Here is a 72,089-nt window from a genome sequence, read left to right on the forward strand (position 1 = left end):
AGGAAGATCAGCTCGCTGCTTTGTGACCACCTAGAGGGGTGGGATAGGGAGGGTGGGAGGGAGACGCAAGAGGGAGGAAATATGGGGATATATGTATAGTTGATTCACTTTGCTATAAAGCAGAAACTAACACACCATTGTAAAGCAATTATACTCCAATAAAGATGTTAAAAAAAAAAAGATGCACAGGGATTACAGCAGTGAATGAAAAAAAATATATGTAGTCCCTATTCTAATGGCGCTTACATTCAAGTGTGAGGGCAAAAAAATACAAGAATTATATAAACAAAATTAATATATGACATGTGTCAGGTGGTGGTAAGTGCTCTGGAGAAAAATAAAGTAGGGTAAAGGGATGAAGAATGAAGAAAGATGTTATTTTATATCAAGTGGTCAGTAATGAGGTGAAATTTAGGCAGACACCTGAAGAAAGGAATGAAGGGAAATCATGTAATTATCCAGGGGTAAAGTATTCCAGGAAAAGAGAAGAGAAAGTGAAAACATCTTAGGACAGGAATATGCTACTGCATGCTCAAGAATCAGCAAAAAAACAGAGAGGCTAGAGCAGAGTGAACAAAGGTGAATTGTGATAGAAGACATCGGAAGCATAGTGTGGTGGCATAATACTTAGGCCTTTGGCTTTTCTTCAGAGAGAGGGAAGTCACTGGAAGGTTTGAGTAGAAAAATATCATGATCTAACTTCCATGTTGAAGTGTCCCTCTGGCTACCATGGGGAGAATAGGAAGCTATCAACGCTCAAGGCAAGAGATGATGGTGGCTTGAAATCGGGTAATAAAAGGCAAGGTATTGTGACCGCCTGGAGGGGTGGGATAGGGAGGGTGGGAGGGAGGGACACGCAAGAGGGAAGAGATATGGGAAGATATGTATATGTATAACTGATTCACTTTGTTAAAAAGCAGAAACTAACACACCATTGTAAAGCAATTATACCCCAATAAAGATGTTAAAAAAAAAAGGCAAGGTAATGAGAAATTGTTGGATATATTTTGAAAGGAGGGGGCAAGAGACTTTGCTGAGACTAAATGAAGGCTATGAGAAAAAAATAATCAGCTTTTTTTTTAAGTCTGAGCAATTGGAATAATGGAGTTGCTATTTATTAAAATGGAGAAGATAGTAGGAGAAGCAGGCTTGGAGCAGAGCATGAAGAATTCAGTATTGGACGTGGTACATCTGAGATGTATAGAATTGGACTTCCATCAGTAGCTGGAGAAAACCTTTTTCTCTCTCACTTGCCCCCAGGCCTTTGACCTAATGTTAGAATTCAAACCTCTCTCCACCATCACCATCATTAAGTCTCCTAAAATATAGCCAGCTGAAATATTAGCTCCAAAGGACCCCATTCCTAACTAGACAAAATAGGTTAACACCTTATACTTCCCTTCAAAGTATTTGTTGCATGTACGATTATTTGTTCAATACCTGTCTTTCTTACCTGTTAGACTGTAAGCTCTGTGAGGATAGCTTTATATTCATATCATCATTACATCCTTAACTCTTACTACACAGTGGGCACTCAGTATGTATACACTGAGTTTAATTTAATACCTATTTTATCTTCAATATTTTTATGTAAAATTAAGGAAAGAATGAAATCATCTGAACATCTGATTATTGATACACTATTATTTTTAAACTTCTAAAACTTCACCTCCATTTACTAAGGAAAATGACAACTAAAATCTAGATTTTTCTAAAAACTTATCTTTAGCAGTTTCTAATATACGTCAGAAGTGCCGCCTAAAGGAAAAAGCTATATAAGGAATTTAGAAGTTTGCTATATTTCTGAATAATGCAGGACAAAGCAAAATGATTTGTAAGTGAATGATGGTGTACCTGAAGAAGGGAAAAAAAGAGAAGTAAATTATTTCATTTGTCATATTCTACTCAAATTCTTACACAAAAACCCCTATTTACACCTGGTGGTTTTTAACAGTGTACAAGTGAGTATGGCTATTTTCCATGTATACTAGTATTACTATACCTAAAATAAATCACTGACATGTAAAATGATAAAACATTATATAAGACATGGTGCCTGTCCGCATTAAGCTTACAATCTAGTACATATGAAAGATTTAAAACAAGCACAAAAATCAACCCATAAATTTGGCACCTCACTTCACTTTGTCCAAGCTTGTAGATTCAGTTTTCTGAAGATCTGAACCTAATTTTTAAGTATATTGCCATGGTCTACAGACATGTGGCACCGGTTTCAACAAGGAGGCCACAAGCTGTTTTCCTAAGAACACCAATATACCCAAATGTGTTAATAGATGTCTCATTAAGAAAGAGTTTTCTGGTCAAAAAAAAAATTTAAGACATATAAATACTTAATATACATTTCTCTTGGAGAATAAAGATGCATATTCACTTTTAAAGATTTTGAAGTTAAAACCTTTTAACTTTATTGAACCCACTGTTCCACAGATATAGTTAAGGATGAATCCACTTTATCACAAAATTAAGATCTCATATGACACTAGTGTGTATCCATAGGCTTTAAGAAATGCTGGCTTCAACTACAGTCATGATTTGCATAATTTGACAAACTCTTATTCGCATCCTTTCTTAAAATACATAAATAAATAAAAGGCAAAAATGTAGCTCTTCATTGAATCAATTGAACCAAAACTTGAACAGTTGAATAAGGTAAGAGAGGAAGTCCTGAAGGCTAGGACACTGAAGTGAGTAGGATATATTAGCCTAAGCTATTATCATTCACAGTTTAATTTATCCTGGATTTTATTTCCAAATACAACTAAAATATATCTATGTCATCCTGAATTCTTCCCTTGAAGACATTCCAACATTTATCTGGTATGTGCCCTTCTAGATAATTATTCTCAAATTTAGTGTTCATTGTAGTTACCTGGAATGCTCATTCAAAATGCAATATCCTGGGATCCACACCAAAGTTACTGAATCAGAATTCTTGGGTGTAAGATTCAAGATTTTGCATTTTTAGCAAATATCCTAAGTGTCCATCAGCAGATGAACAGATAAAGAAGATGTGGTATATATACACACACAATGGAATACTACTCAGCCATGAAAAAGAATGAAAGTTTGCCATTTGCAACAACATGGAATAGGTGGGTGTTATGCTAAGTGAAATAAGTCAGACAGAGAAAGACAAAAACTGTATGATATCACTTATATGTGGAATCTGAAAAATAAAAAAAACTAGTAAATATAACAAAAAAGAAACGGGATTTCCCTGGTGGTACAGGGGTTAAGAATCAGCCTGCCAATGCAGGGGACATGGGTTCAAGCCCTGGTCTGGCAAGGTCCCACGTGCCACGGAGCAACTAAGCCTGTGCGCCAGAACTACTGACCCTGCTCTCTAGAGCCCACAAGCCACAACTACTGAGCCCACGAGCCACAACTACTAAAGCCTGCACACCTAGAGCCTGTGCTCCGCATCAATAGAAACCACCGCAATGAGAAGCCCGTGCACTGCAACGAAGAGTAGCCCCCACTTTCCGCAACTAGAGAAAGCCCACGCGCAGCAATAAAGACCCAACACAGCCCAAAATAAATAAATAGATAATTTGAAAAACAAGAAACAGATTCACTAATATAGAGGACAGACTACTGGTTACCAGTAGGGAGAAGGAAGCGGGGAGGGGTGTATAGCGGTGGGTATTAAAAGGTACAAACTATTATGTATAAAATAAGCTACAAGGCTAACACAACATTGTTAATCGACTATACTCCAATATAAAATAAAAAGTTAAAAATTAAAATTAAATAATAAAATAAGCTACAAGGATATATTACACAAAACGGAATACAGCCAATATTTTATAACTATAAATGGAGTATAACCTTTACAAATTGCGAATCACTATACTGAACATGCATAACTTACATAATATTATACATCAACCATACTTCAATTTTTAAAAAATAGCAAACACCCTAGATAATTCAGGAAATTCTGTCTCTAGAACTTTAATCTCTTTGGGGCAAAAACATTATTTCAGGTGCTTGCAGGTAACAGGAGACTTCTCTATCACAGCTCCAGATTGCCTAAATCCACCTGCTTATGCTGATTAAACCCAATAAAGGAGAAAGTCTAGATTAGCCATTCCAGATGTTTTACACTAGGAATATATAATATTTCCTCTAATATTTTGGCTTCTTACTCCATAAAACCAAAACAAAAGAGAAAAAGTACCACTCTGATGCTTTCTTTTAAACTATTAGCAAGAAATTACATGTCTTTTTTTTGCCATCAGAAAAGAATATTTTTCCACTTTCTGAAAAGGAATTAAGTTTCCCCTCCACATGATATCCATTCAGCCTTTAGCTTTGATACTGATAGCTTAGGTTGTCTTTATCAACTAAATTTCCAACTAGTCTCTGTCAAAAACACTTGCTGGAACAGTATGAAACGTGTCCAAGCAGGACATTCTGGGCCCCCATTCTCACTACACTGTTTCACTCTGCCATTTTACTTACTACTTTAACTCTGAATCTATTTTGTTTCTTCTGTTTGACCCTTCTGTTTATCCTCTGATACCCCACCAGTGTGAACATTTAGTATAAGGTACACAAACTAATTAGTAGAATATGGAAAAAACATATTAGCAATAAAATGAACCTGGAAAACTAGGTCATTCTGAAATAACTGAGAGAAATGGCTCTCAATTTGACTACGAAACAAGTACAAATTATTCTCCAATTCAGTTTATCCAGTAACACATTATTACTGGTAAGAATAATTCAAAGAACACAAACTTGACAATAGCTGAACTGCAAATGGTAAATATTAGATTGCAAAATTTGAACTTGGTAAATTGTGCTTGTTAGAAACAGTGGCCCCAAAGGAAAACTCACAACTGAAGACATAATCTCACTGGGGAAAAAACAAACTCTGATTTGCAATCAAAATTTCTTTGTAAAGATTAGGTGGAACAGAAATGATTTTGATGAAAAAGTTTCAGGAGATAAAAATTTAAATTAAAAAAAATTAGAAGTCATTTAACTGCACTATAGAACAGACTGACTAAGATACTTTTTCAAAGAAAATTTTTCAGTATTGATTTAAATCTGAAGAAAAAAATGATAAATTATGATATAAAATCAACATATCTTTAGAATTAAAATCGGGAAGTCAAAATACTGACTGGGTTAAAATGTCAGGGTAAAAGTATCCTGCAACTATAAATTGAACATCGTAATCAGTATTTTCTAGCACAAAATTTCACAAGATTTTAAAATAGAAACTTAAAATGATCTAATTGAGCATGCAGTTCCATATGGCAGAATGAATACATTGACCTTTTCTCCCCTTAAAGACCTGTTGAATGTGTGTGTGTGTGTGTGTGTGTGTGTGTGTGTGTGTGTAGAGAGAGAGAGGAAGTGTTTATGTATATATGGATAAGAAATGAAACTATATATATACATACATACGTACATATATATGTGTGTAGGGGGGGGGGAAATTTATATGTATACATAGATAAGAAATGAAACTGTAACAATGACATAAAATAAGAATGAGAAATGGGGTCTACATTTCCTTCATTGCTCTGAAACAAAATGGAAACTTCCATGGCAGTAAGTCAGATTAGATGTCGAGAGAAATCTCTCAATTTAGAACAGAAGAAAATGTTGAATAGAATTGTTTTAATTTTCTTATATGTTTGTTTGAGCAAAGAAGAAAGTAAAGGGACTTCCCTGGTGGTGCAGTGGTTAACAATCCACCTGCCAATGCAGGGGACACAGGTTCGATCCCTGGTCCAGGAAGATCCCACATGCCGCGGAGCAACTAAGCCCGTGCACAACTATTGAGCCTGCACTCTAGAGCCTGCAAGCCACAACTACTGAGCCTGCATACTGCAATTAGTGAAGCACAGGCACCTAGAGCCTGTGCTCTGCAACAAGAGAAGCCACCGCAATGAGAAGTCTGCACACTGCAACAAAGAGTAGCCCCCACTCGCTGCAAGTAGAGAACGCCCGCATGCAGCAAGACCCAACGCAGCCAAAAAATAAAAAAAGAAAGAAAATAAAGAAAATCCTCAGGGGTTAGAAATGAAGAGAAAGCAAAAATCCAGAGGGGTAAGCAAGCTCTGAAGCTGGCATTTATCACAGAAGTAACCTACCAATCCACGGTGGCCTAGGACTCAGGTTTTTACAGAAGACAAACCTGGGTCCTATACAAGGTGGAAAAGAAAAATTGGTCCCTGAAAAGATGACAGATTGGATTGAGACACTGGAACAAATACAGGCCCCTCCAAAGGCAATGCAAAAAAAAAGCTAATTCATAAAGGGAGATGGTAAGAAACCTGTATGCTTTGGTCTTAAATCTTGGAGGGATAGGAAAAAAAGAGAAGAAAACCAAAAAAAAAAGAAGAAAACATGTCCCTGGAGAATTCCTAAATGCAAGCCTACCCTCATACTGGTTTGGGGCCAGAGTTTATACTACCTATACAGAGTCAAAACTAAAAATGTAGTTTAAAGTGGTCCCAGCTTTGTAGAGCCCCAGGAACTTGTCAGCAGCAAACACCAAAACCTCTTTGGAAGAATGTACCTGCAAACTAGGCCTCAAATAATCCCTCCAAGGAATATGAGCTAACAATTATTTAAAAATCACTAAAATCCTGAAGAAGCAAGTGACCATAAGCAAGAGTCAGCAAAAAAAAACAAACTACAAACAGATCCACAAACTCTACCGATATAAGGTTTACATGTACAAAATAAAAAATAAAAAAACAACAGAGGGGTAGAAAGCATAATGAAAAACAACAGCAATATCAAATGTGACCAGGCAGATTTTGCAAGGAAACCAAATAGAATATCTAGAAATATTAAATATATTCATTAAATTTTAAAAATATAAGATTAAATGGCAGATTGGATATAGCTGCAGAAATAATTAGTAGCATAGACGATAGAACTGAAAAAATCAACTAGAATGAAACACAGAGTGGCAAGTATTAGAATGTACAAAGAGAGATTAAAAGATAAAAAATATACATCAAATTGGAGTTCCCAACTCTAATTAATATTCTGTGATAACCTATATGAGAAAACAATCTAAAAAAAAGAATGAATATATATATATGTGTAACTGAATCACTTTGCTGTACACCTGAAACTAACACAACATTGTAAATCAACTATACTCCAATAATTTTTTTAAATGAGACCAGAAACTCAAAAAAAAAAAAAAAGGAATTCCCAGAGGAGAGAATAGCAAGTATAAGAGAGGCACTGTTTGAAGAGTTAATGCCAGAGAACGTTTCTATAAACGCATCTTAAATGAAAATTATATTTGAGGGTTCATTCTAGAAAAAAGAAGAGAATACAAAAGAGAATATGACATAAGACACAAGAAATAGTCACACCCAAGTATCACCAGAACAGAAGAGCAAAAGAAAAGATAAAAAGAATTTATCTCTCATAATAAATTAAAAGAGAACCCATTTGACCTTGACACTTGGAACAGCATTTATGTACAATTCTTTTGATCTTCAGCCTTGAGGAGCCAATCAAGATAGTTTCCACAGTTACTTACATTGGTTGCTTTCTTTCCTAGCCACTTCAATGTAGTTAGGCTACTCATTTGTAATAAGTTACGTTAATTTATTAAGTACACCCCACTTTCAGAAAGTTCGAGTTAGGCCACTTTGCTTTTACCAAAGACCTACATTAGTACCTGTTTTTGCTAACCTAAAGAAATACAAACAGGATTTTTGCTTTTATGAAAAAATCTGTTACCATACTAATGTAGGTCTTTCGTAAAAGCAGCATGAACTTTCGGAAAATGGGGGATACTCTTTCCTTTATGCCAGTTTTGCTTATGAAAGGTTTCATAGGAATGTTCTACTTTCCAAAAGCAGGGGAAACCTATATATTTGTATTCAAATTTAGGGTTTCACCTATATTCTCGTTGGTTTTGTTTATTTTGAGGATAAGTGAGGGTATATGAATGTTACTATGGTTCTAAGAGTCAGAGTTACACAAAAAGATGAACTCAGAGAAGTATATCATACCCCTGCTACCTGAATCCCATTCCCCACTTCTTTCTATCCCTTTCCCACTCATCCTCTGTAAATAACCAATCTCTTTAGTTTCTGATTAAGCCTACCTATATTTATTTTGCACTTATAGCAGATACCTATGTGTTTTCTTGGATCCCCTTCTTTCTTATATGAGGGATAGAATATCATAGATATCCTTTTGGCCTTTGCTTTTTTTTTTTAACTAACCAGCATGTCCTAGAACTCATACTTTATCAATTCATAGATATCTTCATTATTCTTTTTTAACAGATGCATAGTATTCCATATGGAAGTACTATAGCTTATTTAATCACTCTCCTACCTATGGACATTTTAGTTGTTTTCAAATTTTTTCAATTACAAACCATGCTTCAATGAATAACCTTCTGCATAAACATTTTTGGTTTTTTGGAGGTATACGTTTAGGGTAGATTCCTACAAGGCAGATTGTTAAACTGAAAGACAAGTGCATCTGTAATTTTGTTACATATTGCCAAATTTCCCTCCAGAGGATGGTATCAATTTGCATCCCCACCAGCAACATTTGAAAGTGCCTGTTTCTGCACAGCTTTGCCAACAGAATATGTTGTCATATTTCTTCAATGTTTGTCAGTCTTAGGGGAGAAACAGTATTTCAGGGTTATTTAAATTTGCATTTCTCTAAATATAAGCGAATTTGAGGATTTTTTTCATATATTTGAAGGCCATTTTTATATCTCTTTCTTACGAATTTTCTGTTCACATCTTTTCCCCATTTTTATTGGGTTTTCAGTCATTTGTTCCTTGACTTTTGAGAATTCTTTATATATGAGGAACATTAGCCCTTTGTCTGTGGTACAGGTTGTGAATATTTTATCCCAGTGTGTCAGATGGCTTTTAACTTTATTGTTAGTTGTCATATTTTACTTTTATGTAATCAATTTATAAATCTTTTTATTGTTGCTTGAATTTGAGTTAAGGTAGAAAGACTTTCCCTCTATAAGATGAAAAAGAAATTCATGTATATTTAATTTTTGTACTTATATGATTTCAATTTTTACATTTAGATACATAATCCACTAGGAATTAATTATTTTGTATGGTGTGAAATACAGATATAATTTTGTCTTTTTCCAAATGGCCACACAATTGCCCTAGCACCGTGCATATTAAATGTCTACCTCTACTGCAGCGATTACAGATGCTGCCTTTGTCACATAGTAAATTTCTATATGTATTGGGGGGCTAATTCTGAAATTTCTATTCTATTCCACTTGTTTCTCTTCATGAACCAGTACAACACTATTTTAATTATAAATGTTTTAAAATACGTTTTAATGTCTGGTAAATTTAGTTTTCCCCTCATAGTTTTTCTGTTTTCTGTGTTTACCCAACTATTCTTTCATGCCTGTTTTTCCATTGGAATTTTAGGATCAACTTGTTTAATTACATAAAATTTTTTTTTGAGATTACACTTTTAAAAATTAATTTAGAGAAAACTGACACCTGTATAACTTTAAGTCACCCTATCCAAAAATAGGGTATGTCTTTTTTCCAGAAAAGAGATTCAAATAGCCAACAGGTACACAAAAGGGTGCTCAGCATCACTAATCATCAGGGAAATGCAAATCAAAACCACAATGAGATATCACCTCACACCTGTTAGAATGGCCATCATCAAAAAGACAAGAAATAACAAGTGCTGGTGAGGATACAGAGAAAAGGGAACCCTTGGGCACTGTTGGTGGGAATGTAAACTGGTACAGCCACTATGGAAAACAGTGTAGAGTTTCCTCAAAAAGTTGAAAATAGGGCTACATAATCCAGCAATCCCACTTCTAAGTAAATATCCAAAGGATATGAAATCAGTATTTTGAAGAAATATCTGCACACCCATGTTCACTGCAGCCTTATTCACCATAGTCAAGAAGTGGCAACAACCTAAGTGTTAACTGATGGATAAATAAAGAATATGTGATATATATGATGGAATACTATTCAACCAAGAAAAAAAAATCTGCCATTTGCAACAACATGGATGAACCCTGAGGGCATCATGCTAAGTGAAATAAGTCAAACAGAAAAAGACAAATACTATATGATCTCATTTATATTTGAAATCTATAAAAACAAAAGTCATAGAAACAGAGAGTAGATTGGTAGTTGCCGGGGTGGGTGGGGAGATGGGGAATGTGTTAATGTGGTCAAAGTGTTCAAACTTTCAATTATAAGATTAATAAGTTCCAGAGATGAATTGTACAGCATGGTGACTATAGTTAACAACACTGTACTGTATATTTGAAAGTTGCTAAGAGAGTAGATCTTAAAAGTTCTCAACACACACAGATACACACACAAAATAACTGTATGTGCGGTGATAGATAGGTTAAATGACCTTATTGAGGTAACACTTTCACAATATATACATATATCAAACCATCACATTGTACACCTTAAACTTACACAATGTTATATGTCAATTATATCTCAACACACATGGAAAAAAAAAGAATAGGAGATGTTTTTCCACTTGTTCAAATCTTCATTAGTATCTTTCAGGAGTGTTTTAAAATTTTCCTCATATATGATTTTGTGCACTTCTTAAATTTATTCCTATGTATTTAACCTTTGCTATTATAAATAATGTTTTCTCTACCACTACGTTCTCTGTTTATTGTTTGTATATATGAAGCCTACTTAATTTTGTATATTAATTTTATAACCTGTGCTTGACTGAACTATTTTGTAGTTGAGTTAGTTTTAACATTGATTCTCTGGGGCATTGATGGCAGGGGTGGGGGGTGGAACTTGATACAAAATTGTATCACCTGCAAGTAAAGATAGTTTTGTTTCTTCTTTACTCATTCATAAGCCTCTAATTGATTTATCTTGCCTAATTGCATTGACTGATAACCCTAAAAAATGTTGAATAATAGTGGAGATAGTTGTTATCCTTGCCTTGTTCCTGATCTTAGTGAAAATACTTCTAGTGTTTCTGTGTGTGTGTGTGTGTGTGTGTGAGGTAATAAAGATTTATTGATATTTTAAGCTGCTAAATATGGGACTAACTTGTTATACAGCAATAGATAACTAATACAGTATGTATAGTATACTAGGATTGGGGTGAATGCATTAACTATCTCACCAATGAAACTTAAGAATCTTGTATCAGGGAGGGTGGCTGAGGGACAGAGGGGTGGCGATGGGGACCTTTTTGTCCCTTTGGCATTTTGAACCATCTTTTCAAAAAGATCACCTGAATGGCAAACAAGTAAATAAAAATGTAGGCAGCCCTCAGAGAGTAGCAGCTGTGATTATTCATTCCATGGATATTTCTCAAGCTGCCAGAAGTCACCCTTGAGTATGTATGGCTTAATCTACAACATGGGTTTATGAAGAATACAAAGGCCGGGGATTGAGAGTCACATAGGAGTGCCACCATGTACCAGCTGTGTGCCTTGGGGTAGGTTGCTTAACCTGAGCTTCAGTTTCCTTATCTTGAAAATGGGTATCATCAGTACAATGACAGGGGCCTAATGTTCAGTCAAAGACCAGGCATGGGGTAAACACTTAATAGATTTGGTTGTTATTGATAATAAGCTTCCAGGATCCTGCCCTAGGCCAGGAGACTGGAGAACCCACTGAGTCCCTTGCCCCCAGCTCTGGAGGCAGGCCAGGGTAGGTGGCCTACAGGGGACAGCCGAGCCAGCCTTCCAGGGTAGAAGCTGGGTGAGAGGGTTATGAAGGCCAGGAGGGACCCCAGAGAGAGAGAGACCCCACTCCAGGATCACCTGCCCACCTAGCCCTCCATCCTCCCTGTACATGTTCTGGCCTTGCCCCAGGACTCACAGCTGGGAGGGGCAGGGCAGAGGCCCACCAACCATAAGGCATCACTTGGAGGAGTGGGAGGGTCTAGGAGTGCAGGGAGGGGCTGAGGGGTCCTGAGGTCAGGGTGCCCTGGACTTCAGTCCACCTAGAGCTGGGCTCTCTCCCTGTCCTGTGCTGGGAAGGGCATTTGGATGACTGGTACCCACATGCCACATGAATCTACAGGGTGCCAGCACAGGTGGTGGGGAGGGGCCCTAGGGAATTCCCACGTGGGAAACCGGAGCATCAGCCTGGTCGAGCAGAAAGGTGTTAGGAAGCTGGCTGAGGCTCTGTGTCATTGTATGAGCCCGGCAAGTCCTGAGGCACAGCCACCCCACCTGCTGATGGGTACGTCCTCTGGGCCCAGTGGCATATGTGGGCTGTCTGGGATAAAGATAGAGATGGGAGGAGGGGTCCCCATACTCGTCCTGACTCTGAGGATGACAGGAGGCTGAGCCCCTTTGAGGCAAGTGCCTGGGAGGCACTGCCTGCCCTGGCCTGGGGAGGTGGGGGAGTGCGCTTGATTGGGTTGCTTTGTTCATGACTCATGCTTTCTGGGACCAGCCTTGTCCCCTGGGAGGCACTTTCCAGGAAGGCTCCCTTTGGCCCCCTCTGCCCTGTGCAGATGTCCGGGGCTCGGCTGTGCCCGCCTGTCCAGGCCAGGAAAAGGCTCATCAGCCCCTGCTGGGAGGGGAGCCTCACTGGGTTGGGACACATTTTTTTCTGGATGGTGAACTGCCCAGTGCACTTCTGTGAACGTGACCAATATAGCAACTTGTCCACAAGGAAACCTTTACCCCTGCCCTGCCTCCAGCCGGGGCTCCCAGTCCAGTGTGCTCTGTCTCGGGACGGCCATCCTCGTAGCCTGGACTTGGCTTCTCCCCTCCTCTCAGCCTCCAGATTTGATCAGCGACTGTCCTCAGTGTGAGTTCCCTGGAAGCAGACCCCAGATGAGGGTCCAGTTGTGTTCCCAGGAAAGACATGGGTGGGGGAAATCTCAGCAAGGGGGTGGACCCCGCGGGGGCCTCACGCTGGAGCAGTGAGGGCCACCACGCGGGGGACCTGATCAGGCCAGAGAGGCGGAGATTTTTTACCCCCACGTCCCGTGACTGGTAGGGGCAAACCTCTTGTGGGAATGGATGCCCAGGCTGTCGGCTCTCTTGGGTGCAGGCAAAGCTGGTGCTGGCAGTGAATGGTGTCTGACAAAAGGGCACGTGCTGGTTGCTGCAGAGAAAGTTCCTTGAGAGGAGGCAGGAGGCGGTGAAGGGCTGGGGGACATGGGTGGGGCACCCACAGCTCCTGCCGCCACTGCTGAATGCTCCTGATTTGACTCCTGTTTCTGGAAAATGTTTGCTTCTCTCCATCCCCACAGCTACCTTCATCTCTCGTGAGGATGCCCAGGGGCCTCCTGACTGGAGCCCCGGCCTCCCTCTGGCCCTGCCGTCCACACAGAGCTGGTGGATACCCCCTCCTCTCAGGTGGCCCCCAGCCCTCAGAGGTTGCAAACTCAGCTGCCTCTAGGTGCAGGGAAGTGACATAAATGAATGAACCAAAAGTGGCCTGTATCAGCTCACCACCCTCCCCAGATACCCCGTTTGATGGAGACCAAGGATGAGAAATGCACCTCACGTCTAAGAAGACGATAAAACAAGTGCCATGATAGATCGGGGGTGGAGCCAGAGGGAGCAGAGGGCCCAGGCTGCCCAAGCAGGGAGCCCCTGCTTGACTTCAACTAACTGGTCCCACAGTGCCGAGGGACCAGCATGTGTGAAGGAGGCAGGTGGGTCACAAGGATTGAGAGTTGCAGACAGGGAAGGCAGGTGGGGTAGGAGCATGGAGAGGGGTGGGCAGGGAGCCCCATGCAAGGGTCCTCCACCTGGCCTTGCAGGCCCAGGCCTGGACCCCATCCTGACAGCAGGCAAAGCAGGATGGCACGTAGAACAGTGGAAGAGGGGGGTCCAGGAGACCAGGCTGTTGCCATGAGCAGTCCAAGTGAGAGAGGGGGTGCCTGGACCAGGGTGGTGGCCACAGGGATGGAGATGGGTGGACACACATGGCCAGGAGGCCTTGCTGAAGGGCTGGGTGTGGGATGGGGAATAGCCACCGCTAGATCTCAGAGTCAGGACTGACCATCCCAGAATGCCCCTTCCCTTTGCTTCCAGGAGCCCCCAGGGTGCTCAGGCAAGGAGGACTCCTGGTGGATCTGAGAGGTGTTCCAGCATCCCAAAGCTCCCTGGGGTGGGTGGGAGGGAGTCAGGCTTGGTCCAGTCTGAGGTCAGGCATGTCCCACACAGGTTCGAACGCCTAGGAGGGCAGGTAGCCCACATGAAGAAGATGGCAGAAGGTAAGAGACAAGACCCCAACTCCAGTTCTGCCACAGAGCCAGCCTGGCGATGCCCACACTCCTTCACAGCTGCCCCAGGAACTCCATGTTGCCCAAGCTCCCTCCAGAAAGACTTTCCAGATCCTTCCTTTGCATGGCCAGCTCCTAATGCAAACTGCAGAGCAGGTGCCTCCGCCTCTAGTGTTTCTTGATTTTAAAGGAATACTTGTTTTAGGGCAAAGGTAAATATTTTTTATCATCTTGAGAAAGTATCCCTCAATTCCTATTTCCTAGAATGTGTTTTATCATGAATTGAAGTGGAATTTTTTCCAAAGATTTAGTCAGTCTGAATGACAATAATTATACAATTTTCCCTTAGATTAATTTGATATGTGATAATAGTGGATTTCCTTGCATTTGGAGAATAAATCCCATGTGGTTATGATGTATTATTTTCTTAATATGATATTGGATTATTTGCGAATATTTTGTTTAGAATTTTTGCATCAAAATCCATGGGAGATATTAGACAATAGTTTTGTTTGTCTTTATTTGGGTTAGATATCTATGTTAATTGTCTTCCTTTTCAATGCTCTGCAATAATTTATAAAGCATTAAAAATATCTGGCCTTTAAAGGTTTAGTAGAATTTCTTTGTGAAACTATCTGGGCCTCATATTTTGTTTTGTTTTATTTGCGATGTAGTTCCTTAATAACTTTATCTCTTCTATAGTAATTGGACTTTTAAGCCTTTTTAACTCTAATAGGATTAGTTTCAATAATCTGTATTTCCCTAGAAAATTTTCCATTTCGTTTAGGTAGGTTTTCAAAATTGTCTACAAACTTGACTTATAATTTTTTCCATTTATTCTGTTTCAGTATTTACTTCCTGTTATAATTTCTTATTTTATATATCTGTATTTTCTCTTTTCTTTCTTGAGCGAGTTATCTAGTGGTTTATTTTGTTAATTTTTTAAAAGCAAGATATAGATTTAAATCATGCTTGATCCTTTAAACTAAGACTGTCTCTTTAAGATGAATCTGTTCCTCTGAATCATGTGGCTGGTCCTTTTAAATGGGCTATATTCTGAAATCCTTTTCCTGTAGTCCTGCTCTGATCAACCCAAGCACTTTTATAGTATTTTCAGATTTAGGATGGATTTAATCTTTCTAGTACTGTAGTTGCTACAACTCTATCTCAGGCTCCCTCTTCAGCATCTTCATTTGTCTTCTTAGTAATTTTTCTTGGTTGCCTTTCCTCCCAGCAAAGCTCTCTGGTGGGTGGCTAGAGGTGGGATTTTGTAGGACCCTGATGATATTATTTTTTTCAACCTTTCTTTTACTCACAATGTTTAAATAATAGCACTTATGTAACAGAAAACTAAATAATATATAATCCCCAAAACACCTATTTTTATGTTGAAATAACACATATGCAATGTGTATAATGTATAATAAAGTCATAATGTTTAATACGTATATGTAACATGTGATACAGTAATAGCATACATGCATAAATATGTAATATGTAAGAATATGGATAACATTTTTATGTTAAAGTAATAACTCATATGTGTATAATACAACTGTGTCCTCAGTTGGCTCTCTGAAAAGTTGGTCTCCCTAACTTACATGCTATTTCATAATATGAACTTTTCAACTACTATTCTCTACCTTTCTATGTCAATAAATTTTCATTTCCTTTGATACAGTCTATATTCACATTGCCCCACTTGTCCAAAAAGTATTCTTTAAACTGCTTTGTCCAAACCAGTACAGAACCCAGGTTCACATATTGCATTTGGTTATGTCTGTTAACCATTCTTTTAATCCAGCACAACTCTGTTCCCCTTCATTTTTTCATAGGAGAAGGGCTTGTTGAAGAGACCAAACTAGTAGTCCTGCTGTATGTCTTACTGTCTGGATTTGTCTGACTGCAACTATGGGATGGCAATGAGATCATTTTTTCTCTCTCTTATATTTCCTGTCTATCTCTCTCTCCCTAAACTAGATGGCCAACTTCTAATGGTCCAGGACTGTGACCTGTTCATTTCTGTATTCCCCAAAACAACAGCATGTCTGGCCCAGACCACGGTCAATTTTTGTTTTTGTTTTAAATAAAATATGTGTTGAATTGACTCATGAAATGTCAGTTTTTCCTAAAGGTTAATAGCAAAACCTGGCATTTGTTTCAGATTGCTATGGCCTAAAAAGTTCTCATTCTCTCTCTCACACACACACACACGAACTAGAAAATAACATTTGAAACTACAAAAACATAATGATGGTATATGGTTTCTGAGGTAGATGGGAACCTGGTAGAGCAGCTAGGAGAATCTGAAGTAGAATGATAAAGGCAGTGATTACACAGTGTAAATATTGCTATTATGAGAGCAACAGGTAGTATTTCCACAGCAAATGGGCTTTGAGCATAAATGTTTCCAGAAATCACACAACATTTTGACAGAGAAATTTAAGATACAGATGTAGAATGTATCGCTTATTTGAAAAAGCTGTTGTGAAGGGAGTAAAATAATAATAATAATAATAATAATAGCAGAACCCTATCATTACAAATAAAGCATGCACAGAAGCACTCAAAATAAGTGTCATAAATCCTGATTCCAGCTCTCCCACTGTTGTGTGTTATTTTCAATAAAGCATTTACTTCTCTGTACCTCTGTCCTCCATCTGTAAAGTATAGATAACACTTTTTTATTGTCTTAAGTAAAACTGTTGGCTTCCTTAATCTGATCAAGCCTCATCTTTCAAGGAAGACAATAAAAGGAAGGAATTCTTGTAGGATATCCTTGTCTTAGGCCCCAGCTCTTAGCTCTTTATGACGAATATCTTTTCTATGAGACTTTCTCAGGAGATTGTCCTTACCTCGCCATCTCAAAGGCTCAGGACTTGGTTTTGTTAAAAGAATTGGTAGTTCTTTAGAGCCTAATGACAAACACAGGCAGAAGCAACGCTCAAAACAATGATAAAGATATATGGATTTAGCTTCCCCTGAAAGTAGTTATCACATGTATTCTATTCTTTTACCTTTGGACAACAATAAGATAAAACCTATGACTAAGCTCTCTGAACTGCCACTCAGTAAAAACTGTTTCGAATGTAATTTCTTCCATTTCCTCTTTAGAGTATGCAACACTGCTTATTCCAATAGGACACTGTAAAAAGTATAGTGATTTATCATTTTGATTGTGTTTTCATAATATCTCAAAGTGCCTTCCATTTATTTGGGCATTATGATTCCTACAGGCTATATGCTATACCTTGATTGATTTCTCATTTATATTCAATATTGATAAGTCAGATATCCCTTAAACATATTGTATGTTTTTTTACTCTTGCTTACTGTTTTTTTTTAACTTTTTGTTGTATAATTTATTTTAAATCTTAAAGGAAATTTAAAAAAAAACTGACAGTGACACTATGCTATACACTGTTCCAAACAGAGCAATAAATGTTGAAATCAGATACATGATTTAAAACCAAAAGAACAAATGAGACAGACTGTACTTAAATAAACAAAAATTCAATATAGTTGTTTCTTTATTCCAGAAAGTTGACTGCAAAACCAATGTCTTCCATTATATCTAGAGGAAAGCAGCACACAGGGTTGAAGTAATGAAGGCATGTACCCTTTAAATGCTTTACAAATCAGGATGGATGACAACACTGTAGAAATGGACAATTTCAAATCATGATACACATAGTCTCCTTATTCTAGTTATATATCATTCTAAATATTGACAAAATTCTTCTTGGGCATTTCATAAAGACAATTCTTTAAAAAAATATTTACAGTAATATCTGAGTTTTGTGTAAGTACTGGCATATTAAAAACTCTTGGGGCACAATATTGCTTACCAACTAAAGGAAAACGCCCTATAATTCGACAGAATAGGAAGGTACAACGGTGTGTCACTTGAGAGAGACTTCAAGAAGAAAAGGAAATTCACATGTTTTTGAAATACTGCTAGATGTCAAGTAGTACATAATTTTTCATATATTATTTATTTTAAATTTCACAACTCCATGAGAAAATTGAAGCTGGGAGAGATTAAGTAATTTTCCCAGGATCATACAACTAGAAGAAATGGAAGCAGGATTTAAACCAGGTCTGTGTGATAAATCCAGCTTACTCCACCAGCCCATGCTGCATTGCTATACAACTCTTATTCCTATAAAATATCTCAACTGGCCTGCCTAAGAAGCAGCAACTACCCCACTTCCATCCCTCTTTCTGCTTACCTAAAAATCTTACCTCCATTAGCCTGATGAAAGGATGAGAAGACAAAGGCTTTAGAAAGAAGACCATTAAGATTTGTTACCCTGAAGGGCAAGGACTGCTTGCCTATGTGGTGCCTTCTCAACAGCAAAAGTTCATAGATCACACGTGATATACTATTGCTTTTAAAAATACCAAATTTGGTTTATATAATTGGACAGATAAGAATTCATGAGGCTGCAATAAGATATCAAAAACAGTAAGGGATGTCCCAAAGAGGGCAAATGGGGATGAGGCATCCATTCCTTAACAGGCTAGAGGCAGAAAGTTGACAGTGAACGAAGAAGGCAGACTGTGAGGCAGGAAGTTGTAGAAAGGTGAGGAAGGCAAGAGGACAGAGCCCAGGAAATACGGCAGCTCTGACCAAAGGGCAGAGTAAGGACTTTACAGAAGTAGGGAAAGTGATCACAGAAATGCCATAGAAGAAAATTATTTTCAATAAAAGACAACCATACCTAAAAAGGGACTTCAAATCACCATTGCTCACCTCAAATTTAAAATTTTTTTAAATCAAAGAAACAACATAGATGTACATGTACATAATTTACATGTTTTGTTCTACTTTGCCACTATTGTTTTTTCCCCATCAGTGGCATGGTATAGTAAGAAGTTTTCTGAACTTATGATCAGGAGCCTGTAACAAGGAATTTGACTATCCAACTAGCATTTTAATTTCAACATGTCCAAAAGTGAGGTTATTACCTCTTTCCTCTCCTCCAAGACTTTCCCATAACAACCACATACTCCTCTACTACTTTCCTTCTCCTGGAGAAAGAATTACCAATAGTAACCCAACTATCTCTAAGCATCTCTCCAGTCTTCCTCTCATCTCCATCCCCATTAATACATGATGATTCTTGTTCTCATTATTTTTCCTTTGAATTATTATAATGCTTCTACACTGCTGACAGTGTTCTTCTAACATGCAAATCTGATCCATTTGCTTCCCCATTTAAAATCCTTTAGTCACACACCATCCCTTTCAAGATTAAAGTTACAGCTTCTGAACATGATGTACAAGGTCCTTCATAGTCTAGTTTCTACCTAGCAATTCAGCCTCATATTTGACCACAAAGACACATACTACAATGCAGCTATACCAAACTATCCACACTTCCTTGGGCAAAGGCGATTGTCCTTTATCCATGTCCCTTTACTTCAAAAGTCATGCTAACTTCAACCGCCCTTTCTGCTCATTCTTTAAGATTCAAATACCTTAAGTAATACCTGTGCTTAGCTGTATCATACACTAATCTCATCAAATTATAACTACTTCAATATGTATTTGTGAATAAATGAGTGACTGAAAAAATCTAAACTGAGGCTGTGATTCTGTCACTTACTAATCCCAACTTACTCACTAACAGAATCTACATTTCCTCAGCTGAAAATAACTGCATCCCAGGGCAAAAAATCACTGCAAGCATATGTGACTCAGTAAAGCACTCCAGGAGACAATACTACTTTCCTGGGTGACTGCTTTCAGAAATACTTGGTAATGATTCCTTGAGAATCCCTTTAACCAATCTTCAGTCCCCACTTCAGCCAATTCAACTCTCAGTCATGTGTATTTCTTTTCATTCATACTGATTGTTACTGCCTCAACATACTTGTCATATCAATTTCTATAAAACCTGAACATGGGACCTAGTTCTAGACAGCAATTTCAACTATCTGCAAATAACAACATAAAGAATCTCACTACAGAAGATCACAGAATAGAAGGATGTGCACTCACTCCCTCTTGTGAGAGCACCAGAATCACAACTAACTGCTGAACAATCATCAACAGGAAGATACTGGAACTCACAAAAAAAGATACCCGACATCCAAAGACAAAGGAAAAGCTGCAATGAGACAGTAGGAGGGGTACAATCACGATAACATCAAATCCCATGACTGCTGGGTGGGTGACTCACAAACTGGAGAAAAATTATACCACAGAAGTCCACCATTGAAGTGAAGGTTCTAAGCCCCATGTCAGGCTTCCCAACCTGGGGGCCCAGCAACAGGAGGAGGAATCCCCAGAGAACCAGACTTTGAAGGTTAGCGGGATTTGACTGCAGGACTTCAACAGGACTGAGGGAAACAGAGACTCCACTCTTGGAGGGCACACACAAAGTATTGTGCGCATCGGGACCCAGGAGAAAGGAGCAGTGACCCCACAGGAGACTGAACCAGACCTACCTGCTAGGGTTGGAGGGTCTCCTGCAGAGGCTGGGGGTGGCTGTGGCTCACCACAGGGACAAGGAAACTGGAGGGAGAAGCTCTGGAAAGTACTCCTTGGTGTGAGCCCTCCTGGAGTCCACGATTAGCCCCACCAAAGAGCCTATAGGCTCCAGTGCTGGGTCACATCAGGCCAAACAACCAACAGGGAGGGAATCCAGCCCCACCCATCAGCAGACAAGTGCATTAAACTTTTACTGAACTCTGCCCACCAGAGCAACACCTAGATCTACCCACCACCAGTCCCTCCCATCAGGAAACTTGCACAAGCCTCTTACATAGCCTCATCCACCAGAGGGCAGACAGCAGAAGCAAGAAGAACTACAATCCTGCACCCTGTGGAATGAAAACCACACTGAGAGAAAGATGGAAAAAATGAAAAGGCAGAGGACTATGTCCCACATGAAGGAACAAGATAAAATCCCAGAAAAACAACTAAACAAAGTGGAGATGGGCCACCTTCCAGAAAAAGAATTCAGAATAATGATAGTGAAGATGATTCCAGGACCTCAGAAAACAGAGGGAGGCAAAGATCGAGAAGATGCAAGAAATGTTTAACAAAGGCCTTGAAGAATTAAAGAACAAACAAACAGAGATGAACAATAAAATAACTGAAATGAAAAATACACTAGAAGGAATCAGTAGCAGAATAACTGAGGCAGAAGAACGGATAGGTGACCTAGAAGACAGAATGGTGGAAATCACTGCCACGGAACAGAATACAGAATAAAGAATGAAAAAAATGAAGACAGCCTAACAGACCTCTGGAGCAACATTAAATGCACCAACATTCACAATACAGGGGTCCCAGAAGGAGAAGAGAGAGAGAGAGGACCCGAGAAAATACCTGAAGAGATTATAGTCAAAAAGTTCCCTGGGGGCTTCCCTGGTGGCGCAGTGGTTGAGAGTCTGCCTGCTGATGCAGGGGACACGGGATCGTGCCCCGGTCCGGGAAGATCCCACATGCCGTGCAGCAGCTGGACCCATGAGCCATGGCCGCTGAGCCTGCATGTCCGGAGCCTGTGCTCCGCAACGGGAGAGGCCACAACAGTGAGAAGCCCGTGTACCACAAAAAACAAACAAACAAACAAAAAAAACTTCCCTAATGGGAAAGGAAATATCCCCCCAAGTCCAAAAAGCAGAGAGAGTCCCAGACAGGTTAAACCGAAGGAGAAACATGCCAAGACACACACTAATCAAACTGACAAAAATTAAAGACAAAGAAAAGTTATTAAAAGCAACAAAGGAAAAATGAAAAATAACATACAAGGGAACTCCCATTAAGATTAACAGCTGATTTATCAGCAGAAACTCTGCAAGCCAGAAGGGAGCAGCACTATATATTTAAAATGATGAAAGGGAAGAACCCACAACCAAGAATACTCTACCCACCAAGGATCTCTTTCACAATCAATGGAGAAATCAAACACTTTAAAACAAGCAAAAGCTAAGAGAATTCAGCACCACCAAGCCAGCTCTACAGCAAATGCTAAAGGAAGTTCTCTAAGTGGCAAAAACAAGAGAAGAAAAGGACCTACAAAAACAAACCCAAAACAATTAAGAAAATGGTAATAGGAACATAAATATCAATAATTACCTTAAATGTAAATAGATTAAATGTTCCAAACGAAAGACACAGACTGGCTGAATGGATACAAAAACAAGACCCATATAAACACTGTCCACAAGACAGCCACTTCAGACCTAGGGACACGTACAGACTGAAAGTGAGGGAATGGAAAAAGATATAAGATGCAAATGGAAATCAAAAGAAAGCTGGAGTAGCAATACTTGTATCAGATAAAATACACTTTAAAATAAAGACTATTACACGGGACAAGGAAGGACACTACATAATCATCAAGGGATCAATCCAAGAAGAAGATACAATTATAAATATATATGCATCCAACATAGGAGCACCTCAATACATAAGGCAAATGCTAACAGCTATAAAAGAGGAAATCAACAGTAAGAAAATAATAGTGGGGGACTTTAACACCTCACTTACACCAATGGACAGATCATCCACACAAAAAATAAATGAGGAAGCACAAGCTTTAAATGTCACAACAGACCAGATAGATTTAATTGATAATTATAGGACATTCTATCCAAAAACAGCACATTACACTTTCTTTTCAAGGGTACATGAAACATTCTTCAGGATAGATCACATCTTGGGTCATGAACCAAGCCTTGGTGAATTTAAGAAAACTGAAATCATATCAAGCATCTTTTCTGAAGACAAGGCTATAAGATTAGCAATAAATTACAGGGGAAAAAAAACGTGAAAAACACAAACACATGGAGGCTAAACAATACGTTACTAAGTAACCAAGAGATCACTGAAGAAATCAAAGAGGAAATCAAAAACTACCTAGAGAAAAATGACAATGAAAACAATGATCCAAAACCTATGGGATGCAGCAAAAGCAGTTCTAAGAGGGAAGTTTATAGCAATACAAACCTACCTCAAGAAGCAAGAAAAATCTCAAATAAACAATCTAACCTTACACCTAAAGGAACTAGAGAAAGAAGAACAAACAAAACCCGAAGTTAGCAGAAGGAAAGAAATCATAAAGATCAGAGCAGAAATAAATGAAATAGAAACAAAGAAAACAACAGCAAACATCAATAAAACTAAAAGCTGGTTCTTTGAGAAGATAAACAAAATTGATAATCCTTTAGCCAGACTAATCAAGAAAAAGAGGGAGAGGACTCAAATCAATAAAATTGGAAATGCAAAAGAAGTTACAACAGACACCACAGAAATACAAAGCATCATATGAGACTAGTACAAGCAACCCTATGCCAATAAAATGGACAACCTCAAAAAAATGGACAAATCTTTAGAAAGGTATAACCTTCCAAGACGGAAGCAGGAAGAAACAATATATGAACAGACCAATCATAAGTAACGAAATTGAAACTGTTAATTAATAATCTTCTGACAAACAAAAGGCAAGGACCAGATAGCTTCACAGGTGAATTCTAACAAACATTTAAAGAAGAGCTAACACCATCATTCTGAAACTCTTGCAAAAAATTGCAGAAGAAGGAACACTCCCAAACTCATTCTACAAGGCCACCATCACCCTGATATCAAAACCTTACAAAGATACTACAAAAAAAGAAAATTACAGACCAGTATCACTGATGAATATAAATGCAAAAATCCTCAACAAAATACTAGCAAACAGAATCCAACAACACATTAAAAGGATCATACACCACGATCAAGTGGGATTTATCCCAGGGATGCAAGGATTCTTCAGTATATACAAATCAATCAATGTGATACACCATATTACCAAATTGAAGAATAAAAACCATATGACCATCTCAATAGATGCAGAAAAAGCTTTTGACAAAATTCAACATGCATTTATGATAAAAACTCTCCAGAAAGTGGGTATAGAGGGAACTTACCTCAACATAATAAAGGTCATATATGAAAAACCTCAACATAATAAAGGCCATATATGAAAAACTCACAGCAAACATCATTCTCAATGGTGAAAAACTGAAAGAATTTCCTCTAAGATCAGAAACAAGACAAGGATGTCCACTCTTACCACTATTATTCAACATAGTTTTGGAAGTTCTAGCCATGGCAATCAAAGAAGAAAAAGAAATAAAAGGAATATGAATTGGAAAAGAAGAAGTAAAATTGTCACTGTTTGCAGATGACATGATACTATATATAGAAAATCCTAAAGATGCTACCAGAAAACTACTAGAGCTAATCAATGAATTTGGTAAAGTTGCAAGATACAAAATTAATGCACAGAAATCTCTTGCATTCCTATACACTAACAACAAAAGATGAGAAAAAGAAATTAAGGCAACAATCCCATTTACCATTGCAACAGAAAGAATAGAATACCTAGGAATAAACCTACCTAAGCAGGTAAAAGACCTGTACTCAGAAAACCAGAAGACACTGATAAAAGAAATCAAAGATGACACAAACAGATGGAGAGATATACCATCTTCTTGGATTGGAAAATCAATGTTGTGAAAATGACTATACTACCCAAAGCAATCTACAGATTCAATGCAATCCCTATCAACTTGCCAATGGCATTTTTTACAGAACTATAACAAAAAATCTTAAAATTTGTATGGAGACACAAAAGACCCTGAATAGCCAAAGCAGTCTTGAGGGGAAAAAATGGAGCTGCAATAATCAGACTCCCTGACTTCAGACTATACTACAAAACTACAGTAATCAAGACAATACGGTACTGGCACAAAAACAGAAATATAGATCAATGGAACAGGAAAGAAAGCCCAGAGATAAACCCATCACCTATGGTCAACTAATCTATGACAAAGGAGGACAGGATATACAATGGAGAAAAGAAAGCCTCTTCAAAAGTGGTGCTGGGAAAACTGGACAGCTACACGTAAAAGAATGAAATTAGAACACTCCTTAACACCATACACAAAAATAAACTCAAAATGGATTAAAGACCTAAATGTAAGGCCTGGTACTATAAAACTCTTAGAGGAAAACAGAGGCAGAACATTCTATGATATAAATCACAGCAAGATCCTTTTTGACTCACCTCCTAGAGTAATGGAAATAAAAACAAAAATAAACAAATGGGACCTAATGAAACTCAGAAGTATTTACACAGCAAAGGAAACTATAAAGAAGACAAAAAGACAACCCTCAGAATGGGAGAAAATACTTGCAAATGAATCAACAGACAAAGGCTTAATCTCCAAAATATATAAACAACTCATGCAGCTCGATATCAAAGAAACAAACAACCCAATCCAAAAATGGGCAGAAGACCTAAATAGACATTTTTCCAAAGAAGACATATAGATGGTCAAGAGGCACATGAAAAGCTGCTCAACATCACTAATTATTACAGAAATGCAAATCAAAACTACAATGAGGTATCACCTCACACCAGTTAGAATGGGCATCATCAGAAAATCTACAAAAAATAAATGCTGGAGAAGGTGTGGAGAAAAGGGAACCCTTTTGTACTGTTGGTGGGAATGTAAATTGATACAGTCACTATGGAGAACAGTATGGAGGTTCCCTAAAAAACTAAAAGTAGAATTACCATATGACCCAGCAATCCCATTACTGGGCATATACCCAGGGAAAACCATAATTCAAAAAGACACATACACCCCAATGTTAATTGCAGCACTATTTAAAATAGCCAGGTCATGGAAGCAACCTAAATATCCATCAACAGATGAATGGATAAAGAAGATGTGGTACATATATACAATGGAATATTACTCAGCCATAAAAAGGAACAAAATTAGGTCATTTGTAGAGACGTGGATGGACCTAGAGACTATTATACAAAGTGAAGTAAGAAAGAGAAAAACACATATCCTATATTAATGCATATAGGTGGAATCTCGAAAAATGGTATAGATGAACTGGTTGGCAAGGCAGAAATAGAGACATAGATGTAGAGAACAAACGTACAGACACCACGATGGGAAATCGTGGGTAGGGGGATGAATTGGGAGATTGGAATTGACATATATACACTAATATATATAAAATAGATAACTAACAAGAACCTGCTGTATAGCACAGGGAACTCTACTTCACTTTGCTGTATAGTAGAAACTAACACAATATTGTAAAACAACTATACTCCAATAAAAAAAAAGAAGAAACTCGCTACAACTCTCTTCAATACAGTGTGTGAAGTTCTTCCTTCTGGGAAAACAATCAGGCCCTTCTAGAACAAGAAACTTATGAATGTTAGAAAACATGGCCCTGATAGCTGCTCTGATAATGCATTTTCTTGTGAAAAACTTCTAGCTTTTGATTCTGCTCAAGGCTTCTCTGAAATCTTGGGTCATCCTCTCCAGTACAGGAGCTGCTTTCTTCAACATTTAATACAACCACCATTCCTCATTTTCTTAAATATCAACTGCCATATATCAAGTTCTCTAGAAGCAGAACCTAAGAGGAGGATTAGTGTCATGCAATTTATTTAGGAATTTCTTTGAGGAGTAACTAGTAGGAGATCAGGGAAACAAGATGGCGGATGGAAAGGCACTATGCAAGAACATGTTGGATTTGGCCTAAAATCCCCTACAGCCCTATCAGACCAACAGGGGATGGGAGGAGTGCTTCAAGTTGAGATGCTGAGATAGCCCAAGGGTAATGGTTCTGAGAAGGTTGCAAGTGTTAGATATAAGCTCACTGAACCTGCATCAGATGTGTGATGGGCACAGCAACCACACTGTTAAAAGAATTCCCAGATGACCCATAGGGAGCACCATTAGTCATCCACTTTTTATGTCTGATCCTACTTCATCAGACCTCCATCATCTTCTGGTATCCAGTAAACACTCAACAAATATTAGCCAATACCAGTCAAGCTATAATCAATCAAGCCTCAACTAACAATCAAATGGAACCCCTTAACTAAGTATTTATTAATTTCCATAAGCTTTAACTAGATAACACAATCAGATAACATTTGAACTTTAATGCACTTTCAATATGTATGAATACAACAATGTCCATAATATAGAATATCTTCCTCTAAATATGCCTAAAAGGTTAAATCCTCTTCATAATATATCTCCATTTATTTCTACATAAATTAAGATGATATATGAACTTCCTAAGAGAGCTTTGGTCTTAGAAATAGAAAACAAAATCCAAACTCTTTTAAACCAAAAAAAAAAAAAAAGGAGAGAAATTTAAGTGAGGTTGGAATCATGATTTGCACTTTATCAAGATAAAGCTGGCTACTGCACATAAAGGTTTAAGTAACCACAATTCTGTCCCAGAATGTACTTCTAATTTTTATTCACAGTTCTCTTATATTTACAGTTAAATTGAAGATCTATCTTCTTTATTGCCAAATTTGAACAAGCTTTAAAAAATAGATTAAAAAAACAGTAAAATACTCTGTGACTCTTTCGGCTCATAAATAAATTCAGTTTTAAAATTCTTCCATTCATTTGCAGGCTCTAGGCCCCAAAATTCAAATTAAAGTGATTGGTAATTAAAATGATGCCTCAAGGAAAGGCAGTATCAAGACATTCACCAGAGCTTCTATTTATGGGTAAGTAAAAGCTAAAAGAATCACTGCTCTGGTAAGTGTCTTAAACTGTGGAGAGGGAATAGGTAAATCAGAATCTGATTGTGACTATTAAGGATATAACCAGTAAATTAAATTTTAGATATATTTCAAAATTGAACTCTTCCCTCTTAGATGGGCAGAGACTGCACACTTACCCATGCACTATCAATTTGCAGAATATGTCACAGGCTTGGCACATAGTGGTATCTCACTGCATATTTGTTTAATCAATGCTATAAAAATCAAATATCTGTTGGGTCACATTATACACAGGACTATATTAGTCTTCTAGGAGCCTGCACATTTGTTAAAGTGACAAGAGGTGTAGTACGTACACACACACACACACACACACACACACACACACACACACATAAAGGAAATAGTATCAAGTTTACAATTATATATAATCAAGCGCTATGTGGTATAATTCACACTGTAAAAGTCTAAGGAAAAAGGGAAGAGCACACATGCTAGAACAGGTAAGAAAGGCTTTATAAAAGGGAACTTGAAGGGTGAGCTAGATTTGGAATGAAGAAGAGGGATGAGGTGAGAATTCCATGGAAACTCTTGATTGTGACATACTGACTGGGAAGAGCACCCATACAATCTACCATCCTCATTGCTACAAGAGCGTTGTTTCTAAAGTACAAATATCCACCCTCTTGGACCCACCCATAATTTTCCATCCTCACTACTCCTATATTTGCCTTTATGCCCCAAGATCTTTCACACTCGCCCCTTCACCTTCCTCAAGCAGTACATGCCAATCTGGAGTGTCTGTCCTCTAAACAAGTCCTAGCACTAAGACCTCCTAGATACTACATCGTAAGACTCAAGCTAAATATGCCTCATTAGTGAGATCTTTGCTTACCTTCCTACATGGGATTCGACTCTGTCCCCAAGTAGCCCCACGGTATTCTGTTAGAATCTTATTATAGCACCTGTGCTATGTCAGAGCATTAAATTTTTTACATCTGTGTCTTTCATTAGATTGCAAGCTTCTCAAGGAAAGGGACAGTTCATTTTTGAATCTTTAATAAAAAGAACATATAACAAGGGTTTATAGATGTCTGATAAACAAAGAAATAACTGGAAGGAAATGGAAGGAAAGAGTGATGGAGGGAAACCAGACTAACCGAAGCAGAGATTTTATGTTAGAGAAAGAGAACAAACAGATGCATATATTATGGAGAGCTTTGAATTTCAGGCTCAGAAGCTTGGGCTATTTGAAGGTTCTGAACCAAGGGTAAAGAAAGATAAAGAGAGAAAAAAAGTGAGAGAATAGCAACGCACTGTGTGAACTCCAAAGAAAGGACACCAAAGGAGGAGGATGCAGTTGAATTTTAAAAGTTTATGAGGAAAGACTCTCCTCCCCATCATAAACCACTGAACTATGGTCAAAGTAATTGTACTGCTTATGAACTAAACTCCAGTTCAAAGAATCAATGGCACTTCTGTGGGAAAATAAGACATGCATTTATTGTCACTTCCTTCTGAAATAAGGCACTGGCAATGAATTTTTCAAAATGCATAAATTCACAGTGACAAAGAGAAAGGGAAATGAGGCAACAGACACAAAATTGTAGATGCCAGAAAGCAACTGGATAAACAATAATCCATCTAGAACACTTAATGAAGGAATAGAAAAAGCAAACAACCAACTTTACTTTGCAGAACCTCCAAAAGCATCAAGAATTACCAGCACTGAGTATCTCTGGAAATAAAGGGCTATAACAGAAGAACCTTTCTGAAAACCTATCCAAGAAGTATATAGAACCTTAGATCCCTCCTCCACACTGTGTACCAGATGACTGTCCCTCCCTACTAGCAGAAAATTGGGGATTTATTCTCTGCATGGAAAAATGGGGTTTCTGGACTAGAGAACACAAAGATGAGAGCGAGATACCATAAAGCAAAACATAGGAATTAAGTAAACACTTGCATACCTCAGCCCTCTTCCCCAACTTAACTACCAGAACACCAGACAGGCTTGTACCTTTCAGGAAAAGTACTGGAAGGTCCTTCTCTGCACAGTGTCATTGGTTCCCAGAAAAGATCAGAAGATGCTGACACTTGAGTTTCCCCAATTAAACAACTCAGCCACATGACCTTACTGTGAAGCCCATGATTGGCAATTCACATTCAAGGCCTCTATCCAGGTTTTAATGTCCCAGTTTAAATATAAGCAGACAATCAAAAATCAAATGTCACCAAACATCTGATCAACGTGTCTATATGATAGAGTACAAAACAAACAAAAACTTGAATGAAGCAGAGATAAAATAGGCAAAAAACTTCAAGAAATAATCATTAGGAGTCTCTAACAGATGAGAAGATATTGCATTAATAAAACAAGAAGATTTTATAAATTTGGTTCAAAGAACAAAAGTGATCTAAAACATGATAACAGAAATCAAAAGCTGAGTAGAAAGATTGTAAGATGAAGTGAGAAAACCACTCATAAAGTAGAGCAAAAAGAGATGGACTATAGAGAGAAAATCTAAGAAAATCAGATGACCCATCCTGCAGGTCCCATATCTGAATAATAGAATTTCTAGAAAGATCAGAAAAAATAGAGAAAAGAAGATAATTAATAAAATAATTTAAGTCACTTTTCTAAACTTGAAGGGCATGTGTTTCTAGACTTAAAGAGCTTTCCCAAGTACCCAGGCAATACATAAATATCCACATCAAAAAACATCATTATAAAATTCTAGAATACTGATGACAAGATAGTATCTTACAAGCTTCCTGGAGAAGGAGTGAAGGACTTGGAGAAAAACAGGTCACACACAAAGGATGTGAAATTATAATGACACTGAACTCAAAGCAACATTTGAAGCTGGAAAACAGTGGAAAATACCTTCAAATTTCTGAGGAAAAATACTTTCAAACTTTCAATTCCATATCCAGCCAAACTATTACATAAGCATGAAGTCATTTAAAGACATGAAAAAATCTCACAAAATGTACCTCATATGAATCTTTCATAAAGAAGTTACTGGATGCTCCACGAAATATAAGAATAAACCAATAAGGGGGAAGAGACAGTATACAGGAAATAAGAGCTCCAACTCAAGAGAGAGGTAAAAAGAATCCCCAGGATGATGGTAAAGAAAGATCCCAGGAGAAGAATTGTAAACCAGGGATAAAGAGCAACCAGTCTACATTGGAAGATCCTTCAGATCGGAAAGCTACTGAGATGTCATCAAGTAGATAAATTTGATAGAATATCTGATGAGTCAATGTACTGAGACATATTTGACATTGTTAGGGAGTATGGAATTAAATTAGCAAGTGCTACATTAAAAATCCAGCAAATGAATAAAAGTCAAGTATTAACTACAGGAAAAACAACATCAGTAGGAATATTAAAAGTAATTAGATTATAATACATAGCTTAGCTTACATGAGGTTTACATAGTGTCCCCCCACCACATACACACACAAATATTGATTTAACCAAACTTATAACATCCTTATTCAGAAGAAAAGGATAGGAAGGAAGCAAAAATGGTTGATTGTGTATTTGCAGGAGGGGCTTCCTATGAAGGAGGGCTATATCTCCATCTTCTGGGGTAGGAAATTAATAGATACTCTTTAAAAAAAAAAGATATGAGGTAGATGTATAAGTGTGTTACTTGGTGATAAAGAGATAGATAACAAAAATTAAAAGAATCAGCTATCAGAATTGAAACAGGTTACTTCTGGGGAGCAAGAGATGACAGAAAGAAGGGTCAAAAGATCACTGTAGACCTGAGCTTGTAGAAATACCTGAATCATTAAACTATGTACATTATAAGTCACATTTTAAAAGTAAAAACTTAATCCAAAATGACTGACAGAAACAACTATGTATCTAAATCTATAACAGAAAATTGCTCGCTCATTGTAACTTGTAAAAACTAAATCATAATAGAGTCACTACATCACTTGGAGGAATCAGAGGTCTGTTTAGGTATTATCCTGTTATTCTTTTTTTTTTCCTAGCCTTCTCTTCTCCGTCCTACCACGCTATACATCCAAAAAGGAAAGGGAAAAAAGAAAAGTTATTCCCAACTTTTAATCCTTAAGTAGCACAAAATTTTAAGGCCAAAGCAACCTCACATCTTGAGAGAATTATTCCAAGACATAAAGTAAAAAATGGTATAACTTAAAACTAACTTGACAAAATGATTTGTTTATTGATTCCTATACACCAACCACACTAAGCACGATATTTATTTGTATATATAATTACTGCAAACCCAGATATATGAAGGCCACTCTCCCACCTGAAGAGAACAGAAGGGAGGTCTACAGATGTCCACAGTTGCACCTTCTCACAAAGCCAGGGGCACTCCATGCCTCCAGCTTTTATAATTCCTGGGTTTCATCTCATGGAGGCACCAATACATTTAGCTTTTATGACAGCCATGTGTCACCACCATTCATTTGGGTCTAATTTCCCCAAGGGTTGCATATCATCTTTGCTCTTTGACTTAATTCCTGGCATGCTGGCACTGTGTTGAATAACTGCTAAATCATTCCCAGGAGATGCCACATTTGACTTGCTTTTAAGGTCACTGTTTCCATGTCTCCCTCTCTCATCCCCTTTCCTCTCTTACCCTCTTCCCCCTCCTCCTCCTCCTCCTCTTCTGCTCTTCTTCGTCCTCGTCCCCCCACTCTGTCTCTCTCTCACACACACACACACAGACACACACACACACTTATGAATACTCATTCCTCAAATATTTTTGGCTAGTCTCTCCCACATTTCACACGTCTTAGAACAGAGACCACTACAAAACCGAGAGATAATTAACTCTTGTCCCTTCCTTTCACAGATGAGAAAAACAAAACAGAGAGATAAAATGTCTTGCTGAAAAATTATAACCCAAGACTTTGAATTTTCAGTCTAGTACTCTAAATCATGCTACCTATTTTGTTTTTGCAAAAACTATTCTGAGAATACGTTTTATACTCACCATTGAAAAATGAGGCTTGAAAATGAGGCTTTTATTGAATAAATTAGGCTTTTTAATATTATATATGAAATTTTTGTGGTATATATGCAACATACACCAAACATTTCAGTACTCAGCACACATGAGATACTCGATAACATTGATTGAAAGAAATATTGAATACATACTGAGTTTCAGTTACATGCAAGGTATTTTTCTAGGCATTACAGATTTGATACGTGCTTTAATGAAATTACAATCCAATATATGGTGGATGATCATTCAGTTACTTTAAAACATTCTGAAATGGGGTGGAGATTATTTTGAATAACTATTTATTTTTCTTTACTATTTTGTTTTCTTTTTTCCAAAATATCTAACTTTGAAAATGGTGGTCAAATATAATCCTTGTGAATTTAATATATTAAAGAATACTTATCAAAATTCTTCCTAAAATTTTATTTGTTAGTTGCTCATATTCAAAAGAAATAGGTTTCTCAGAACAGCTTTGTTGCTGATGCAGTAAAAATAGGTTTTCTCCTGGGAGATGATGGTGAGATTTATGTGTTTAACTATAATGGAAAAGCTACACTTCTGTTTGAAGCATGAGCTTTAAAGATAAAAAGGCATATTTTTATTTTTAATGAAATGTTTATGGAAGTTTCTAGATAGTACAGTATCAACCCATCCAATGCCCCAGCTAAGGCAGTAGTAGGATAAAAATTTTTCATGATGCCTTGTTAATGTGGCCCTGTTTGCTATCCAAGGCTGAGAATTTAATCTCCTGTTTAGTCACACTTGGGTTTCTCTAAAAACAATATTGTTAATGATCTAGCTAATGAGATTGTCCTTTCCCACCATTTATCAGCTTTTTAGTGATCTATCTATCTGCCTTGAGAAGCTGGGCTGTGACCCATCTTGCACAGATCACCAAACACCCAACAGAGAGTAATAGCTTTGGCTCTTTAGAACCCGAAGCTTAGAGATGAAAGAATCTGAATCTCATTACAAACTGCCTGAGCTATCCATTTAGTCATATCAAAGCCAATTTCATATTGCAGACAACAAGTTACAAGAAAAAGAGGTAGGAGAGCCACAGACTCCCCATTTGGTGCCTTTTTCTGGGAAAATATGGTATAAACACACAGAACCCTCTTTATCTTCATCTGCTGTAGCTCACTGTAATTCCACATTATTTTTTGCTCTTGTTTATATAAAGCCCTTGCTGAATAATTTTTCCCCGTCAGAGGCATTTTTACCATTAACACAGTGTGATATTGTAGAGTCTGAATTGCTTCAAACTGAGGAATAACAGAATTTGTCCTTTTTTTAAGCATAATGATGAAGAAAGGGAATTATACTTGATAGATAGATGAGAACCCAAGAAGAAAATGTAAGTTCCCAGAGAACAAAGAAATATTTATGGAATTATTATGAGACAGAGGCCCATTACTGTAAGTCTGAAGTAGGTCTATTATAATGAATCATTTAGAACAAGAGAATTACAAATTGTTTATTCATGACAAAGAATGATGTGAGTTTCTATAGGACAATTTATTCCTTGAGCATGTCCTAGCAATCAATAACCTCAAGCTTTTTTGTATTTACAAAAGAGGTAGCATTCTTTCTTTTGGATCTAAAGAACTCCAGAAGGACAGGAATATGCCTATTTTGTTTACTATGGTATGCCCTATATCTAGAGCAGTGCCTAGTACATGGTACAATAATTAAAATTTATTGAATGTATATTAATTCATTGAGGCACTTAAAGTCTTTTTGAAACCAAAAGAGAATTATAGATTTTATATATAATTTATATAAAATTATTTTTTTCCCACCTTATCCAGTAAATTTTATTTCAATCACCCCTCCCCATTCCTGGACAGTGTGTTTCCAGAATTTGGTTAAAGGACTTAGGAAACATGCATTTTTCTGGAAAACATCTGGGTTCAGAAGTCAGCCTACATTACCTTTCAAGTTCCTATGTATAATATTTGGCAATTTACAGAACTTAATTAGGCCTCAGCTTCCTGTGAAAAATGGCACCAAATAGGCACTCAACTGTAACTATTAGTGACTGTAACTATTAGTGGCTGTAACTATTAATATTATTGTTTGATGATTTTTTTTAATGGGCAGGTGGGGAGGCAAGTTACAGAGCAGCCTAGCCTGTGTTAACCTTTTCCTATGTATAGCCCCAAAAGGATGAGGTTTGAGAGCAACTTTTTAGACTCCTTTTATCTCCCCTCTCCATTAGTTGGGGGTAGCACTATGGTAATTGCTTTTATTCTTGTCTATGACTACAACTCTTTTGACCTAGTTTATTGTCTTCCTCTTTCCCTGACACTCTTATGTCAATTATTGGTAATTCATTACCCAGCTAAAACCTCTTTCTTGTAGGATCTGAAGGGTATATAGCGACTGTATATGTAGTCCTTACCACATACCAGGCACTGTTCTAAAGATTATTTTATTTGATCCTCCCAACATCTCTGGGAGGTGAGTATTATTACCACCTCCACCACCACCCTCCTATTCACAGATGAAGATAATGAGACACAAAAAACCCATGGTTACAAAGCTAGCAAATAGGAACGTCAGGATTCAAACCAAGCAGTCAGGCTTAAAATGCTATCTATGTTCTTAGCTACTATAATAAAGATTACCTCCAAGAACTTATAAATAGAGGAAAAGGATCAATCTCTGACCATAAATTACTTTTTTAAACTAACAGAATGAACGCCATTAGCTAAGGAAACACTAAAACAATAAAAATGAATCACAAAAGAAAATACTGGCAGCCATCAACTTTCACTTTGATTGGACAGTCTTCATATAATATGATGGATATATTAAAGTACTTTAGCCTGATGCCGTTAGACATTTATCTCCTCTCAGGAGTCAGTATAATGTAGTGGCCAAGACCTTAGCCTTTGGAGTTGAACTACCCAGATTTGGGATACTAGCTTTACCATATATTACCCCTATGATCGACTGCCTTATCTATCTAACTTTAACTTTCCTCCATACATATGGGACTAACAATGGTATCTACCACATAAGAATGTTGTAAGAATTATTAAAAATAATTACATATATGTTACATGGTATAATATATGGAAAGCACTTAGGATGGTGCTTGGCACATAGTAAGCACATAGTAAGGCTCATAATCTTACTCCCTCCTGCCTCTAAGAACTTCAAATTCTATCTTAAAATCATAGGGAAACAATAAGGGCTTTTAAACAAAGGAATAAGTTGATCAGGTTTTTGTTTTACAAAAACTACTCAAATGACAGAATAATTGAAATGTAGGGGGTTGTCAGACTAAGTTAATGAAACATCTTAGAGAATATTTTAAAGAAAACAAGTTATTTATTTTTCCTTCTTTCATTGAGGTATAACTGGCATACAATAGTATATTCCTTTCAGGTGTACAACATAGTGCTTCAACTTTTACATAATTTATGGAATGATCACCATGATAAGTCTAGTAACCATCTATCACCATACAAAATTATTATGATATCGTTGACTATATTACTTACGTTGTACATTACCTCTCCATGACTTACTTATTTTTATGACTGGAAGTCTGTATCTCTTAATCCCCTTCACTTATTTCATCCATTCCCCTCCCACTTTCCCTCTGGCAACCACCAGTTTGTACTCTGTATGTATGAGTTTGTTCCTGTTTTGTTTCATTTGTTTTGTTTTTTAGATTCCACATATATGTGAGATGACACCGTATTTGTCTTTCTCTGTCTGATTTATTTCACTTAGCATAACTCCCTCTAGATCCATCCAGGTTGTTGCAAATGGCAAGATTTAATTTTTTTACAGCTGAGTTATATTCCATTGTGTGTATGCATGTATGGATGTGTGTATGTGTGTGTGTATACCACATCTTCTTCATTCATCTATTGATGGATACCTAGGTTGCTTCCATATCTTGGCTATTGTAAATAATGCTGCAATGAACATAGGGGCACATATATCTCTTTCAACTAGTGTTTTTGTTTTTTTCAGATAGATATCCAGAAATGAATTTGCTGGATCACATAGTAGTTTTATTTTTAATTTTTTGAGGAAACTCCATATCATTTTCTGTAGTGGCTACACCAATTAACATTCCCAACAATAGTATACCGGGGTTCATTTTTCTCCACAACTTCCCAAAGACTTGTTATTTGTTGTCATTCATTTTACTACCAGCCATTCTGACAGGTATGAAGTGATATTTCATTGTGGTATTGATTTGAATTTCCCTGATGATTAATGATGTTAGGCATCTTTTCATGTGTCTGTTGGCTGTCTGTATGTCTTCTTTGGAAAAAATATCTATTCAGGTCCTCTACTCATTTTTTAATTGAATTTGGGTGGGGGGGGAGGTTTTGTTTTTTTGTTTTTCTGATATTGACCTCTATGAGTTCTTTGTATATTTTGGATAGTAAAATACACCATTGGATATCCTTTATCAGATATATCATTTGTAAATATCTTTTCCAATTAGTAGGGTGTATTTTTGTTTTGTTAATGTTTGTTTTGTTAATGTTTCATCTGCTGTGCAAAAGCTTTTTATTTGCTATAGTCCCATTTGTTTATTTTTGCTTTTGTTGCCCTTGTTTGAGGAGACAGATCCAAAAAGACATTGCTAACACCAATGTCAAGAGTTTACTGCCTATGTTTTCTTCTAGGAGCTTTATCTTTTCAGGTCTTACATTGAAGTCTTTAATCCATTTTTTTTTTTTTTTTTTTTTGCGGTATGCGGGCCTCTCACTGTTGTGGCCTCTCCCGTTGCAGAGCACAGGCTCCGGACGCGCAGGCTCAGCGGCCATGGCTCATGGGCCTAGCTGCTCCGTGGCATGTGGGATCTTCCCGGACTGGGGCACGAACCCATGTCCCCTGCATCGGCAGGCAGACTCTCAACCACTGCGCCACCAGGGAAGCCCCTTTCATCCATTTTGAGCTTGTTTTTGTATATGGTATTAAAAAGTGATATCGTTTCATTCTTTAGCATATATCTGACAAGTTGTCCCAACAGCATTTATTGAAGAGACTGCTTTTTCCCTATTATACAGTTGACCTTTGAACCACACAGGTTTGAACAGTGTAGCTCCGCTTAAACACAGATTTTTTTTCACTAAATACATACTACAGTACTGCACTATAAACAGTTGAATCTGCAGCTGCAGAACCACAGATACAGAAGGTCAACTGTAAAGTTATATTCATATTTGTGACTGCATAGAGGGTTGCTGACCCTAATCCCTACACTGTTCAAAAGTCAACTGTATACTCCTGCTTCTTTGTCATAGATTAATTGACCATATAAGTGTTGGTTTATTTCTAGGCTCACTATTCTGTTCCATTGATCTATGTGCCTGTTTTTGTGACAGTACTATACTGTTTTGATTAATACAGCTTTGTAGCATAGTTTGAAATCAGTGAGCATGATACTTCCGTATTTGTTCTTCTTTCTCAAGATTGTTTGGCTATTCAAGGTCTTTTGTGATTCCATACAAATTTTAGGATTATTTGTTCTAAATCTCTGAAAAATACCATTGGTATTTTGATAGGGATTGCATTGAATCTGTAGATTACTGTGGGTAGTATGGACATTTTAATATTAATTGTTCCAATCCATGAGCACAGTATATCTATTTATTTGTGTTGTCTTCAATTTCCTTCAACAGTATTTTACTGTTTTCAGAGTATAGGACTTTCACCTCCTTAGGTAGGTTTCTTCCTAGCTATTTTTATTCTTTCTGATGCAATTATATACAGGATTGTTTTTTTAATTTCTCTTTTTGATAGTTTATTATTAGTGTCTAGAAATGCAACAGATTGTTGTATATTAGTTTTGTATCCTGCAACTTTACTGGATTCATTTATTCTAATAGTTTTTCAGTGGAGTCTTTAGCATTTTCTATATATAATATCATGCCATCTACAAATAGTTAGTTTTAGTTCTTTCTTTCCAATTTGCATGCCTTTTATTTCTTTTTTTTTCTTGTCTGCTTGCTACGGCTAGGACTTCTAATACTATGCTGAAAAAAGTGGCAAGAGTGGGCATCCTTGTCTTGTTCCTGATCTTAGAGGAAAAGCTTTCAGCTTTTCTCTGTTCAGTATGATGTTAGCTGGGTATTTGTCATATATGGCCATTATTGTTTTGAAATGCATCCCCTCTATATCCACTTTTTTGAGCGTTTTTGTCATAAATAGATGCTGGATTTTGTCAAAAGCTTTTTCTGCATCTGTTGAGACAATCATATGTTTTTATCTTTCATCTTGTTAATGTGGTATGTCATGTTGATTGATTTGCAGATACTGAAACATCCTTGCATCCCTGGGATAACTTCCACTTGATCCTGTTGTACAATCCTTTTAACTCACTGTTGAATTCATTTGCTAGTATTGTGCTGAGGATTTGTAAATCTATGTTAATCAGTGATATTGGCATGTAATTTTCTTTCCTCATGGTATCCTTGTTTGGTTTTGGTATCACAGTCATTCTGGTCTCATAGAACAAATTTGGGAGTGATCCTTCCTCTTCAATTTTTTGTAATAGTTTGAGGGGGATAGGTACTAATTTTTCTTTAAATATTTGGTAGAATTCACCTGTAAAGCTGACTAGTCCTGGACTTTTGTTAGGAGTCTTTTTTTTTAATTGAAGTATAGTTGATTTCCAGTATTATACTAGTTTCAGGTATCTAGTATAGTGATTCAGTATTTTTGCAGATTATACTGCATTACAGGTTATTACAAGATAATAGTAATAATTTCCTGTGCCTTATAGTATATCCTTGTTGCTTATCTATTTTATACCGAGTAGTTTGTATCTATTGATATTAATCCTAAGCCCCTAATTTGTCCCTTCCCCCTTCCCTCTTCCTGTTGGTAACCATAAGTCTGTTTTCTATGTCTGTCAGTCTGTTTCTGTTTTGCATATACATTCATTTGTATTATTTTTTAGATTTCACATATAAGTGATATCATACAGTATTGGTCTTTGTCTGACTTATTTCACCAAGCATAATATTCCCTAGGTCCATTTATGTTGCTGCAAATGGCAGAACTTCATTCCTTTTTATGGCTGAGTAACATTCCATTGTGAGCGTGTGTGTATACCATTTCTTCTTCATCTAATTGTTCATGGTGTTAGTTTTTGATTACTGATTCCATTTTACTACTAGTAATCAGTTTGTTCAGATTTAGTCTTGGAAGATTACATGTTTCTAGGAATTTATCCATATCTTCTAGCTTGTCCAATTTGTTGCTGTATAATTGTTTGTAGTAATCTCTTATGATCCTTTGTATCTCTGTGGTGTTGGTTGTAATTGCTCTTCTTTCATTTCTGATTTTATTTATTTGGGTCTGTCTATTTTTCTTGATGAGTCTGGGTAATGTTTCATCAATTTTGTTTATCTTTCCAAAGAACCAGCTTTTAATTTCATTGATCTTTTTATTATTTTCTTAGTCTCAATTCATTTATTTCCACTCATTTTTATTAGTTCCTTCCTTCTTCTAACTTTAGGCTTTTATTTTTTCTTCTTTTTCTAGCTCTATTAGGTGTAAGCTTAGATTGTTTGATATTTTTCCTGTTTCTTAAGGTAGGCCTGTATCACTATAAAGTTCCCTCTTAGAACTGTTTTTGCTGAGTCCCATAGATTTGGTACATTGTGTTTGTTTTCATCTGTCTCAAGTTATTTTTTATTCCCCCGTTGATTTCTTTGTTGACCCATTCATTGTTATTTAGCTGTTCAGCCTCCTTGTTTTTGTGTTTTTTTCCCATTTTTCTTCTTGTAAATGATTTCTACTATCACATTGTTATGGTCAGAATAGATGCTTGCTATGATTTTATCTAATCTTATTAAAATTATTAAGACTTGTTTTGTGGCCTAGCATGTGATCTTGGAGAATGTTCCATGTGCACTTGGAGAGAATATGTATTATTGCATTACTGTCAATTTCTCCCTTTATGTTTGTTAATATTTGCTTTATGTATTTATATGCTCTCATGTTGGGAGCATAGATATTTACAGATCTTACATACTGTCATTGGATTGATCACTTTACCATTATGTAACACCCTTCTTTGTTACAGTTTTTATTTTAATGTTTATTTCGTCTGATATAAGTATTGCTACCCCAGCTTTGTTTTTGCTTCCATTTGCATGGAATAGTTCTTCCACCCTTCACTTTCAGTCTGTGAATGTCTTTGGATCTGAAGTGAGTCTCTTGTAGGCAGCATATTATGGATCTTGTTTTTTGTTTTGTCCATTCAGCCATCCTATGTCTTTGATGGGAACATTTAATCCATTTATATTTAAAGTAACTATTGATAGGTATGTACTTATTGCCATTTTGTTAACTGTCCTCTGGTTGTGTTTGTAGTTCTTCTCTCTCTCTTTCTTCTTTTGCTCTCTTCCCTTGTGATTTTATGACTATCTTTAGCATTATTCGATTCCTTTTTCTTTACTTTTTGTGTATCTATTACAGGTTTTTGGTTTGTGGTTTCCATGAAGTTCATATATAACAACCTATGTATACAGGCCTATTTTGACTTAATAATCAATTTAAGTTCAAATACCTTTTAAAAGCCCTACATTTTTACTCTCCCTCACTACATTTTGTTTTTAACAATATATTTTACATCTTTTTATATTGTGTATTGCTTAACAGCTCATTGTAGATAAAGATGATTGTACTATACTACTTTTGTCTTTTAACCTTCTTACTAGCTTTATAAGTGGTTGATCCACTACCTTTCTATATGTTTGCCTTTACCAGTGAGACTTTTTTCATAATTATCTTACTTGTAGTTGTGGCCTTTTCTTCTCTGCTTAGAGAAGTACCTTTAACATTTCTTATAAGGCTGGTTTAGAGTGATAAACTGCATTAGCTTTTGCTTATCTTGGAAACTCTATCTCTTCTTCAATTCTGAATGATAACCTGGCTGAGTAAAGCATTCTTGGTTGTAGGTTTTTTCCTTTCAGCACTTTGACTATATCATGCCATTCCCTTCTGGCCTGCAAAGTTTCTGCTGAAAAGTCAGTTGATGGGACTTCCCTTGTACATAACTAGTTGCTTTTTCCTTGCTGCTTTTAAGATTCACTCTTTAGGGCTTCCCTGGTGGTGCAGTGGTTGAGAGTCTGCCTGCCAATGCAGGGGATACGGGTTCATGCCCCAGTCCGGGAAGATCCCACATGCCGTGGAGCGGCTGGGCCCGTGAGCCATGGCCACTGAGCCTGCGCATCCAGAGCCTGTGCTCCGCAACGGGAGAGGCCACAGCAGTGAGAGGCCCACGTACCACAAAAAAAAAAAAAAGATTCACTCTTTAATTTTTACCATTTTAATTATAATGTGTCTCAGTATGGACCTCTTTGGGCTTTTCTTGTTTAGGACTCTGTGTTTTCTGGACCTGAGTATCTGTTTCTTTCTCCATGTTAGGAAAGTTTTCAGCTATTATTTCTTCATACAAGTTCTGCTCTGCTTTCTCTCCCTCTTCTCCTTCTGGGAACCCTATAATGCAAATGTTAGTACGCTTGCTGTTGTCCCAGAGGTCCATAAAACTGTCCTCATTTTTTAAAATTATTTTTTCTGTTCAGGCTCAGTGATTTCTAGTATTCTGTCTTCCAGATTGCTGTTCCATATTTCTATATCATCTAATCTACCACTGATTTCCTCTAGTATATTTTTTCATTTCAGTTATATATTTTTCAGCTCTGATTGGTTATTTTTTATATTTCCTAACTCTATTGAAGTTCTCACTGTGTTCATCCATTCTTCTCCCAAGTTCAATGAGCATCTTTATGATCCTTACCTTGATCTCTATTGGGTGGATTGTTTATCTTTGCTTCATTTATCTTTTTATGGGGTTTTGTCTTGTTCTTTTGTTTGGAATATATTCCTCTACCTCTTAATTTTGCTGAATTCTTTGTGTTTATTTCTATGTATTCGTTAGGTCTGTTATGTCTCCTGATTTTGGAGAAGTGGCCTTATGTAGATGTCCTATAGGGCCCAGCAGCATGCTCCCCTCTGGCCACCAGAGTCAGATGTTCCAGGGGTGTCACCTATGGGTCTGCATTCTTCCTTTTGTTGTGGTGGAGCCAAATGCTGTGGGCATGATGGTAGATGGGGCTGGCCCCTGGCTTCATGTGGTTGCTGCAGGCAAGCTGCTGGGCTGGCAGACCCCCAGCACAGCTGGCTGTGTGACCCAGTAAGTGACTGCTGTGGGTGTACTTGTGGGCAGGGCAGGCCTCTGGCACTAACAGACAAAGGGAGGATTCCAAAAAGATGCCCACCAGTTCAGGTGTCAGCCCTGTAGAACAAGATCACAAAAATGGCTGCCACCAGCATCTCATTCCCTGGGAGGAGACCCAGCTGCCTTCTGCCTCTCCAGGAGGCTCTCTAAGATCAGTAAGTGGGTCTGACCCCAGCACCTTTCAAGCTCCTGCCTCTATGCTGGGACTCAGAACACGTGAGTTTTTGCAGACCCTTAAAGAGTGAAGTCTTGGTTTCCTACAGCCCTTCAGCTCTCCTAAATGTAAGCCCCACTGGTTTTTGAAGCCATTTATTTCATGGGCTCATCTTCCCATTGTAGGACTCAGACCCCTCACCCCTCAGAGAAAAACTCCACAGTTGTGGTATCCCTTGTACATCACCACAATAAGGGTAAGAGCTCACATTTCAGACAAAGCTCTGAAACCAAAATAAATATGGCTTTATTATTTGTAGTCACCTAGTCCTGAGAATTTTGATGGACAGCCACAGCTCTTTTACCATGTTTGCCCTGTTTCTACTAGGTTTCCCATGTGGCTTTCAATCTAATTAATACCTTCTACAGGCAGACTTCACTGACTACTCCAGATCCCATATTCCCCTCTAATTTTCTATAGTCTTTAGATTCTGGGCCATTCATTTATTCACTCATTCAGACAACAAATAAATGAGCAATAACTATGCTTCTAGCACCAAATATTATTGCAATAATCAAAGCAAGAGATGATGATGTGCTAAACTAACACAGTAAAAGGAATAATAATCAGAGCCAGTATAATGTAGCATGTTCCATACACTGTCTTATAATGTTCACTATTGCTTCAAGTAATTTCTTCCCACCAGACTGTAAACTCCTAACTGGAACCAGACACTGGATCGTCAATTCTTTTAAACAGTCAGCATAGTGTGGCCCTTACTTAGGAGATATTTGATAAACAATTGTTAGCTGAATGTGCACAGATGCAACTAAAGGAGGGACTGTACTTCTCTTCATAAGGTAATAGTTGAATATTAACAACTTCTTGTTGGCTTCCTCAGTTTTAAAAAAAATGGCCTCTACGTAGTTTCTCATAGCCAATCACTGTTTTTCTTTTTCTTATCTAAGTTTCTGTTTCAGAACTCACTACTCTGCACTTTATCTGAAATCTGACTAGACAAATATGGTTAGATTTGCCATTTGTTCATATAAAAATCAAAAATTTAAACAACCGCCAGGAATGCAATTTCAGCAAGTTACTTAGTAAAAAGCAGATGAAACTTTGTTTTCCTTCAGACTGCAAACGTGTCGTTATCACACTAATAATTTACACAGTCTCACTGAGTTGGCTTTTAACCTGATGTCCCCATGAGTGAAATTCACTTCAGAATCTCTTTAATGAATACATCTTCAGGCTCTAGATAGTTCAGTGATGGGTGGTAATTAGCATTAGATGAACAGGAAGAATCCTCTTCACTCAACAAATGAGTTTTCACCCTATAAAATTCCACCAAGTACCCAAGGATAAGCAGATTAATTTAAACCTACTTTTCAACAAGCAATTAACAAAACAAACCAGAAGTCCTCAAATTCAAAGAAGAAAATAATTACTCTTTTTGGAGATGAGGGCAAGACTAGGAAAAAAACTTAATATATGCCCTTTTAATATTAATCTAGTCACTATAATTTGTTTAAGAAACATTTAATCACATGTCAAATGTTATGCTGAGCACTGTGGGAAAAACAAGATCAATAAGACATGGACCCTGCCCGAACGCACCTCACAATCAACTAGAGGTGACATTCACAACAAAAAATTGCTTAACATAGTTTTAATTATACTGTACTATAATTAGAGAGCTTACAGCTTAGACAATATTCTTCACTAATAAAGGACATGGTATGACAGAGGAAATATGAGGGAGGGAGAAGCAGGTGAACAGAAGAAGGAGAAACTCTAATGACTTCTGAACTGGGGTGGAGGTGGGAAGAGTACCATAGAGAAGTAGATTACAGGAAAGAAGGAAAAGATGCCTGCTACTCCCCCCTACACACACAGACACTTCTCTTTTTTTTCTTTTCTCTCCTATTAAGTTTACAGGCAAAACAGAAGATTTCAAACATCTAAGGAGGCAAGTACACAGACAAGGATATACCCAGTTGCCTCTGGGTCCTAGAAGGACCATAGATGATAGCCACATCTGAACTCTCAGGGAAGATGAGAGAGCCAAGGCTCCAAGCTCGCTAATTCACAGCACAGGCCAATGGGGAAGCCAACTCAAAAAGATACACCCTCTCTTAGCTTTAGATTGGATTCCACAGAAGTAGACCCTGAAAATAGAATTTATGTGAAAGTTATTTACTAGAAAGTGTGTTCCTAGAAAAACATTGTAGAGGAGTAGGAAAGCAGGACTTAAAAGGAAAGCGGCCACACAAGGGTACAGTATTTAGCACAATCTGACAGATGGTATCTTTAGTTGAAATCCATGGAGGGGCTCTGAAAACAGTGCAAAAAAACATGTATAAAGTTCTAAGGAGACCAGAGGGCTGGAGTATTTATATAGTCACAACCTTAAGCCATTGGTTAAGAGCTGCCCCCAGTGGGAGAAAGGAGCAGAAAGAGGTATCCAGCAGTTTGAGAGCAATTCTCCAACATGAAGGCTATCGGAAATGAAATAACAATGACTAAAGCATTAACAGTATCTGCTATACTCTTTAACTATGTGAGTGGTGAGAAGGACATCCAACAGAATGGGATTTGTATAATATGAGGAATCACAGTTTCTATATTCAATTTTTCACTTAAACACACCGGTACCAGTTTTCATATATATTTTTCTGCTTATTAAACTTCTGTTTTAATAAGGGCACTGATAAAAGGGTTGAGAATCCAAACTCAGATCATATTTTAAAATGTTCCCAGGACAGTGGGGAGGTAGGAAACTATGTCAGTAAAGGCAGTTCTATTTATTCATTCATTATTCATTCATTCAGAAAATATTTATTGAATACCTACTAAGTGTCACATACCCTTCTCGAAAAGAATTGAGTCATGAACAGAACAGACAATATCCCTATCCTCTTGAACCTTACACACTATTTGTGAGACAGATAATACACATACAAAATGCATTAATATATAGCACAATATCAGGGAATAATTCCGTTTTTAAAAAACAGGGTAAAGAATTTGAGAGCGATGCTGGGGGTGCTATTTTAATAGGGTGGTCAGACAAGGCCTGTCTGACAAGTACCATTTAGTGAAGTCCCCGAGTAAAATGAGGGGCAAGTCAGAAGTACCTCTGAAGCAAAAGTCTTCCAGGCAAGGGGAATATAAAGTTAAAAATCTTGGAACCAGAAAAATACTGGCATGTTCAAGGAGCAGAAAGAAAACCAAAGTAGTTAGAAGGGAGTGAGTTAGAGGGAAAAGGGTAGGAGATGAGTTATAGGAAGCAGTGGGGTTGAAGGTAGGGGTTATTGATGTACATTATTCCATTTCATGGAATTCACAGAAGTCCCATGTTATTACTTAATGTCAAATGGAAAGTGATTATCATCAGGTGGATCAGAAAAACACCTCAGAGAAGATATGGCACTGAACTGAGATTTACCATGATAGAATTTGTATAAACAGATATGGGAAGAGCCATCACAAGACAAGAAACTATAAGAGCAGTGAGTGACATAAGAAGCATAAAAACATTTAGGGTCAAGAGGAAACAGGGTCAAATTTAGACTGGCTGGAGTGTAGAATACCATAAAAAGAATTCTGGATGCCATCCTAAAGGCCAGAGTTTCCCATTCCAATATTTCAGCATATTATAAAAACTTTATATTATCAGTATACTATTATTACAATGATCTACCATAATGATTTATATTAGTAAATGTTACAAAAGAAGGACTAATAACACATTAATTAGAAGGAAATGTTGGTTACTTAAATAAAACCACCACCATATTTTGCATATTTACTGCTTGCTAACTGTTCCTCTGTATATACTATTTGTTTTACAGATGAGGAAACTGAGGAACAAGGAAGCACAGAAAAAAAAATACTGTACCTAGTTGTCACACAGTTAATAGGTAGTAGAGCCTGGACAGTCTGGCTCAATGTTATATGTCCCCACAGCCTACACTTTTAGATGTTAAGTATACGGCCATTATTAAATGGTCGGAAATTCATAGCCAAACATACATGTATAAGGAGAGTGAACAGTCTGTAAAGATTAATGGAGAAATCTGAATTTGCTTTTGTTTGAGAAGAGATGAAAGATCTGACTGAAGACTCAAGTTAAAGGAGATCTTCAGCTCAATACAATAAGACCATGACAACAACAGATAAAAATGATCTTCAATTTAAGAATCAAAACATCCCCACCCCTGCCAGGTATGCCAGGCATGAAAAAGACATCAAAGAGGCCTGAGCAAAATCTATACATTTTTGTATAATTCTATGGAGTTTTCCAAGAGCCTTCCACCCAAATGACAACTCAACAGAGACTGGATCTTGACTCATTTAAATTTAAGCACTAGATGAATCCTATGAGAAGCAATACATGTGACTGAATAAAACCTTGTTGTTAATAAATCTGTTAAAATCATAGTCCCGGGGCTTCCTTGGTGGTGCAGTGGTTAAGAATCCACCTGCTAATGCAGGGGACACAGGTTTGAGCCCTAGTCCGGAAAGATCCCACATGCCATGGAGCAACTAAGCCTGTGCACCACAACTACTGACTCTGCACTCTAGAGCTGATGAGCCACAACTACTGAGCCCACGAGCCACGACTACTGAAGCCCGCATGCCTAGCACCCATGCTCCACAACAAGAGAAGCCACTGCAATGAGAAGCCCGCGCACCACAACAAAGAGTAGCCCCTGCTCACCGCAACTAGAGAAAGCCCTTGCGTAGCAATGAAGATCAAGCACAGCCAAAAATAAATAAGTAAATTTATGTTTTAAAAAACTTAAAGAAAAAGATCATAGTCCCAAGTCCACTAGTACAGATTTACTGAATATAAATAACATGCTAGCTGCTGTTTTGAGCTCCAGGGGTACAAGAGTGAAGAATACATACAAAAAAGTCCTACCTTTATGAAACTAACATCCTTGTCAGGATCAGGGACAAAGGACACAGACAATAAACACATAAATAAGTTAAATACATCAGTGAGAGTTGGTGGTACATGATGAGAAGAAAAGTCAAGCCAGGAAGGGATGTACGGGGTGTTGGGAGAGATTAGAAGGCTGTAGTTAGCAATTTTAAATAGGATGATGACCAGGGAAAGCCTCATTGAGAAAGGGATATTTGAGCAAAGATCTAAAGGAGGTAAGGACGTGAGCCATGCAGATAACTGAATACAAGAACAAGAGTAAGGTGGAAGTTTGCCCTGTGAATCAAGGAGCAGCACAGTCCAGTGTGTCTGGAATAGAGTGAGCAACAAAGAGAACATAAGAGATGAATTTAGAGAGATAATAGAGGCTAAACTGTACATAGGCTTTACTGACCATTATAAAATTATGGATTTTACCCTACATGAGATGGGAAGCCATCTAATAGTAATGCACTAAGAGACTTATCTATATTATTTCATTTAATCCTAAAAACTACTTGAGTTTGTTACCAGGTAGGCATTAAAATTAACCCCATTTTACAGATGAGGAGAGGCTTAAGAAAGATTAAGAAATTACCTCAACTTCTATAAAAGAGCATTACGAAAATCCAAAGGCAACTATTCTGATTCTAGAGCCCAGTCTTAATGCCCATGATTACTGCCTAAGCAAGAGCAGTAGTTGAAAAGAGTACTTCATCTTACTCTATACAACATAAACGACGCACAGAGTTCAGTCTTTTTTAAATTTTTATTGGGGTATAATTGATTTACAATGTTGTGTTAGTTTCAGATGTACAGCAAAGTGAATCTGTTATTGAGCACTACACTTCACAAATTTGGATACATCAAGAAGAAAGAAGCTAGAATGACTAATTATCTAGAAAATATATGAGAAACAGTTGAGAGATCTAAGGATACTTCAGTTGAAGAAAATAAAGACTTGAGAGGGAAGAAATTATAGTATCTGAAGAGCTATAATGTGAAAAAGATTTATACAACCAGATGTTCTCCAGAGGGTGGAGCTTGGAGCAGGACAGATACTTCAGCTGTTCAACATGAGGAAAATTATCAGAGACCCATTCTCTCTATTTGAGCTCTTCATTTGTGCTGAAGCAGAACAAAAGACTATCCACAGGATATCATACACAGAGGATCCCTGCACTGCACAGAGGATTTAGTTTGGGATCTAATTTTTAACACAGTTTTCAAACAAGTTCAGAAAATAAGAGTTTTAGAATAAAAGTATGCACTACAGTGTGGCAACTGAAAGTGTATACTATGAAGTCTGAAAGAATTCCATTCTGCCAGTTACTAGGTACATAACCTTGAGTGAGTTAACCTCTCTGATCTATTTCCTCATCTGTAAAATGGGGATAATATTAGGACCCAACTCACAGTTGTTCTTAGGGGTAAATCACACAGTACATACATGTAAAGGGCTCAGCACAATGTCATATAAGCATTTAGTACATAGGAAGTGCTGTCATTAGTTGGGTCTTACCTTCACTACTGCTCCCTGATGACCTGGTCCATCCTCCTCAAAGCTGTAAATCTTTAATTTGCTTAGATTCATTCAAGGCTGCCACATCACTGAGGAATGCAGTCTTAACTGCTTGGTTTGACCTGATTCTCCCTGTGGAACCTTACTGTGAAGACTCCTTCCTACTCCACTACAAAGAGGCTCCTGCCAAATTGCTTCCAGTTCTAAATTGCCAAGCTGTTTCAAGCTTTGCTCACATTGCTAACTTTACCTGAAATGTATCCCCTTCTCCCAAGCTAAATAGTCACAAAGCTTGCAGATACTGTCACAGAATATACAAAATTTCAGAGATGACTAAACTGAAACTTAAAACAACTAGTGAGCATAAGAATTTAATGATTTCCAGGGCAGTGGGGTTAGGAGTCCTTGGCAAGCATGAAATTATCCAACAAATTTACAGTTTTCAGAACATCTGAAGAATGAGTGAAACCATGATGGTACTCACTAGACCCAAACTGATCTATCAATTAAATGCAATGTTCTACTGAGCAGAAAGGCAGGAAATGTGGAGACTGCTTCTCTCTGTAATCTTCTGTAAATTTCCCAGGAGTTTTAGTGAGCTATTCTCTTATTAAGCAAGCTGTTAAACAGCTAGACCAATAAAGGGGAATGGAAAGGAAGGGAGGCTTGAATAGACAAAGGAATAGTTTTAGAAAGACAAACAAGTCTCTAAAATTTACAATAAGGGTGAAGATTTCCTCTGCTTGTGGAACATTCCTATGGTTAAATATGTTGTATAACATTACTAAGTGATTTAAGCTATTTTTCTCTGCTAGATAATACACAGACATCCACCTAGCTAAAATTGTAAATTGGCACTGACGTGTTGTAGATATTCAATATTTGCAGAATAAGTAAAATAGATCAATCTAATCCAGAGAGTTTGGTGCTAATGGTAATTGAGTTCCATAATATTACTTTTAAGTACCTACTGTGTACCAGACACCATGCTAGGATCTAGCCATTTGGAACAATTTTTAAATGCTTTGTAATTTTAATGCTTATAAAACATGGAAATGTTCATTCATCTTCTCATATGGTTGTCAGAATATAACAATAGTAATTGAAGATAAATTCAGAGTCCCTCTTCTCATATAATGCAGGGAAATTATGGTTTGTATATTACAAGTTGACAGCAACATTTCTCATAGAGTTTGCAGGATGATTGGCTCATAGGATTAAAATGTCTAGTCCCTTCTGATCTTAAAACAAATCATGTTCCCCATTATTAATAGAAGATTTGCCAACAAGCAGATATAATTGTATTACCAATTGTTTCTGAGGACCAATAATTTATAGATGAACTAGTTACAGCAAGATTCTTTCATTTCTTCAGTAAATAAGCATCTTGGTTGAGGTCCAGCTAAGCCACTTTTTCGAAATTCTCCTTAACAGATAAATATTGTGATGAGATTCTGTTGCTGTTACTCTACTTATAGAGTTATAGCTAAAAAATTACTAACTTGTCAAATTGTGGATGTCATCTATTTAAAACATGTTTTTAGGATGGTGCATCAGACACTCAGAATCCCAGCCATATCCCCCCAGGCCTCACCATTATGGTACAAGCCATACTTCCAAAGAACTTTAGGGCTTTTTCTGGAGCTAGCACCGCCTCTGTCACTGTGTAGGGCAGACTGGAAGTGTCAAAGAGTAAACGAACATCCCTTTCCTCTAAAGAGCAGCCCTTAAGTAGCCCTTAGCAACAGAAGTTGGTATATAAATATCTTAGCACCTTTGTCACTGGAGGTGACAGAGAATAACTGAGGCTGGCTGACACTACACTGACTCCTGGAGTTCCCCACTGTGTGATTAAGTTACCAGCTTGACAATGCACCCTTTACTGGGTACCTACCTTCCCTGTCTTTCTTCCTCACTGCTTTTCTGGGGCTTCCTGGGATCATCTCCCAAATAAACCACTTAAATTAAATATTAACTCTTGTTTTAGTGCCTCCTCTAGGGGAACATAAACCAGACAAAATTATTAGGCCTTTCAACATTCATTATTTCACCCTATCTTTACAAATACCATTTCCATCCCTGCTTAACTTGTTTCTATTTCATCTCACTCCATAACTAAAAGCAATGACTTGTTTCTTCTTTCCAAAAAAGATAATAAATAAATGAATATTTAAAAGAAAATTATCAACAAAATTATTTACTCTAGAGTGTTATTAGGCCAAACCCAAATAAAATGAAAAGCCATAAATTTGAGTGGGGCATTAGAAACAGGAGAAATTTGGGACAGGAGTGCAACCTCAGTCGGTATGTCTTTATTACATGGATACAGCCCATTAAATGAATGTAGCATAATTTAAAAACCAATAATCTGCTATTCAACATTCAAAGTGTATTTAATATTTTACTATCATAAACAATGCTGAAATTGACATTCTTATGCATAAATAATTGCTCTTATCTCGACTGTTTTGGGAATAAATTCCTCTGGAATTTGTTGGATAAGAGAGTTAAAGTATTTTTAAGTTTTCGACTTATATATAACCAGAATGTTGAACTTATTTATATTACCACCAGCATGGAAATAATGTTTATGTTTTAACATATTTTCATCAATCTTGAGCCCTTTTATTTTCATAATCTTTGTAAAATACAATAATTGTTAAATACGTATTTCTTAAGCTTTTTTGCAATCACGAATTAATAATTATATTTTTGTGAATTCACGACTTCATCTTAGGTATGTATCAGTATGGCTTTCCTCTTCTCATTGAGTAGCTTTCACATCTTTTATATCTCCAGAAAAGTTGTTTGAAACATTGTATTGATTTAATGTAACCAGACCCTGTTACTAAATTTAATGTTAATATGGTTAGTGTTAAAAACTCCAGGAAGTAAAATACAGAATGTGATTTTAGACAAATCTTTTAAAAAATAATTTTAAGGGAGAATCCTTTAATTCAGTTTAATAACATAGTTTTTGGATGATTGGTTGGTTTTGCATTGTTTTATTTTATTATCAATAATGAATGTTAAAGTGTTTCAGAGGTGGTATAGTATCTGCTATGAAGGGAGATTACATGGATCAAATCCTAACTCACCACTTAGCAGTGGGGTGATCTTGAGAAATTTACTTAACCTTTCTCTACCTCACTTTTCTTATCTGTAAAATGGGAATAATAGCAATAATACCTACATCATATCATCATAGAGAGGATGAGTTAATTTAAAGCGCTTATGGTAGTATCAAGAACATAGTAATCACTTGATAAATGTTAGCCAATTATAAACATTATAGTATTATTATTGTTATTTATTGGGGGGCAATCTAGCAGAGTACTTTAATATTACTAGTTTTTCCTGGGTTTATATCTTAGCTCTTGCACATACTAATTGTGTGAATTGAGCAAGTTATTAAACTTTTTGTGTTTCAGTTTATCTCATGTAAAATATGAACATAAAAAGACTACCTCATGGGGTTTGTATATAAACTATATACATCACTTAAAACACTACCTAAAACATAGTTTACTATAGGATTCCAAAAACATGAGCTAGTATTATTACCTATTAAAATTGTCTCTTATTTTCTTTGTGCCATTACTGATATGTTACATTAATATATTTCCTAATAGTAACCTCCACTGCAATTGCAGAATAAATCTTCCTTGGTATTTTTTTCCAATTTACTCTTTTCTTCCTCAGCTTTATTGAGATATTATTGAAAAATAACATACGTAAGTTTAAGGTGTACACTGTAATGATTTGATACACATATGTAGTGCAAAATAACTATGATAATAAGGTTAGTTAAAACCTCCACCCCCCCACATAATTACCATTTTTGGTGTGTGTAGTGAAAAATTCAAGATAGTATAGTATTATTAATTATAGTCACCATGCTGCACATTAGATCTCCAGGACTTATCATCTAAAAACTGGAAGTTTGTACACTTTGAGCAACATCTCCTCGTTTTCCCAACCCTTCAGTCCCCGACAACCACCATTCTGCTCTCAACTTCTGAGTTCAGCACTTTTAGATCTCACATATAAGTGAGAGCAACTGTATTTGTCTTCTTCTGTCCAACTTAGTTCATAGCATAATGCCCTCAAGCTCCATCCATGTTGTCACAAACAGCAGGATCTCCTACTTTCTTATAGCTGAATAATACTTCATCGTATTTCCATTCCACTGATATACACTTCGGTGGTTTCTATGTCTTGGCTATTGTGAATAAGGTTGCAATGAACACAGAAATGCAAATATCTTTTCAAGATACTGTTTCCTCCACACCTAACATCATACTTAACTGTGAAAAGCTGAAAACATTCCCTGTAAGATCAGGAACAAGACAAGGATGCCCACTCTCATCACCTTTATTCAACAAAGATTTGAAAGTCCTAACCACAGCAATCAGAGAAGAGAAAGAAATAAAAGAAATCAAAATTGGAAAGGAAGAAGTAAAACTGTCAATGTACGCAGGTGACATGATACTATACATAGAAAATTGTGACGACACCACCAGAAAACTTCTAGAGATCACCAATGATTTGGTAAAGTTTCAAGATACAAAATTAATATACAGAAATCTGCTGCATTTCTATACATTAACAACAAAATATCAGAAAGGGAAATAAGGGAACAATCCCATTTACCATTGCATCAAAAAGAATAAAATACCTAGGAATAAAACTACCTAAGGAGGCAAAAGACCTGTACTCTGAAAACAATAAGACCCTGATGAAAGAAACTGAAGATGACACAAATATATAGAAAGATATTCCATGTTCTTGGATTGGAAGAATCAATATTCTTTTTTTTTTAACATACTTACTGGAGTATAATCGCTTTCCAATGTTGTTTTAGTTTCTGCTGTATAACAAAGTGAATCAGCTACACGTATACATATATCCGCATACTCCCTGCTTCTTGCATCTCCCTCCTACCCTCCCTATCCCAACCCTCTAGTTGGTCACAAAGCACCAAGCTGATCTCCCTGTGCTATGTAGCTGCTTTCCACTGGCTATCCATTTTACATTTGGTAGCGTATATATGTCAATGTCACTCTCCCACTTCATCCCAGCTAACACTTCTCCCTACCCGTGTCCTCAAGTCCATTCTCTACATCTGCGACTTTATTCCTGTCCTGTCCCTAGGTTCTTCAGAACCATTTTTATTTTACAGTCCATATATATGTGTTACCATACAGTATTTGTTTTTCTCTTTCCGACTTACTTCACTCTGTATGACAGACTTTAGGTACCATCCACCTCACTATAAATAACTCAATTTCATTTCTTTTCATGGCTGAGTAATATTCCATTGTATATATGTGCCACAACTTCTTTATCCATTCATCTGTCAATGGACACTTAGGTTGATTCCATGTCCTGGCTATTGTAAATAGAGCTGCAATGAACATTGTGGTACATGACTCCTTTTGAATTATGCTTTTCTTGGGGTATATGCCCAGTAGTGGGATTGCTGGGTCATATGGTAGTTCTCTTTTTAGTTTTTTAAGGAGCCTCCATACTGTTCTCCATAGTGGCTGTATCAATTTACATTCCCACCAACAGTGCAAGAGAGTTCCCTTTTCTCCACACCCTCTCCAGCATTTCCTGTTTGTAGATTTTTTGATGATGGTCATTCTGACTGGTGTGAGGTGATACCTCATTGTAGTTTCGATGTGCATTTCTCTAATAATGAGCATCCTTTCATTTGTATGTTAGCAATCTGTATGTCTTCTTTGGAGATATGTCTATTTAGGTCAACTGCCTATTTTTGGATTGCGTTTTTTGATATTGAGGTGCGTGAGCTGTTTGTATATTTTGGAGATTAATCCTTTGTCTGTTGATTCATTTGCAAATATTTTCTCCCATTCTGTGGGTTGTCTTTTCATCTTCTTTATGGTTTCCTTTGCTGTGCAAAAGCTTTTAAGTTTCATTAGGTCCCATTTGCTCATTTTTGTTTTTCTTTCCATTTCTCTAGGAGGTGGGTCAAAAGGATCTTGCTGTGATTTATATCATAGATTGTTCTGCTTATGTTTTCCTCTAAGAGTTTTAGAGTGTCTGGCCTTACATTTAGGTCTTTAATCCACTTTGAGTTTATTTTGGTGTATGATGTTAGGGAGTGTTCTAATTTCATTCTTTCACATGTACCTGTCCAGTTTTCCAAGCACCACTTATTGAAGAGGTTGTCTTTTCTCCATTGCATATTCTTGCCTCCTTTATCAAAGATAAGATGACCATATGGGCATGAGTTTATCTCTGGGCTTTCTATCCTTTCCATTGATCTGTATTTCTCTTTTTGTGCCAGTATCATACTGCCTTGATTGCTGAATCTTTGTAGTATACTCTGAAATCAGGGAGCCTGATTCCTCCAGCTCCGTTTTTCTTTCTCAAGATTACTTTGGCTATTTGGGGTGCTTTGTATTTCCATACAAATTGTGAAATTTTTTGTCCTAGTGCGGTGAAAAATGCCATTGGTAGTTTAATAGGGATTGCACTGAATCTGTAGATTGCTTTGGGTAGTATAGTCCTTTTCACAATGTTGATTCTTCCAATCCAAGAACATGGTATGTCTCTCCATCTGTTGGTATCATCTTTAATTTTTTTCATCAGTATCTTACAGTTTTCTTCATACAGGTTTTTGTCTCCTTAGGTAGGCTTATTCCTAAGTATTTTATTCTTTTTTGTTGCAATGGTAAATGGGAGGGTTTCCTTAATTTCTCTTTCAGATTTTTCATCATTACTGTATTGGAATGCAAGAGATTTCTGTGCATTAATTTTGTATCTTGCTACTACACCAAATTCATTAATTGGCTCTAGTAGTTTTCTGGTAGCATCTTTAGGATTCTCTATGTATAGTATCAAGTCATCTGCAAACAGTGACTGTTTTACTTCTTCTTCTCCAATTTGGATTCATTTTATTTCTTTTTCTTCTCTGATTGCTGTGGCTACAACTTCCAAAACTATGCTGAATAACAGTGGTGGGAGTGGGCAACCTTGTCTTGTTCCTGATTTTAGAGGAAATGGTTTCAGTTTTTCACCATTGAAAACAACGTTGGCTGTGGATTTGTCATATATGGCCTTTCTTATGCTGAGGTAAGTTCCATCTAGGCCTACTTTCTGGAGGGTATTTTAACATAAATGGGTGTTGAATTTTGTCAAAAGCTTTTTCTGCATCTATTGAGATGATCATATGGTTTTTATCCTTCAATTAGTTAAGATGGAGTATCACACTGATTGACTTGCGTATATTGAGAAATCCTTGCATTCCTGAGATCACCCCCACTTGATTATGGTGTATGAGCCTCTTAATGTGCTGTTGGATTCTGTTTGTTCGTATTCTGTTGAGGATTTTTGCATCTTTGTTCATCAGTGATATTGGCCTGCTGTGTTCTTTGTGACACCTTTGTCTGGTTTTGAAATCAGGGTGATGGTAGCATCGTAGAATGAGTTTGGGTGTGTTCCTCCCTCTGCTACATTTTGGAAGAGTTTGAGAAGGACAGGTGGTAGCTCTTCTCGAAATGTTTGTTAGAATTCGCCTCTGAAGCCATCTGGACCTGGGCTTTTGTTTGTTGGAAGATTTTTAATCACAGTTTCAATTTCAGTGCTTATGACTGGTCTGTTTATATTTTGTATTTCTTCCTGGTTCAGTCTCAGAAGGTTGTGCTTTTCTAAGAATTTGTCCATTTCTTCCAGGTTGTCCACTTTACTGGCATATAGTTGCTTGTAGTAATCTCTCATTATCCTTTGTATTTCTGCAGTGTCAGTTGTTATTTCTCCTTTTTCATTTCTAATTCTGTAGATTTGAGTCTTTTCCCTTTTTTTCTTCATGAGTCTGGCTAATGGTTTATCAATTTTGTTTATCTTCTCAAAGAACCAGCATTTAGTTTTATTGATCTTTGCCATTGTTTCCTTCATTTCTTTTTCATTTATTTCTGATCTAATCTATATGATTTCTTTCCTTCTGCTAACTTTGGGGTTTTTTTTGTTCTTCTTTCTCTAATTGCTTTAGGTGTAAGGTTAGGTTGTTTATTTGAGATGTTTCTCGTTTCTTGAGGTAGGATTGTATTGCTATAAACTTCCCTCTTAGAACTGCTTTTGCTGCATCCCAAATGTTTGGGGTCATCGTGTTTTAATTGTCATTTATTTCTAGGTATTTTTTGATTTCCTCTTTGATATCTTCAGTGGTCTCTTGGTTATCTAGTAGTGATTGTTTAGGCTCCTTTGTAATTTTTTAGTTTTTTACCTGTAATTGATACCTAGTCTCATAGCATTGTGGTCGGAAAAGATACTTGATACGATTTCTATTTTCTTAAATTTACTGAGGCTTGATTTGTGACCCAAGACATGATCTATCCTGGAGAATGTTCCATGAACATTTGAGAAGAAAGTGTATTCTATTGTTTTTGGATGGAATATCCTATAAATATCAATTAAGTCCACCTTGTTTAATGTGTCATTTAAAGCTTGTGTTTCCTTATTTATTTTCATTTTGGATGCTCTGTCCATCGGTGAAAGTGGGGTGTTAAAGTCCCCTACTATGATTGTGTTACTGTCGATTTCCCCTTTTATGGCTGTTAGTATTTGCCTTATGTATTGAGGTGCTCCTATGTTGGGTGCATAAATATTTACAATTGTTGTATCTTCTTCTTGGATTGATCCCTTGATCATTATGTAGTGTCCTTCTTTGTCTCTTGTAATAGTCTTTATTTTAAAGTCTACTTTGTCTGATATGAGAACTGCTACTCCAGCTTTCTTTTGATTGCCATTTGTATGGAGTATCTTTTTCCATCCCCTCACTTTCCGTCTGTATGTGTCCCTAGGTCTGAAGTGGGTCTCTTGTAGACAGCATATATACGGGTCTTGTTTTTGTATCCATTCAGCCAGTCTACGTCTTTTGGTTGGAGCATATAATCCACTTACATTTAAGGCAATTATCGATATGTATTTTCCTATTACCATTTTCTTAATTGTTTTGGGTTTCTTATTGTAGGTCTTTTCCTTCTCTCATGTTTCCTGCCTAAAGAAGTTCCTTTAGCATTTGTTGTAAATCTGGTTTGATAGTTCTGAATTCTCTTAACTTATGCTTGTCTCTAAAGCTTTTAATTTCTCCGTTGAATCTGAATCGGATCCTTGCTGGGTAGAGTCATCTTGATTGTAGGTTTTCCACTTTCATCACTTTAAATATATCCTGCCCGTCCCTTCTGGCTTGCAGAGTTTCTGCTGAAAGATCAGCTGTTTACCTTATGGGGATTCCCTTGTAAGTTATTTGTTGATTTACCCTTGTTGCTTTTATTTTTTTCCTTTGATTTCAATTTTTGATAGTTTGATTAATATATCTTGACGTGTTTCTCCTTGGATTTATCCTATATGGGACTCTCTGCGTTTCCTGGACTTGACTATTTCCTTTCCCACATTAGGGAAGTTTTCAAGTATAATCTCTTCAAATATATTTTCAGTCCGTTTCTTTTTCTCTTCTTCTTCTGGGACCCCTATAATTTGAATGTTGGTGTGTTTAATATTGTCCCTGAAGTCTCTGAGAGCATCCTCAATTCTTTTCATTCTTTATTCTGCTCTGCAGTAGTTATTTCCACTATTTTATCTTCCAGGTCACTTATCCATTCTTCTGCTTCAGTTATTCTGCTATTGATTCCTTCTAGAGAATTTTTCATTTCATTTATCGTGTTGTTCATCATTGTTTGTTTGCTGTTTAGTTCTTCTGGGTCCTTGTTAAATGTTTCTTGTATTTTTTCCATTCTATTTCCAAGATTTTGGATCCTCTTTACCATCATTACTCTGAATTCTTTTTCAGGTAGACTGCCTATTTCCTCTTCATTTCTTTGGTCTGGTGGGATGTTACCTTGCTCCTTCATCTGCTGTTTGCTTCTCTGCCTTCTCATTTTGCTTCACTTACTGTGTTTGGGGTCTCCTTTATGCAGGCTGCAGGTTCGTAGTTCCCGTTGTTTTTGGTGTCTTCCCCTAGTGGCTAAAGGTTCAGTGGGATGTGTAGGCTTCCTGGTGGAGGGGACTGGTGCCTGTGTTCTGGTGGATGAGGTTGGATCTTGTGTTTCTGGTGGGTAAGACTGTGCCCAGTGGTTTGTTTTGGTGTGTCTGTGAACTTATTATGATTTTAGGTAGCCTCTCTGCTAATGGATGGGGTTGTGTTCCTGTCTTGCTAGTTGTTTGGCATGGTGTGTCAAGCACTGGAGCTTGTCGGTCATTGAGTGGAGCTGGGTCTTATCATTGAGACGGAGATCTTTGGGAGAGCTCTCACTGATTGATATTACATGGGGTTGGGAGGTCTCTGGTGGTCCAATGTCCTGAATTCGGCTCTCCCACCTCAGAAGCTTAGGTCTGACACCCTTTCAGAGCACCAATACCCTGGTGACCATGTGGTTCTTCACCAAAGGCTGAGTGGTGGCCTACTGCATGGCCACATGTCCTAGATCAAAGCAGTGACCTTGGACGTCTACTTCACTGGGGCTGAGTGGGCAGTGGCAGCCATCACTGAGGAGGTAAACTGGAGAGGAGAAGGAGGTCCCTGAAATTTTGGGAGAGTTTGAAGGCCTTCTCCCCCTCAGCTCAAGGTGGATTCTCTTGTCGGGTTGGCTGCAGCCTGGGCACGTGCACCAAGAATCAATACTCTTAAAATGACCTTACTACAAAGGCACTTTACAGATTCAATGCAATCTCTCTCAAATTACCAATGGCTTTTTTCACAGAATTAGAACAAAAACTTTACAATTTGTATGGAAACACAAAAGACCCCAAATAGCCAAAGCAATCTTGGGAAAGAAGAATGGAGCTAGAGGAATCATGCTGACTTTAGACTATACTACAAAGCTACAGTAATCAAAACAGTATGGTACTGGCACAGAAACAGACACATAGATCAGTGGAACAAGATAGAAAGCCCAGAAATAAACTGATTCACTTATGGTCAATTAATCTGCAACAAAGGAGGCAAGAATATACAATAGAGAAAAGACAGTCTCTTCAATAAGTGGTGGTAGGAAAACTGTACAGCTACATGTAATAGAATGAAATTAGAACATTCTCTAATACCATATACAAAAACACACTCAAAATGGATTAAAGACCTAAATGTAAGACCAGATACTATAAAACTCCTAAAGGAAAACATGGGAAAACACTCTTTTACATAAATTGCAGCAATATTTTTTTGGAACCACTTCCTAGAGTAATGGAAACAAAAGCAAAAATAAATGATGGAACTTAGTTAAACTTAAAAGCTTTTACACAGCAAAGGAAACCACAAACAAAATGAAAATACCTACAGAAAGGGAGGAAAATATATTGCAAATGATGCAACCAACAAGGGATTAATATCCAAGATATACAAACAGCTCATATAGCTCAATTAAAAAAAAAATGGGCAGAAGACCTAAATAGACATTTCTCCAAAGAAAACACACAGATGGCCAGCAGGCACATGAAAAGATGCTCAACATCTCTGTGTGTGTGTGTGTGTGTGTGTGTGTAAAATGGAATATTATTCAGCCATAAAAAAGAATGAAATAATGCGATTTGCAGCAACATGGATGGACCTAGATATCATCATACTAAGTGAAGTAAGTCAGACAGAGAAAGACAAATATCATATGATATCGCTTATACGTGGAATCTAAAAAAAAAAAAGATACAAATGAACTTATTTACAATACAGAAATAGACTCACAGACATAGAAAAAAGTTTACGATTACCAAAAGAGAAGGTGGTGGGGGAATTAGTTGTTTGGGATTAAGAGATACACACTACTATATATAAAACAGATAAACAACAAGGACCTACTGTATAGCACAGGGAACCATATTCAATATCTTGTAATAACCTATAATGAAAAAGAATCTGTAAAAAATATGTATGTATATGTGTACATATATATATATATATATATATATATATATATATAAACTGAATTACTTTGCTGTACACCTGAATCTAACACAACATTGTAAATGAACTGTACTTCAAAAAACAAAAAAGATAGTGTTTTTAATTCCTTGGGATATATACTCAAAAGTGGGAGTACTGAATCCAATCGTAGTTCCATTTTTAATTGTTTGAGGAACCTCCATACTGTTTTCCACAGTGGCTGTACCAATTTGCATCCCCACCAACAAAACGCCATTCCCTTTTTCTCCATAGCCTCATCAACATTTGTTGTTTCTTGTCTTTTTGATTTGATAATAGGTGTGAGGTAATATCTCACTGTGGTTTTGACTTGCATTTCTACAATTAGTGATTCAAGCATGTTTTCATGTACCTATTGGCCAACTGTATGTCTTCTTTGGAAAACTGTTCAAGTCCTTTGCCCATATTTTAATTGGATTCTTGGGTTTGTTCCTATGGTGGTGTATGAGTTCCTTATATATTTTGGATATTAACCTCTTATCTGAAATATGGTTTGCAAATATTTCTCCCATTCCATAAGATGCCTTTTCATTTTGCTCATTGTTTCTTTTGCTGTGTGGAAGCTTTTTAGCTTGATATAGTCCTACTAGTTTATTTTTGCTTGTGTTGCTTGCACTTTTGGTGTCACATCCAAAAACTCTTTGCTGCGACCAATCAAGAAACTTTTCCCCTATGTTTCCTTCTAGTTGCTTTACAGTTATGGTTTTTATAGTTAAGTCTTCAATTCACTTTGAGCTAATTTTTGTGAGGGGTGTAAGGGGTCCAATTTCATTCTTTGGCAAGTGGTTATCCAGTTTTCCCAACATCATTTATTAAAGTGACTATTCTTTCCCCATTGAGTCTTCTTGGCTCCATTAACAAATATTAGTTGATTGTATATATGTGGGCTTATTTCCAGGCTCTCTATTCTGTTCCATTGGTCTATGGTTCTATTTTTATGCCAGTACTATACCATTTTGATTACTATAGATTTGTAATATAATTGGAAAGCTGGAAGCGTGATGCCTCCAGGTTTGTTCTTCTTCCTCAGGATTACTTTGTCTATTTGTGGTCTTTTGTGGTTCTACACAAATTTTAGGATTGCTTTTTCTATTTCTGTGAAATATGTCACTGGAATTTTGTTAGGGATTGCATTGCATCTACAGATGGCCTTGTGTGATATGGACATTTAACAAAATTAATTCTTTTGATCTATGGAATATGGAATATTTTTGGATATGGAATATTTTTCCATTCATTTGTGTGTTTTTCAATTTCTTTCATCAACATCTTGTAATTTTCAGTGTACAGATATTTCACCTCCTTGGTTAAATTTATTTCTAAGTATTTTATTCCTTTTGATGCTATTATACATGGCAATGTTTTATTTTTTTCAATAGTTCATTATTATGTACAGACACACAACTGATTTTTGTATGTTGATTTTGTATCTTGCAACTTTACTGAATTCATTGATAATCTCTAACAGTTTTTTTTGGAGGAGTCATTAGGGTTTTCTATATAAAAATTCTTATCATATGGAAACAGAGACAGCTTTATTTTTTTATTTCCAATTTGGGTGCCTTTTATTTCTTTTTCTTGCCTGATTACTCTAAAACTTACAGTCCTATGTTGAATATGAATGGTGAGTGTAGGCACCCTTGACTTTTCCTGATATTACTGGATAAGCTTTTAACCTTTAACTGTTGAGTTTGATGTGTGCCATGGGTTTGTCATAAATAGCCTTTATTCTGTTGAGGTATATTCCTTCTATACCCAATTTGTTGAGAGCCTTTATCATGAAAGGATATTGAACTCTGTCAAATAATTTTTCTGCATCTATTGAAATGATCATATGATTTTTATCCTTCATTTTGTTAATGTTGTGTATCATATTTACTGATTTCCATATGTTGAATCATCCTTGCAACACAGGGATGAATCCCACTTGATTGTGGTGTATGATCCTTTTAATGTACAGTTGAATTCAGTTTGTTGCTATTTATTTTTAGAATTTTTGCATCTATATTCATCAAGAATATTAGCTTGTGGTTTTATTTTCTTATAGTGTCCTCATCTCGTTTTGGTGTCAGGTTAAAGCTGGCCTTGTAAAATTAGTTTGGGAGTGTTCACTTCTCTTCAATTTTTTGGAAGAGTTTGAGAAGGATTGGTGTTAATTCTTCTTTAAATGTTTAGTAGAATTCACCAGTGAAACCATTTGGTCTGGGCTTTGTTGGGAGATTTTTTTATTACTGATTCACTCTCTTACTAGAAACTGGTCTGTTCAGATTTTCTATTTCTTCATGATTCCATCTTGATAAGTTACATGTTTTTAGGCATTTCTGCATTTCTCCTAGGTCATTCCAATTTGTTGGCACATAATTGTTCATAGCAGGCTCATGAGCCATTGTATTTCTGTTTTATCAATTTTAATGTCTCCTCTTTCCTTTCGGATTTTATCTGAGTCTTCTCTCCGTTTTTCTTAGTTTAGTAAGGGTTTGTCGATATTGTTTATCTTGTCCAAAAAACAGCTTAGATCTATTGATCTTTTTCCTTTCTCTATTTAATTTATTTCAGCTCTGATATTTGTAATTTCCTTCTTTTTGCTAACTTTGGGCTTACTTTGTTCTTTCTAGTGCCTTGAGGTGCAAAGGTAGTTATTTATTTGAGACCTTTCCTTTTTCCTAATGTAGGCATTTATCACTAAAATCTTCACTCTAAGAACTGCTTTTGGTGATTTCCATAAGTTTTGGTATGTCATATTTCTATTTTATTTTGTTACAAGATTTTTTTTTAATTTCTTTTCAAATTTCTTTTTGTCCCATTGGTTATTCAGGAGTGTGCTGTTTGATTTCACATATTTGTGAATTTTCCAGTTTTCCTCCTGTTATTAATTTCTAATTTCATGCCATTGTGGTTGGAAAAGATACTTGGTGTAGTTTCAATCATCGTCCATTTGCTAAGCCTTGTTTTGTGGCTTAATACATATTTATCCTGGAGAATGTTCCCTGTGTGCTTGAGAAGAATGTGTATTCTGCTGCTGTTGGATGGAATGTTCTACATATGTCTATTACTTCCATTTGGTTAAAGTATGGTTCAAATCTAATGTTTCCTTGTTGATTTTCTGTCTGAATGATCTATCCATTGTTGAAAATGGGGTACTGAAGTCCCTTACTATTATTGTATCCTTGTCTATTTCTCCCTTTAGATCAGTTACCACTTGTGCTTAACTTATTTAAGTTCTGTAATGTTTGGGGCATATATATTTATAATTGTTATATAGTCTCAATGAATTATCATTACATAAATACCTCTCTGTCTCCTGTTACAGTTTTTGACTTAAAGTCTATTTTGTCTGATATAAGTACAGCTATTCATGCTCTCTTTTGTTTTCCATTTGCATAGAATATCTTTTTCCATCTCTTCACTTTCAATTTGTGTGTGTCCTTAAAGCTGAAGTGAGTCTCTTGCAGGCAGCATAAGTTGGGTCTTGTTTTTAATCCATTCAGCCACTTTATACCTCTTTATTGGAGAATTTAATCCAATAACATTGAAAGTAATCATTGATAGGTAAGGTTGACCAATGCCATCTTATTCTTCTCTGGCTTTTTGTAGTTTCCTTGTTCCTGTCTTCCTGTTGTGTTGTCTTCCTTTCTGGGTTGATGATTTTTTTGTAAGCAAGGAATTTGATTCCCTTTTCTTTACCTTGTTTGTATCTACTGAACGTTTTTGCTTTGTCAGTCATGAGGCTTACATAAAACATCTTTTTAGTTATAACAGTCAACTTTATGCTAATGACAACTTCAATCACATACAAAGCTTCACCCTTTCTCTCCAAGATAATTTATGTTTTAATATTATAATCTACCTCTTTCTATATTATGTACCCATTTACAATTTTTTTTTTTTTTTTTTTTTTTTTTGGGTTCACACGTTGCGGAGCATAGGCTCCGGATGCGCAGGTTCAGCGGCCATGGCTCACAGGCCTAGCTGCTCCGCAGCATGTGGGATCTTCCCGGACTGGGGCACGAATCCACATCCCCTGCATCAGCAGGCAGCCTCTCAACCACTGCGCCACCAGGGAAGCCCCCCATTTACAAATTTTTGTAGCTATAGTTACTTTTAATTTTTTGGCATTTAAACCTTTATTTTTTTGAAGTGATAGCTCTTTTAATATTGTTTAATTAAGGTGGAAGAGTTAGCTAATTTTCCAGTTCTTAAATCCTGAAGATGAAGCCATATGGACACATACATGTTGTCTCTGGGTGCTTATATTAGTTTTCTGTTGCTGACATAACACATTATCTTACAATTCTGTAGGTCAGACTGTCGTTTAAACCTTTATACCAGAGTCAAGTGATTAGTGCCCCCATCTTTTCACAATATTAGAATATTCTGAATTTGACAATATCCCTACCTTTACCAGCATGATATATTTTCATGTTTTCTTGTGACTAATTAGCATCCTTTAATTTCAGCTTGAAGAATTCCTTTCACCATTCCTTGTAAAGAAAGTCTAGTTGTGATGAACTCTCCCAGGTTTTGTTTAGGAAAGTCTCTCTCTTGCTCATTTCTGAAAGACAGCTTTGTTGGGCAAAGTATTCTTGGTTAGCAGTTTTTTTTTTTAATTTTAGCACTTTGGATACATCATCCCACTCTCTCCTGACCTGAAAGATTTCTACTGAGAAACCCTCTGGCAGCCTTATGAGTATTTCCTTTTATGTGAGAATATTTTTTCTCTTGCTGCTTTTAAAATTCTCTCTTTGCCTTTGATATTATACAATTTTATTACAATGTATATTAGTGAAAACTACTTGGGATTGAAATTTTGACCTATTAATTTCATAAACTTGGATATCTAAATCTCTCCCCAGATTGGGCGATTCTCTGCCATTATTTCTTTAAATGAGTTTTCTGCTTTCTCTTCCTCTTGTCCTTCTGGGACTCAAATAATTCCAAGATTGCTTCTTTAAACTTTATCCCATAGCTTCTCTGATTATATGATTTCAAATAACCTGCCTTTTAGTTCACTAATTCTTTCTTCTGTTTGGTCAAATCTCTTGTTGAAATCCTCTGCTAAATCCTTCAGTTCTGTCATTATACTCTCCAACTCTTAGATTTCTTTTTATTTCTTTGTCAAACTTCTCATTTTGTTCATGTATTGTTTTTCTAATTTCATTCATTTGTCTGTGGTTTTTTTTTTAGATCTCTGAATTTCTTTAAGAGGATTATTCTGAATGCTTTGTCAGTTTATAGGTCTCTATTTCTTTAGGGTCAGCCATTGAAATTTTATTAGTTTCCTTTGGTGATGTCATATGTCCTTGATTATTCATGATTCTTGTGACCTCACATTGATGTCTGTGCATCTGAGGTCATAGGCATCTCTTCTAGTCGTTACAGACTGGCTTCAGCAGGTGAAGCCCTTTGTCACTCAACCTATCCAGAGATTCTGGGTAGGCAGTCTGGTGATGTCTGAAAGCAGGCTGGCTGCTGGAGTCTTTGGGAAGTCTAGTTCTGGGGTGGTTTGAAAGCTTGAGATAGTGGTAGTCAGCCTGGTGCCAGACCCCATAGACACCATGGGTTCACAAGTGTCCTGGAGCCTAGGTTTGCAGGCATTGATTGGGACCCTCAGGCTATAGGAGCTGGCTACAGCCAAGGTAACAGGCCAGTGGTAGGATGGGCCAGGAGTCTGGAAGCCCATTGTGATCCTGCAGCTTAAGAAGCTGACTGGAACTCCGAGAGCCACCTCAGGCCACTGAGCTGTTTGGGGCTGCTGGAGCCAGCCAGCACCTGGGTGAGCCAGGAGCCTGAGTTCATAGGGGCCCTCTGGGAGCTTGAAGCCATGTGAGCTGTCTGGGCCACTATAGCTGCCAGGCACCAGTGTCAGCAATGGACCATGATTCACAGGAATCTGCCAGAAGGTTAGTACCATGGTAACTGCCAGGGGCTTCAGAAACCACCTAGGACTGCTGGAGCCAACAGGCACCAGGGTGAGCCAGGGGCCTGGATTCCCAGGAGCTCATCTGCAGCCTGGTATCATTGCCTGGGGCTACAGGAGCCTCCTGGGGCTGCTGGAGCCAGCAGGCACTAGGTTGAGAGGGGTACCTGGGTTCCTGGGAGCCTGACCAGGAACCTGGTGCTATGAATGCCATTTGAGGCCACAGGAACTGCCTGGGGCCACTGGAGCCAGCAGGTGCCAGAAGGAGAGAAGTGCCTGGGTTCCTGGGAGCCCACAGAGAGCCCAGTGCCATGGGATCTGTCTCTGGGCTGGGCTGCTCTTGTTTGGGGGAGGATTAATGGAGGAGTAGTATGAATCTATCTTTCCTACCCTCCTCAATGCATCCTTTCTTATTTCTATGCTTCATCCAGGTGCTGTAATCTAATCCTTCACCTGGAATCCTTGGCTCCTGTGAAGTTATTTCATGTGTAGACGGTTATTCAAAATGATGTTTCTGGGGGGAAAGGACCAGTAGAATTCCTGTGCCACCATTTTGCTGGCATCCTTAATGTACTCTTGAATCAGAATTTATTAGTACTTTGATTAGGATTTTTAATCTATATTCGCAAATGAGATTAATCTGCATTTTCTTCTCTTAGTGTTACCTGTGTTGTTTTGATATCAGAGTTATGCTATTTTCTTAAAATTAGTTACAAAGGTTTCTCGCTATTTCACTCCTTTGGAAGTAGGTACTTTTCATAAGAATTTCCTATTTTTGAAAGTTTTAAAGTATCTGACTTTAATCCTACCTGAGTTTATTTCATTAAAGATAATTCTTTGACCAAGTTTTAATTTATTCCAAGGTTATGAGTCTCTTCAATTTTTAAATTTCTAAATGGATCAATTTTGGTAATTTATGTTGTAGAAACAGAAAGCTATAGGCCCACATTCTTTTCAGCTAGAAATTATAAAAAGAGGTTATATTCTTCAGCTAATATAATTGCTTTAAGAAAAAGTGTGTTAGCCATGACTTCTCATTAAATTGATGAGGCAACTTTATTCTTACAGTTGTTCAGGCCCATATCTTTGAAAACACCCTTTACCCCTCTCTCCTCTGACATGCTATCCAACAGCAAATCCTTTGAAATATATCCCAAATCCAACCACTTCTCACTACCTCCACTGTTCTCCCAAACTCCAAGCTATCATTATCTGAAGTACTTCACTGACCTTTTGATAGGTCTTCCTACTTTTCCTCTTACACCTTCTAGTGCAGACTGTGTTGTATGACCTAGATTTCTCCATCAAACCAAGGCCCTCAAATCTTTAGCTGCCAGTTTTGTTGGCTACTAACAGCTCACCTCTAGGTCCCTCCCTAGAAACTGCTCTCAGCTCAAAGGGAGCTCCCTCACTCAAAGTTACATCCCTTCTGCAAAGGTAGCCAGTATCCAATGATTGCTCAATGTGAGATCTGGTCACCTTGCCTCAACTTAGAATAACTCTGAAAGGTCATCTAAGCTCCAGGGCTCATGTACATCAAGTGAGAACTTTTTGGTAACCACTTTGTAGTTCAACTCATCACTTGCCTTCTTGTGTCCTTACTCCCTCATAGGTGTGTTCCTGAGAGCACTCCTCAGTAAAGTTTCCTATATGAAAATTCTCCAGCCCAGAATCTGTTTCCTAGGGTCACTGACCTAAGAGATTTGGTACAAGAAGTATTCTGAAAAAAGCAAATTATAAAATGGAATTTTTGAGCTCTTGCACCCACCAGCTACCTGGCAACAAGAACACCAATACTGGAGGTAGGTAGAGCACTGATAATAAGTCCTGGAGTGTTGTAACAGTGCAGTTGTTAAAACTTTCACCTGTGGTCAACTGGCATGAAAAACTGGTAGTAGGGAAAATAATGGCAGGTATAATATCTCAGTCATACAAGAGGTTCAGAGGAAATAATAATTATAAGAACAAAAGATTTGAATGGATGTTGCTAAGTACAATAAAAGCTTTGAAGAAAGACAATGCAAAGCTCAGAGCCATTAATCACAAATTAAGACAAATTGTAAAAGTCAGAAGAACTCCCTAGCAATATATAAAGACACTCTCATCTCCTGCAGCCAGAAGGCAGAAATTGTTGATGATCAAGTCCAGGACTTAATTACATAAGAATCGCAGAACTTCAGTGAAGGTTGAATCCACTTCTGGAGCAGAGAGAGAGGGAGAGAGAAAGGCAGCCTGGAAGGGGAAGTCTCCTGGAGGCTTGGCATTGAAAGGAAAGAAGGAAGCAAGCAGTAGAAATTAAGGGCCCTACAGAAGCAAATGAGAAGCACAAAATCAGAAGTATACTAACCCCACCCCTACCCCAAACAAAATGCCAATTTTTTTTGTTGAAGTAGAGTTGATTTACAATATTATATTAGTGTCAGGTATACAGCATAGTGATTCAGTATTTTCACAGGTTATATTCCATTAAAAGTTATTACAAGAAAATGGCTATAATTCGCTGTGCTATATAATATATCCTTGTTGCTTATCTATTTTATTCATAGTAGTTTGCATCTCTTAATCCCATAACGCTAATTTGCCCCTCCCCATTCCCTCTCCTCTTTGGTAACCACTAGTTTGTTTTCTATATTTGTGAGTCTGTTTTCTGTTTTGCATATACATTCATTTGTATTAGCAAATACTTTTTAAAAGCACTTTACTACACCAATAAAAAGGGCACTTAAAATAAGAAATCTAGCAAGCCACCCAAGCACCTACCCTGCCTACAAAGAATCCTCTGTCATTGCTGGTTCAAGAAAATATAAAACATTTCAAAAATGAAAAGAAAACCACAAGCAATAGTCATACACATCTATAAGAGAAGAAAACAGAAAATGTGATCGTGGTATCCTGTCAGAGACTTTCATGTACTTAGGAGATACATGCTGGAACATTAGGGTGTCATGATATCTGCAATTTAATTTCAGATTATTCAGCAAATACATACACATACAGAGAGAAGGTATGCAATTGTGACAAAATATTAACAACTGGATAATCTAAGAATGTATATGGGTGTTTTTTGTACCACTCTTTTCACAGTAAGTTTTAATTTTTTTAAATAAAGAGTTGGGGGGGAATCTGAACTTGAGGTGTAGAGGTTAAAAATTCTATGTGGTTTTTACAGAAATTTCTGATGCAAGGAAGCATTCAGACCACTATAGAGCAATGAGGGACCAGTGCAATATAGGTACAGAAGGCAAACAATAGGACATGCAAGGCAAAACCTAGATCAGACTAGTATAGTGCCATTTTTTTCAGCCAGACATAAAAATTTTCACCAATTTCTTGGTAAAAAAGAAATGACATTATGCAGCAGAACCCCAACACATATTATTCAGGATTTATATATATTTATATATATATAAATCCTGAATATATATTTATATATATATATATTTATATATATTTATATATATAGTATATACAATTATACTAAACTCTATAATAAATAATTTATCCTTCACACTCCATTGAGGGAGTTATTTTTTGATTGACTTTATAAATTCTAAATTACTAAATATAACTAAGGATTTTTAGAGCAAGATTTCAGGATGGCGTAGACCCTAACTGAAAACTGCAATCAAATGTTATTGTCATCAGCAGGAAGACCAGATAAACAGCTTCCCACTCACTAGTTGTGAGACCTTCAGCAAGTTACTCAACTTCTCTATTTCTTCACCTACAAAATGGAAATAATAATAGCACCTACATTTCAAGGTTGTTGAAAGGATTAAATGTAAAATGCTTAGAGTGCTGCATTGCATAGAATAAACCCCTAATAAATGTTAATTAAACATGGCTGTGCTACATCTTTTACACACACACATACCCCTCTGAAAAAGTAATTATCAAACCCAAAGCACTTTTCTAACTGTTTTGAGGACCTAAATGATATTTTAAGCCTGTTGAGCTGATGAGATGTCATTCAATCATCTATAAAAATTTAAACTTCACATATTATATATACTTATAGTTTAAAACAAGTTAAATAAATATCCAGGCCTTCTTTTCATTTCTTTTCCTTTCTTTTCTTTTCCCTTTGTTTCCTCTTATTCTTTGTTTCCTTTCTTCTTTTTTACTTTTATTTTTATATGCTGAAACATTTTTCTACATTCACACGTAGGGTCTTACTTCTCTAATCATAATGAGACTGAACAAAAACATCCTCATGTCTGACCAAACTGATCAAATTTCACAGAAGAGTAACTTTATGATCTCATAGAATATTATAGGACAGGCAAAAAAATCCATTCCATAGCTGCCAGGGACTACATCAAAAACTTGTGCAAAGTTCAATACTCATAGATTTTCCCCAATAAGAAGTAATGTGAAGGTTTCTTGCATAGTGGAATTAGACCAAACACCCAAATCTAATATTGCCCATTTCAGTCAAAATTCTGAACAAAATTTATTACATATTCAATCAGTGTGGGGGTTTTTTCAATAGTTTTTAGTAGTCCATTATAAGTGTATTCACACAAGTGTTTCTTCCTTATACTGTTAATTCTAGAAAGCACTGATCTGATTATTTAATTCAATTTAC

Source organism: Neophocaena asiaeorientalis, unplaced genomic scaffold, assembly GCF_003031525.2.
Source record: "Neophocaena asiaeorientalis asiaeorientalis breed wild unplaced genomic scaffold, Neophocaena_asiaeorientalis_V1.1 scaffold23, whole genome shotgun sequence".
Classification (NCBI taxonomy): Eukaryota; Metazoa; Chordata; class Mammalia; order Artiodactyla; family Phocoenidae; genus Neophocaena; species Neophocaena asiaeorientalis.